The sequence below is a fragment of the Leucoraja erinacea genome, unplaced genomic scaffold (assembly GCF_028641065.1).
Source record: "Leucoraja erinacea ecotype New England unplaced genomic scaffold, Leri_hhj_1 Leri_517S, whole genome shotgun sequence".
Taxonomy (NCBI): domain Eukaryota; kingdom Metazoa; phylum Chordata; class Chondrichthyes; order Rajiformes; family Rajidae; genus Leucoraja; species Leucoraja erinaceus.
The window spans coordinates 54-72,142 of record NW_026576418.1 but is presented as its reverse complement, the minus strand read 5'-3'; the positions used below and the strand labels follow the sequence as shown (position 1 = coordinate 72,142).

The window sequence follows — 72,089 nt, the reverse complement described above, 5'->3', positions numbered from 1 at the left end:
GGTTTGTTCCACAGAGGCCCAGGAGCCGCTGGAGCCGTTGGAACCCAACTCTGTAACGTTCCATCACATTTCAAAATAAGTGGGCTTGAAGAAGCCGCTGATTGGTGGAAGCGGACTAGAGGAAGAAGCTGAATGGAAGTCAGATCCCTGCTGATTCTTTCCAGCAGTTTGTTTGTATCCAGGGTAAGGCAGGAGAATGAGGGCCAGGGCAGTTTACTGTTCTGGATGTCAGATGTGGGAGGTCATGCAGTCTCAGTGCCTTCCAGACGTCCACATCTACACCAGGTGTGTCGAGATGGGGCTCCTAAGGGACCGTATTAGGAACCTGGAGCAGCAGCTCGATGACCTCTGTCTGGTCAGGGAGAGTGAGGAGGTCATAGAGAGTAGTTATAGAGAGGTGGTAACTCCAAGACCACGGGAGAGAGACATGTGGGTCACAGTTAGGAGGGGCAAGGGGCAGAGGCAAGGACGAGTGAGTACCCCGGTGGCTGTACACCTTGACAATAAATACTCATGTTTGAGTAAGGGTGGGGGAGACAGCCTACCTGGGGGCAGCGACAGCGGCCGGGCCTCTGGCATAAAGACCGGTCCTGTTGCTCAGAAGGGTAAGGAAAAGAAGAGGAGGGCAATTGTAATAGGGGACTCTATAGTCAGGGGGTCGGATAGGTGATTCTGTGGACGCAGACAGGAGTCCCGGATGGTAGTTTGCCTCCCTGGTGCTAGGGTCAGGGATGTGTCTGAACGGGTCCAAGAAATCCTGAAATGGGAGGGAGAGGAGCCTGAGGTTGTGGTGCATATAGGTACCAACGACATAGGTAAAAAAAGAGAAGAGGTCCTGAAAGAAGAATTTAGGGAATTAGGTAGAGAGTTAAGGAGAAGGACTGCAAAGGTAACAATCTCAGGATTACTGCCTGTGCCACGCGACAGTGAGAGTAGGAATGGAGTGAGGTGGAGGATAAATGAGTGGATGAGGGACTGGTGCAGTGGGTATGGATTCAAGTTTCTGGATCATTGGGACCTCTTTTGGGGAAGGTGCGACCTGTACAGAAAGGACGCGTTGCACTTGAACTCAAGGGGGACCAATATCCTGGCGGGGAGATTTGCAAAGGCTACTGGGGTGACTTTAAACTAGTATGGTTGGGGGGAGGGACTCAAATTGGGAAAGCTAGCAGTCAGTGTGTGAAGCAGGAGGCAGAGAATGGTAGCACTCTGACCCAAAATGTAGGGGAGAGAGAAGAAAAAGACAATAAACAGAGAATAAGAGGCGGGGGTTTCTTAAATGTGTATATTTTAATGCTAGGAGCATTGTAGGAAAGGTGGATGAACTTAGAGTCTGGATTGACACCTGGAAGTATGATGGTTACACAGAAAAGCTGGAGAAACTCAGCGGGTGCAGCAGCATCTATGGAGCGAAGGAAATAGGCAACGTTTCGGGCCGAAACCCTTCTTCAGACTGATCAGGGGTGGGGGTAGGTGGGGACAAGAAAGGGAAAAGGAGGAGTAGCCAGAAGGCTGGAGGGTGGGAGGAGACAGCAGGGGAGCTGAGGAAGGGGAGGAGACAGCAAGGACTAACAAAATTGGGAGAATTCGATGTTCATGCCCGGGGGGTGCAGACTCCCCAAACGGAATATGAGGTGCTGTTCCTCCAATTTCCGGTGCTGCTCGCTGTGGCCATGGAGGAGACCCAGGACAGAGAGGTCGGAGGCGGAGTGGGAGGGGGAGTTGAAGTGCTGAGCCACCGCGAGTTCAGCTTGGTTATTGCGGACCGAGCGGAGGTGTTCGGCGAAACGATCGCCCAACCTCCGCTTGGTCTCACCGGTATAGATCTGCTGACATCTAGAGCAGCGGGCGCAATAGATGAGGTTGGAAGAGATGCAGGTAAACCTCTGTCGCACCTGGAACGATTGCTTGGGTCCTTGAACGGAGTCGAGGGGGGAGGTAAAGGGACAAGTGTTGCATCTCTTGCGGTTGCAAGGGAAAGTGCCCGGGGAGGGGGTGGACCGAGACGGAAGGGAAGAATTGACAAGGGAGTTATGGAGGGAGCGGTCTTTGCGGAAGGCAGATATGGGGGGAGATGGGAAGATGTGGCGAGTGGTGGGGTCACGTTGGAGGTGGCGAAACTGACGGAGGATTATTTTTTGTATGTGACGGCTGGTGGGGTGAAAGGTGAGGACTAGGGGGACTCGGCCCTTGTTGCGAGTGCGGGGATGGGGAGAGAGAGCAGTGTTGCGGGGTATGGAGGAGACCCTGGTGCGAGCCTCATTTATGGTGGAGGAGGGGAACCCCCGTTCCCTGAATAGTGAGGACATTTGAGATGTCCTGGTGTGGAACGCCTCATCCGTGGAGCAGATGCGGCGTAGACGGAGGAATTGGGAGTAGGGGATGGAGTCCTTACAGGAAGCAGGGTGGGAAGAAGTGTAGTCCAGATAGCCATGGGAGTCAGTGGGTTTATAGTGTCTGTCGGTTAGAAGTCTATCACCTGCAATGGAGATAGTGAGGTCAAGGAATGGTAGGGAAGTGTCGGAAATGGTCCAGGTGTATTTCAGTGCCGGATGGAAATTAGTGGTGAAGTGGATGAAGTCAGTCAGTTGTGTGCGGGTGCAGGAGGTGGCACCAAAGCAGTCGTCGATGTAGCGGAGGTAGAGGTTGGGGATGGGGCCCTGGTATGTATTGAACAAGGATTGCTCGACGTAACCTACAAATAGGCAGGCATAGCTGGGGCCCATGCGTGTGCCCATAGCTACGCCTTGTATTTGGAGGAAGTGGGAGGAGTCGAACGTGAAGTTATTGAGGGTAAAGACCAGCTCCGCTAGGCGGAGGAGAGTGTCAGTGGCTGGGTATGGGTTGCTTCTCTGGTCGAGGAAGAACCGGAGGGCTGTGAGACCATCGTGGTGGGGGATGGAGGTGTATAGTGATTGGACGTCCATGGTGAAGATGAGGGGGTGAGGGCCTAGAGAATTGAATGCGCGGAGACGACGGAGAGTGTCTGAGGTGTCTTGGACATAGGTAGGGAGGGATTTAACCAAGGGTGATAGGATGGAGTCAAGGTATTTGGAAATGAGTTCGGTGGGGCACGAACAGGCGGAGACAAGAAGGGTTTCGGCCCGAAACGTTGCCTATTTCCTTCGCTCCATAGATGCTGCTGCACCCGCTGAGTTTCTCCAGCTTTTCTGTGTAACCTTCGATTCTCCAGCATCTGCAGTTCCCTCTTAAACCCTGGAAGTATGATGTTGTGGCGATCAGTGAAACATGGTTGCAGGAGGGCTGTGATTGGAAACTAAATATTCCAGGATTTCGTTGCTTCAGGTGTGATAGAATTGGAGGGGCAACAGGTGGAGGTGTTGCATTGCTTATCAGGGAAGATATTACAGCAGTGCTTTGGCAGGATAGATTAGAGGGCTCGTCCAGGGAGGCTATTTGGGTGGAACTGAGAAATGGGAAAGGGGCAGCAACACTTATAGGGGTGTATTATAGACCGCCAAATGGGGAGCGAGAATTGGAAGAGCAAATATGTAAGGAGATAGCAGATATTAGTAGTAAGCACAAGGTAGCGATTGTGGGAGATTTCAACTTTCCACACATAGACTGGGAAACACATTCTGTAAATGGGCTGGATGGGTTGGAGTTTGTAAAATGTGTGCAGGATAGTTTTTTGCAGCAATACATAGAAGTACCTACTAGAGAAGGGGCAGTGCTGGAACTCCTGTTAGGAAATGAGACGGGTCAGGTGGCAGAGGTATGCGTTGATGAACAGTTCGGGACCAGTGATCACAATACCATTAGTTTCAATATAATTATGGAGAGGGTCAGAACTAGACCTAGGGTTGAGATTTTTGATTGGGGAAATCTAACTGAGGAGATGCGAAAGGATTTAAAAGGATGAATTGGGACAGTTTGTTTTATGGGAAGGATGTAGAAGAGAAATGGAGGACATTTAAAGGGGACATTTTAAGAGAACAGAATCTTTATGTCCCTGTTCGGTTGAATGGAAAGAGTAACAATTGGAAAGAGCCATGGTTTTCAAGGGAAATTGGACGGTTCGGAAAAAGAGAGAGATCTACAATAATTATAGGCAACATGGAGTAAATGATGTGCTTGCGGAGTATAAAGAATGTAAAAAGAATCTTAAGAAAGAAATTAGAAAAGCTAAAAGAAGATATGAGGTTGCTTTGGCAAGTAAGGTGAAAGTAAATCCAAAGGGTTTCCACAGCTATATTAATAGCAAAAGGATAACGAGGGATAAAATTGGTCCATTAGAGAGTCACAGTGGACAGCTATCTGCAGAGCCAAAAGGATGGGGGAGATATTGAACAATTTATTTTCTTCGGTATTCACCAAGGAGAAGGATATTGAATTATGTGAGGTAAGGGAAACAAGTAGAGTGGCTATGGAAACTATGAGATTCAAAGAAAAAGAAGTACTAATGCTTTGGAAAAATATAAAAGTGGATAAGTCTCCAGGTCCTGACAGGATATTCCCTAGGACATTGAGGGAAGTTAGTGCAGAAATAGCAGGGGCTATGACATAAATATTTCAAATGTCATTAGGAACGGGAATAGTGCCGGGGGATTAGCGTACTGCGCATGTTGTTCCATTGTTTAAAAAGGGTTCTAAGAGTAAACCTAGTAATTATAGACCTCTTAGTTTGACGTCAGTGGTGGCCAAATTAATGGAAAAGATACTTAGAGATAATATATATAAGCATCTAGATAAACAGGGTCTGATTAAGAACAGTCAACATGGATTTGTGCCTGGAAGGTCATGTTTGACTAATCTTCTTGAATTTTTTGAAGAGGTTACTAGGGAAATTGATGAGGGTAAAGCAGTGGATGTTGTCTATATGGACTTCAGTAAGGCCTTTGACAAGGTTCCTCATGGAAGGTTGCTTATGAAGGTTCAATGGATGGGTATTAATAGTGGAGTAGCAAGATGGATTCAACAGTGGCTGAATGGGAGAAGCCAGAGGGTAATGGTGGATGGCTATTTGTCAGGTTGGAGGCCGGTGACTAGTGGGGTGCCTCAGGGATCTGTGTTGGGTCCACTGTTTTTTGTCCTGTACATCAATGATCTGGATGATGGTGTGGTAAATTGGATTAGTAAGTATGCAGATGATACTAAGATAGGTGGTGTTGTGAATAATGAAGTAGATTTTCAAAGTCTACAGAGAGATTTAGGCCATTTGGAAGAATGGGCTGAAAGATGGCAGATGGAGTTTAATGCTGATAAGTGTGAGGTGCTACATCTTGGCAGGACAAATCAATATAGGATGTACATGGTAAATGGTAGGGAATTGAAGAATGCAGTTGAACAGAGGGATCTAGGAATAATTGTGCATAGTTCCATGAAGGTGGAATCTCATGTAGATAGAGTGGTAAAGAAAGCTTTTGGTGTGCTGGCCTTTATAAATCAGAGCATTGACTATAGAAATTGGGATGTAATGTTAAAATTGTACAAGGCATGGTGAGACCAATTCTGGAGTATGGTGTACAATTTTGGTCGCCTAATTATAGGAAAGATGTCAACAAAATAGAGAGAGTACAGAGGAGATTTACTAGAATGTTGCCTGGGTTTCAGCACCTAAGTTACAGAGAAAGGTTGAATAAGTTAGGTCTTTATTCTCTGGAGAGAAGAAGGTTAAGGGGGTACTTAATAGAGGTCTTTAAAATGATGAGAGGGATAGACAGAGTTGACATGGATAAGCTTTTCCCTTTGACAGTCGGGAAGATTCAAACAAGAGGGCATGATTTGAGAATTAAGGAACAAATGTTTAGGGCCAACGTGAGGGGGAACTTTTGGTGTGCTGGCCTTTATAAATCAGAGCATTGAGTATAGAAGTTGGGATGTAATGTTAAAATTGTACAAGACATTGGTGAGGCCAATTCTGGAGTATGGTGTACAATTTTGGTCGCTAAATTATAGGAAAGATGTCAACAAAATAGAGAGAGTGCAGAGGAGATTTACTAGAATGTTGCCTGGGTTTCAGCAACTAAGTTACAGAGAAAGGTTGAACAAGTTAGGGCTTTATTCTTTGGAGCGCAGAAGGTTAAGGGGGGACTTGATAGAGGTTTTTTAAATGATGAGAGGGATAGACAGAGTTGACGTGGAAAAGCTTTTCCCACTGAGAGTAGGGAAGATTCAAACAAGGGGACATGACTTGAGAATTAAGGGACTTAAGTTTAGGGGTAACATGAGGGGGAGCTTCTTTACTCAGAGAGTGGTAGCGGTGTGGAATGAGCTTCCAGTGAAGGTGGTGGAGGCAGGTTCGTTTTTATCATAGTTATATGGATGGGAAGGGAATGGAGGGTTATGGTCTGAGCGCAGGTATATGGGACTAGGGGAGATTACGTGTTCGGCACGGACTAGAAGGGTCGAGATGGCCTGTTTCCGTGCTGTAATTGTTATATGGTTATATGTTATATGGTTAACTTCTTTACTCAGAAAGTGGTGGCTGTGTGGAATGAGCTTCCAGTGGAAGTGGTGAAGGCAGGTTCGTTTTCATCATTTAAAAATAAATTGGATAGGTATATGGACGGGAAAGGAATGGAGGGTTATGGTCTGAGTGCAGGTAGATAGGACTAGGGGAGAATAAGTGTTCGGCACGGAATAGAAGGGTCAAGATGGCCTGTTTCCGTGCTGTAATTGTTATATGGTTATATGGTGATGTTTCACATAGTGCTGGAGTAATTCGGCAGGTCAGGCAGCATCTGTGGAGAACATGGACATATGACAGTTCGGGCTGGGACCCTTCTTCAGACTGATACTATGTTAACAGATGAGGGGGTGATCGGCAGATGAGTGGAGTAAGTGACAGAGGTGAGAGAAAATGAGATAAATAGGGTGTGAGATGAGGAGAGAGGAATGTATATGTGAAGCTTTAAGGAACATTGGTCAGAAACATAGGAATATAGAAAATAGGTGCAGGAGTAGGCCATTCGGCCCTTCGAGCCTGCACCGCCATTCAATATGATCATGGCTGATCATCCAACTCAGTATCCTGTTACTGCCTTCTCTCCATACCCCCTGATCCCTTTAGCCACAAGGGCCACATCTAACTCCCTCTTAAATATAGCCAACGAACTGGCCTCAACTACCTTCTGCGGAAGAGAATTCCCGAGATTCACCACTCTCTGTGTGAAAAATGTTTTCCTCATCTCGTCGTAAAAGATTTCCCCCTTTATCTTCCCCAACATCGGAAACAATCTTCCTGCATCTAGCCTGTCCAACCTCTTAAGAATTTTGTAAGTTTCTATAAGATCCCCCCTCAATCTTCTAAATTCTAGTGAGTACAAACCAAGTCTATCCAGTCTTTCTTCATATGAAAGTCCTGACATCCCAGGAATCAGTCTGGTGAACCTTCTCTGTACTCCCTCTATGGCAAGAATGTCTTTCCTCAGATTAGACCAAAACTGTACGCAACACTCAAGGTGTGGTCTCACCAAGACCCTGTACAACTGCAGTAGAACCTCCCTGCTCCTATACTCAAATCCTTTTGCTATGAATGCTAACATACCATTCACTGCCTGCTGCACCAGCATGCCTACTTTTAATGACTGGTGTACCATGACACCCAGGTCTCGTTGCATCTTCCCCTTTCCTAATCGGCCAGGTAGCATTGGGAGTATTGCATACAGTTCTGGTCACTCCATTACAGGACTGATGTGGAGGCTTTGGGGAAGGTGCAGAGATGGTTAACCAGAATGGTTTAAAAACAAGGAACTGCAGATGCTGGTTTACAAAAAAAGACACAAAATGCTGGAATAACTCAGCGGGACAGGCAGCATCTCTGGACAGAAGGACTGAGTGACATTTGGGGTCGAGACTGAGGAGGGTCTCGACCAGAAACGTTATCCATTCCTTCCAGCATTTTGTGTTTACCTAAACAGAGCCTATTTGTCCACGTGGCGGTGTGCCAGCAGGCTGGAGAAACGGACAAAGGCCTTGCAACAGAGCGGGCAGGTGAAGGGGCGCTGGCCGGTGTGGACTGGACAGTGCTCCAGCAGGTGATCAAGGCGGATGAAGCCCTTACCACAGGATGGGCAGGGGCAGGGACGCTCACCACTGTGGGTACGCTGGTGCTGCCACAGGCTGGACATGCAGGTGAAACCCTTGCCACACTCAGCGCACACAAAGGGTCTCTCTCTGGTGTGTATCCGCTGGTGCTCCCGCAGCCCCCGTGCTCTCTTGTCACAGTGGGAGCAGCTGCTCGCCGGCGTGGGTCCGCCGGTGCTGCCGCAACCCCCGCGAGCTGTCAAACGCCTCACCACAGTACGGGCAGTCGTAGGGCGGGCCACTGGTGTGCACGTGCTGGTGAGACAGGGCGTGGGAGGCCATGGCAAAGCGCTCTCCACACACCGGGCTGGGGACGGGACGGTCGCCAGCGTGCACCCGCTGGTGGGACAGCAGCCTGGCTGGAGCGGGTGAAGCCCTTGCCGCACTGGGTACAGGTGTAGGGGCGCTCGCCGGTGTGGGTGCGCTGGTGCTTCAGCAGGCTGCTGGACTGGGTGAAGCCCTTGCCGCACTGGGCACAGGTGTAGGGACGCTCGCCGGTGTGGGTGCGCTGGTGCTCCAGCAGGCTGCTGGACTGGGTGAAGCCCTTGCCGCACTGGGTGCAGGTGTAGGGGCGCTCGCCGGTGTGGGTGCGCTGGTGCTTCAGCAGGCTGCTGGACTGCGGGTGAAGCTCTTGCCGCACTGGGTGCAGGTGTAGGGGCGCTCGCCGGTGTGGGTGCGCTGGTGCTTCAGCAGGCTGCTGGAGTGGGTGAAGCACTTGCCACAGTCGCTGCAGGTGAAGAGCTGCACCCCGGTGTGGGTGTGCTGGTGCACCAGCAGGTTGCAGGATTGGGTGAAGCCTTTGCCGCAGTCGCTGCAGGTGTAGGGCCGTTCCCCTGTGTGCAGGCACCTGTGCACCTTCAGCTCCTTGGACGATTTGAAGCCTTTGCCGCAGTCGGAGCAGGTGAAGGGCCGCTCATTGCTGTGCACCCGCTGGTGCTCCCTCAGACCCGACAAACTGGTAAAGCTCTTGCTGCATGTGGAGCAGCCATAGGGCTTCTCGCCCGTGTGCACCCGCCGGTGGGCCTCCAGGACATTAGCCGTCTTGAAACACTTGCTGCACTCAGAGCAGTCGTAGGGGCGTTCTCCTGTGTGCACCCGCCGGTGGATCTCCAGCTTGCTCGGGCTCAGGCAGGCCTTGCCACACACGTCGCACTCATAACGCTTCTTCTCGTTGTGCCCCACCATGTGGTCCTCCACCGAAGCTCAGCCCTTCGAAGCACAGCCCGCACACCGAGCAGATAGGGGGGCTCACCAGCACTCCTCAATGGCCGCTCACGTCCCCGTCTCTCCGTCCACATCAACGGCTCCTAAACCCTGCAGGAGGGGAACAGAGGGGGTCAACAAGCTGGCAAACAGGACATTACTAACACATATTGGGTGCGTTTTTGGTGGGGGAAACCGTTATATAATTCTGTGCGGCACACTGGCGCAGCGGTACAGCTGCTGCCTCACCACCAGAGACCTAGGCTCAATCCTGACTACGGTTGCTGCCTGTGCGGAGTTTGTATGTTCTCCCCTTGACCTGCGTGGGTTCTTCCTCCGGGTGCTCAGGTTTCCTCCAACATTTCAAAGGGTTGTAGATGAATTGGCCTTCGCAAAATTGCTAAATTGGCCCTAATATGCGTAGGTAGTGCTAGTGTACAGGGTGATTGCTGGTCGGCGCAGACTCCGTGGGCCGAAAGACCTGGTGTTTCTGCGCTGTATCTCTAAACTAAACCAAAGAAGGGTGTTGACCCAAAACGTCACCCATTCCTTCTCTCCACAGATGCTGCCTGCCCCGCTGAGTTACTCTCGCACTTATCGTGTCTATCTTTTCCACAGATGCTGCCTGACCCGCTGAGTTACTCCAACACTCTGTCATAGTGTCAAAGAATGATACAGCGTTGGAAAGAGGCCATTCGGCCCAACACATACCCGCACTCCTAGATCCCCCGGCTGCACACATTCCCCCAGCGCCCCGCCATTCACAGTGAAGATCCTGCCCTGGTTTGACTTCCTAAACTGCAACACCCTCCCCACCCCCAAACAATGTGACCTCCTCCCTGTGGCTCCCTGCCCCTTACCTCTGCTGCCGACTGCTCCTTCCCCCTCCTCCCCACCCCCAAACAATGTGAACCCCCACCAGGCTCCCTACCCCATTCCATGACTCACTTGACCCCTCTCTCTCTCTCCCCCCCCCCCCCCATTCATCCCCCTCGGCATCAATCCCACTCCCCCTTGAATCCCTCCCCCCCCCCTTTGCTCCCTGCTTACCCCTGCTACACACTTCACCCCAGCCTCTAGCCCCCTCCCAACTCTCTCCTCTATCTCTGACCCTCTCACCTTATTCCTGTCCCTCTCAGCCTCCACCCCCCTCAGATATCTCTCTAGGTATGTTGCAAAGCGTACCTGAAGCGTCGCTGAAAATCTGTCGCTACGGGTGTGCGCGATTTTGGCGCCGTTTAGAGGGGGGCGGGTTTAAAACGCGATTTTCCCTGGGCTGTTCAAATCGAGGATGTTCAGGCTAGTTAATTATTAACGAAAAATCGCTGGATGATTCCGTCGCTTGAGCTATTATTACTTTTAAGGGCTTTATCTAATTGTTATAATAGTTTAAAAATTAACCTCTAAACCCCCGACGGCCGGCAACCGGCCGGATCTCATACAGGGGACAACGGAAGGTAGCTGTTTATTTTTACATTTAAAAAGGGCTTCTTAAGATCCCTTTATACAACCCTTTATACAAAGTTTAATGTTGCGAGTAGCTAATTTGGGCCCCATTATATCCCGCAGTCTTTTTCTGGACATTTGAGGCACAAATCTACTGCAATGTGAACGTTTTAAACCAGCGCGTTCACAGGATCCCAATAGAAAGCTGATTTAAATGGACTTTAATTTACAGCAATTGAACACTAAATTCCTTCCATTTGGCCTATAAATTAATGTAAATGAGATTTAAAAATCATGTTTTATTGTGAATTATTTGAGAATATTATTTGGACACTTAGGCTATTTAATGTCATTAAATAGGTGTCAAATTAAACTTCTTTTTATACTTTATCTGATGGGATAAATTGCAGACTTGATTTTTAAAATCTCAAAACTCAAAATTGCGTACAGTTTTGGTCTCCAAATCTGAGGAAGGACATTATTGCCATAGAGGGAGTGCAGAGACAGTTCACCAAACTGATTCCTGGGATGTCAGGACTGTCTTATGAAGAAAGACTGGATAGACTTGGTTTATACTCTCTAGAATTTAGGAGATTGAGAGGGGATCTTATAGAAACTTACAAAATTCTTAAGGGGTTGGACAGGCTAGATGCAGGAAGATTGTTCCCGATGTTGGGGAAGTCCAGGACAAGGGGTCACAGTTTAAGGATAAGGGGGAAATCCTTTAAAACCGAGATGAGAAGAACTTTTTTCACACAGAGAGTGGTGAATCTCTGGAACTCTCTGCCACAGAGGGTAGTTGAGGCCAGTTCATTGGCTATATTTAAGAGGGAGGTAGATGTGGCCCTTGTGGCTAACGGGATCAGAGGGTATGGAGAGAAGGCAGGTACGGGATACTGAGTTGGATGATCAGCCATGATCATATAGAATGGCGGTGCAGGCTCGAAGGGCCGAATGGCCTACTCCTGCACCCAATTTCTGTGTGTCTAAAATGTTGTAACATTGCTCTCTCTCTCCCTCCCTCTCTCTCTCTCTCTCTCTCCCTTTCTCTACTCTCTCCCTCTCTCTCTCTCTCCCCCTCCCCGCAATCTCTCTCTCTCTCTCCTCTCTCTCCCTCCCTCTTTCCCTGTGCCTCTCTCTATCTTTCTCTCCCCCACCACACTCTCTCTCTCCCTCTCTCACCGTCCAGTGCGGGTCGGCTCCATCTTGGGGCCGCGACAGATGCGTCATTTCCGGGCTGAGGCCGCCCCGCAGGTTGCGGGGCAACGGTCGGCCGGAGCAGCGACGTCATTTCCGGGCTGAGGCCCCTGCGCCGCGCGATCTCTCTCTCTCTGTCTGTCTCCGGGGCAACGGACAGCGGGCGGCCGGGCGGGATGAGCCGTGAGTGAGTGAGTGAGTGAGTGAGGGGCCGGGCCGGGCGCGGTGAGAGGCTCCGGTGGATCAGGGCGGGGGCGGGGATTCGGTGCCGGGGGGGCGGGGTTCAGACCGCGGCCTCGCACCCGGGAGACAGTGACCGGGCCTGGGCCAGGTGCCGCCGCAACACGACCATCAATCTCCGGTGGGGCTGATGGGTGGGCGCCGTGCGGCCGGGGTCGCGACATAGTCTCTCTCTCTCTCTGTCTCCCAATCTATCTCTCTTTCCATCTCTCTCTCTCTCTATCTCTCTCTCTTCCTCTCTCTCTCCATCTCCCTCTCTCTCTCTCCACCCTCCCTCTCTCTCTATCTCAGTTTCCATCCCTCTCTCTATCCATCTCCCTCTCTCTCCATCCCTCTCCCTCTCTCTCTCCATCTCCCTCCCTCTCTCTCTATCTCAATCTCCATCTCTCTCTCTATCCATCTCCCTCTCTCTCCATCTCCCTCCCTCTCTATCTCAATTTCCATCTCACTCTCTCTATCTCTCTCTCTCTCATTCTCCCTCTCTCTCCATCCCTCTCCCTCTCTCTCCATCTCCCTCTCTCTCCTCCCTCTCTCTCTCTATCTCTCTCTCCATCTCCCTCCCTCTCCATCCCTCTCCCTCTCCATCTGCCTCCCTCTCTCCATCCCTCTCCATCTCTCTCCCTCCATCTCCATCTCAATTCAATTTCAATTTTCAATTAAAAAACGTTATTGGCATGATAAAAAAATACATTGTTATATTGCCAAAGTATAAAACATGACATACATATTTAAGATGCATCAGTATAAATACAAGTATACAGTGCATGGATAGATATGTCCCTGTACATAAACTCGCAATAGGCCTATAGGGAGGTTGCACGTAAGGTCACTGGGTCATAGGGCTTGACGCATGGAGCCGCTCAATCCATCTGGAGGACATCCGTCACTTCCGGTATATTTTATTAATACAAGAAACGAGTACTTTCCTACCTGTTAAAAACGCCAAAATGTTGAATATTTGCGCTGAAAAAAATTGTGGAAGTCGGGGTAAGTGTGAGAGACATGTACCCAACTTCAGAATTCCAAAAGTGGAGCGAAATGAAGGTAAAGAGAAGCGAGAGCTGAAGGGACAACAGCAGCTAAAGTGCTTGGCGAACATTGGCCGTCAGAATTGAAAATATTGGGAATTATCGCGTTTGCTCACTGCATTTCATCAACTATGGCATTATTTGTATTTTTTTTTTATTCCTTTGATATCTAAAAATTCTCAGAAGTGATAAATCTGGCTAAATTTTTCTTCAGATGCGTTTTCATTTTGTATGTAAAAACCCACTTTGGAATCATGGGCGATTTAAAAAAATTACAGCCAGATTTATCACTTCTGAAACTTTTTAGATGCCAAAGGAATCAAGAAAAAACACAAATAATGCCTTACTGTTGATGAAATGCAGTGAGCAAACGGCCAATGTTTGCCAAGCACTCTGGCTGTTGTTGTCCCTTCAGCTCTCGTTTCTATCTACCGTCATTTCTCCTCATTTGGAATTCTGAAGTAGGCTAAATGTCTCACGCTTATCACAATTTCCATAATTATTTACAGCGCAAAAATTGGCAATTTCAGCGGGTTTTAACGGGCCCGCTATGCTGGAAACAATGGTAAGTGCCTACCTGCAGTTCATCACGTGTACTCCATTTGGAGTAGTGTAGCAACAGTACGGGTTATGGGTCGTGACCCGACTGCCGTGAAACCTCCCTATAGCCCTCCCTGTAAGCAGTACAACACAATAGCAAGTTTAGCAATTCAATATTAATTTCTTAGTGTCAGTTAATGTCAATTAGTGTGTGCGTACACTAAACTCGCAACAAGGGCCGAGTCCCCCTAGTCCTCACCTTTCACCCCACCAGCCGTCACATACAAAAAGTAATCCTCCGTCAGTTTCGCCACCTCCAACGTGACCCCACCACTCGCCACATCTTCCCATCTCCCCCCATATCTGCCTTCCGCAAAGACCGCTCCCTCCATAACTCCCTTGTCAATTCTTCCCTTCCCTTTCGTACCACCCCCTCCCCGGGCACTTTCCCTTGTTCCCTTTCGCCGAACACCTCCGCTCGGTCCGCAATAACCAAGCTGACCTCCCGGTGGCTCAGCACTTCAACTCCACCTCCCACTCCGTCTCCGACCTCTCTGTCCTGGGTCTCCTCCATGGCCACAGCGAGCAGCACCGGAAATTGGAGGAACAGCACCTCATATTCCGTTTGGGGAGTCTGCATCCCGGGGGCATGAACATCGAATTCTCCCAATTTTGTTAGTCCTTGCTGTCTCCTCCCCTTCCTCAGCCCCCCTGCTGTCTCCTCCCATCCCCCAGCCTTCGGGCTCCTCCTCCTTTTCCCTTTCTTGTCCCCGCCCACCCCCGCCCCCGATCAGTCTGAAGAAGGGTTTCGGCCCGAAACGTTGCCTATTTCCTTCGCTCCATAGATGCTGCTGCACCCGCTGAGTTTCTCCAGCTTTTTTGTGTGACCTTCGATTCTCCAGCATCTGCAGTTCCCTCTTAAAAACAGTGTGTGCGTACATATGTGCATGTTGGTCATTCACCGTCTCTCAGGTTGCGGCATGCTGTAACGTATTGTGCATCAGGTATTTCCTTCGCCAAGGATTATTCTTAGTTTTGATGTATCATCTAGTTCTTTAAAATCAGGGGTTGCCACACTGAGTTTGTCAAAGTATGCTTTCCTTGTTTTGTCAAAATGTTTGCATTTTAGGAGGAAGTGCACCTCATCTGTCAAACAGTGGCCACATATTCTGTTTTCTCTTGATTGCCAGAATCTCTTTTGTCTTCCTTTTTCAACTGCCAAATAGTGGTCACTTAATCTGTATTTGGCGAGGGTCTATCTCGCTCTCCTTCTCTCATGTCTATCTCTCCCTCTCTCTCCCCGCCGCAACACGACCATCGATCTCGGGTGGGGCTGATGGGTGAGCGGGCCGTGCGGCCGGGGTGATGGTGAACTTCCGAGTTCTCTGAAGTCACGCTGTAGAATGACTTTCCTCTCTCTCCATCTATCTCTCACTATCTCTCTATCTCTCTCTCCATCTCTCACTATCTCCTCTCTATCTCTATCTCTCTTTCGCTCTACTGCCAAATAGTAAACAACGAATGCGGGATAATGTACACAGACATCTCTATCTCTCTCCATCTCCATCTCGCTCTCCTTCTCTCATCTCTATCTATCCCTCTCTCTTCTCGCCGCAACACGACCATCGATCTCGGGTGGGGCTGATGGGTGGGCTCGCCGTGCGGCCGGGGTGGTGGTGAATTTCCGAGTTCTCTGCAGTCACGCTGTAGAATGACTTCCCTCTTCTTCCCTTTCTTACACTGTCCCTGACTGCCCTTGTCAGCCACGGTCACCCCTTACTAACCTTAGAATCTTACTTCCTCTTTGGAATGAACTGATCCTGCAACTTCTGTATTAATCCCAGAAATACCTGCCATTGTTGTTCCCCCGCCTGTTAAGCAGCAACCCATCCTTTTTGTACAATTCGCCCTTCCCCCAAAGCAGATCCCAGTGGTCTAAGAATCAAAATCCCTGCTCCCTGCACCAGCTCCTCAGCCGCACATTGAGATCCTCTATCTCCCTGTTCCTTCCCTCACCAGCACGAGGAACTGGAAGCAAACCGGAGATAACCACCCTGGAGGTCCTGCTTTTCAGCCGCCTTCCGAGTTCTCTGAAGTCACGCTGTAGAATGTCTTTCCTCTTCTTCCTGACGTCATTTGTGCCGACATGCACTACCACTTCCGGCTGCTCACCTTCACCCTTGAGGATGCTCTGCAATCGGTCCATGACGTCCTGGATCCTGACACCAGGGAGGCAACACACCATCCTTGACTCCCAGCTGTTGCCGCAGAAACCCCTGTCTGTCCCCGACTACCACGGCTCTGCCTGACGTCTGTCTCTTCGGTTATGCCTCAGCGTCACCTTTTGACTCGCAGACCTGTCCCTTCTCTCTTCGGGTATCTTCGGTGTAACGATCTTACTGTAGGTCCTGTCCAGGATTTTCCCGGATGATCCTGAGGTCATCCAGCTGCTTCTCCAGTGCCCCAACACGGTCCTTCAGGAGCTGAACCTGGACACACTTTGCTAGAGGCAGGAAACATGTTCCCGATGTTGGGGGAGTTCAGAACCAGGGGTTATAGTTTAAGAATAAGGAGTAAGCCATTTAGAACGGAGACGAGGAAACATTTTTTCATACAGGCAGCTGTTTGTCTGAGGCATTCTCTACCTCAGAGGGCGGAGGAGGACGGTTCTCTGGATACTTTCAAGAGAGAGCTAGATAGAGCTCTTAAAGATAGCGGAGTCAGGGGATATGGGGAGAAGGCAGGAACGGGGTACTGATTGTAGATGATCAGCCGTGATCATATTGGATGACGGTGCTGGCTCGAAGGGCTGAAACATAGAAAATAGGTGCAAGAGTAGCCATTCGGCCCTTCGAGCCTGCACCGCCATTCAATATGATCATCGCTGATCATCCAACTCAGTATCCTGTACCTGCCTTCTCTCCATACCCCCTGATTCCTTTAGCCACAAGGGCCACGTCTACCTCCCTCTTAAATATAGCCAATGAACTGGCCTCAACTACTTTCTGTGGCAGAGAATTCCAGAGATTCACCACTCTGTGTGAAAAATGTTTTTCTCATCTCGGTCCTAAAAGATTTCCCCCATATCCTTAAACAGTGACCCCTTGTTCTGGACTTCCCCAACATCGGGACCAATCTTCCTGCATCTAGCCTGTCCAACCCCTTCAGAATTTTGAAAGTTTCTATAAAATCCCCCCTAAATCTTCTAAATTCTCGCGAGTACAAGCCGAGTCTATCCAGTCTTTCTTCATATGAAAGTCCTGACATCCCAGGAATCAGTCTGGTGAACCTTCTCTGTACTCCCTCTATGGCAAGAATGTCTTTCCTCAGATTAGGAGACCAAAACTGTACGCAATACCCCAGGTACACAAAATTGCTGGAGAAACTCAGCGGGTGCAGCAGCATCTATGGAGCGAAGAAAATAGGCGACGTTTCGGGCCGAAACCCTTCTTCAGACACTGCCTTCCATTGCAATCCCCCATGTGTGGTCTCACCAAGACCCTGTACAACTGCAGTAGAACCTCCCTGTTCCTATACTCAAATCCTTTTGCTATGAATGCTAACATACCATTCGCTTTCTTCATTGCCTGCTGCACCTGCACGCCTACTTTCAATGACTGGTGTAGCATGACACCCAGGTCTCGTTGCACCTCCCTTTTTCCTAATCGGCCACAATTCAGATAATGGTCTACTTTCCTGTTTTTACCACCAAAGTGGATAACCTCACATTTATCCACATTATACTGCATCTGCCACGCATTTGCCCACTCACCCAGCCTATCCAAGTCACCTTGCAGCCTTCAAGCATCCTCCTCACAGCTAACACTGCCCCCCAGCTTTGTGTCATCCGCAAACTTGGAGATGTTGCATTCAATTCCCTCGTCCAAATCATTAATATATATTGTAAATAGCTGGGGTCCCAGCACTGAGCCTTGCGGTACCCCACCGGTCACTGCCTGCCATTGTGAAAAGGACCCGTTTACTCCTACTCTTTGCTTCCTGTCTGCCAGCCAGTTCTCTATCCACATCAATACTGAACCCCCAATACCGTGAGCTTTAAGTTTGCATACTAATCTCTTATGTGGGGCCTTGTCGAAAGCCTTCTGAAAGTCCAGATTTAACACATCCACTGATTCTCCCTTATACACTCGACTAGTTACATCTCGAAAAATTCTTTAAGATTCGTCAGACATGATTTACCTTTCATGAATCCATGCTGACTTTGTCCAATGATTTCACCACTTTCCAAATGTGCTGCTATCCCATCTTTAATAACCGACTCTCTAACAGTTTCCCCACTACTGATAGACTAACTGGTCTGTAATCCCCCCGTTTTCTCTCTCCCTCCCTTTTTAAAAAGTGGGGTTACATTAGCTACCCTCCAATCCTCAGGAACTACTCCAGAATCTAAAGTGTTTTGAAAAATTAAAATGATCACTATTTCCGGGGCCACTTCCTTAAGTACTCTGGGATGCAGCCTATCTGGCCCTGGGGATTTAGCGGCCTTTAATCCATTCAATTTACTTAACACCACTTCTCAGCTAACCTGGATTTTACTCAGTTCCATCTCATTTGACCCCTGGTCCCCTGCTATTTCCAGCAGATTATTTATGTCTTCCTTAGTGAAGACAGAACCAAAGTAGTTATTCAATTGGTCTGCCATGTCTTTGATCCCCATGATCAATTCACCTGTTTCTGACTGCAAGGGTCCTACATTTGTTTTAACTAATCTTTTTCTCTTCACATATCTATAAAAACATTTGCAGTCAGTTTTTATGTTCCCTGCCAGTTTTCTTTCATAATCTATTTTCCATTTCCAAATTAAGCCCTTTGTCCTTTTCTGTTGTACTCTGAATTTCTCCTAGTCCTCTGGTAGGCTGCTTTTTCTGGCTAATTTGTATGCTTCATCTTTTGTTTTGATACTATCCCTGATTTCCCTTGTTATCCACGGTTGCACTACCTTCCCTGATTTATTCTTTTGCCAAACTGGGATGAACAATTGTTGTAGTTCATCCATGCAGTCTTTAAATGCCTTCCATTGCATATCCATCGTCAACCCTTTAAGAATCAATTGCCAGTCTATATTGTCCAATTCATGTCTCATACCCTCACAGTTACCTATCTTTAAGTTCAGAACCCTTGTTTCTGAATTAATTATGTCACTCTCCATCCTAATGAAGAACTTAACTATGTTATGGTCACTCTTGCCCAAGGGGGCACGTACAACAGGATTGCTAACTAACCCTTCCTCATTACTCAATACCCATGTCTAGAATAGCCTGCTCTCTCATTGGTTCCACTACATGTTGGTTTAGAAAACTATCCCACATACAGTCCAAGAAATCCTCTTCCTCAGCACCCCAGCCAATTTGATTCACCCAATCTATATGTAGATTGAAGTCACCATTATAACTGTTTTACCTTTGTTGCACGCATTTCTAATTTCCTGTTTGATGCCATCCCCAACTCCACTACTACTGTTAGGTGGCCTGTACACAACTCCCACTAGCGTTATCTGCTCCTTAGTGTTTCGCAGCTCTACCCATATCGATGCCACATCCTCCAAGCTAATGTCCTTCCTTTCTATTGCGTTAATTTCCTCTCTAACCAGCAACGCTACCCCTCCTCCGTTTCCTTTCTCTATCCCTCCTGAATATTGAATATCTCTGGATGTTCAGCTCCCAGCCTTAGTCACCCTGGAGCCATGTCTCCGTGATCCCAACTATATCATAGTCATTAATAGCTATCTGCACATTCAACTCATCCACCTTATTACGAATGCTCCTTGCATTGAGAAACAAAGCCTTCAGGCTTGTTTTTACAACATCCTCACCCCTTATACAATTATGTTGAAAAGTGGCCCTTTAGATTTTTGCCCTGGATTCGTCTGCCTGCCACATTTCACCTTGCTACCTATTGCTTCTACCGCTCACACATTTAAGAAACCCTTTCTCTTTAACTCCATCCTCGACTATCCCATTTGACACCCCACCCCCCTTATTCAGTTTAAAACCACCCGTGTAGCAGTGGCAAACCTGCCTGCCAGAATGCTGGTCCCCCACCTGTTAAGATGCAATCCGTCCCGTTTGTACAGTTCCCCCTTACCCCAAAACAGATCCCAGTGATCTAAGAATCTAAATCCCTGCCCCGTGCACCAATTCCTCAGCCAGAAATTCAGATCCCGTATCTCCCTGTTCTTGCTCTCGCCAGCATGAGGAACTGGAAGCAAACCGGAAATAACAACCATGGAGGTCCTGCTTTTCAGCATTTTTCTGAGCTCTCTAAGTTACACTGCAGAATATTCATCCCCTTCTTTCCGACATCGTTTGTGCCGACATGCACTACCACTTCCGGCTGTTCATCTTCGCCCTTGAGGATTTTCTGCAATCTGTCCGTGACATCCTGGATCCTGGCACCAGGAAGGCAGCACACCATTCTCGAATCCCGTCTGTTGCCGCAGAAACCCCTGTCCGTACCTCTCACAATGGTCTCCAACTACAATGGCGTTGCCTGACGTTGGCCTCTTTGGTTTTGGCTCAACAGCCCTATTTGCTTCACAAGACAGTCCACCGCTCAGTGTGATAACGTCTTCTGTCCCGACAGCTTCTAAGTGGGTGAACCTGTTCACAAGAGGTACAACACCCGGGGACCTTGGCATTCCATGCTACCCTCCCTTTCTCACCGTCATCCACCTTCTCTCTTCCAGTACCTTAGGTGTAAGAATCTTACTGTAGGACTTGTCGAGGAACGACTCGGCTTTTCGGACGAACCTGAGGTCATCCACTTGCTTCTCCAGTTCCCCAACACGGCCCTTCAGGAGCTCTACCTGGATGCACTTCTCACATTTGTAGCAGCCAGAGGCACCAGCAGTGTCCTTGACCTCCCACATACTGCAAGCATCACATTGAATCAACTTGTTTGACATCTCCTTCTTTCGTCTCTCCCTCTGCAGTGCTTTGCGTATAACCATATAATAACCATATAACAATCACAGCACGGAAACAGGCCATCTCGACCCTTCTAGTCCATGCCGAATACATATTCTCCCGTAGTCCCATATACCTGCGCTCAGACCATAACCTTCCATTCCCTTCCCGTCCATATAACTATCCAATTTATTTTTAAATGATAAAAACGAACCTGCCTCCACCACGTTCACTGGAAGCTCATTCCACACAGCTACCACTCTCTGAGTAAAGAAGTTCCCCCTCATGTTACCCCTAAACTTCAGTCCCTTAATTCTCATGTCATGTCCCCTTGTTTGAATCTTCCCTACTCTCAGTGGGAAAAGCTTTTCCACGTCAACTCTGTCGATTTTATTCTCATCATTTTAAAAACCTCTATCAAGTCCCCCCCTTAACCCTCTGCGCTCCAAAGAATAAAGCCCTAACTTGTTCAACCTTTCTCTGTAACTTAGTTGCTGAAACTCAGGCAACATTCTAGTAAATCTCCTCTGTACTCTCTCTATTTTGTTGACATCCTTCCTATAATTAGGCGACCAAAATTGTACACCATACTCCAGAATTGGCCTCACCAATGCCTTGTACAATTTTAACATTACATCCCAACTTCTATACTCTATGCTCTGATTTATAAAGGCCGGCACACCAAAAGCTTTCTTTACCACCCTATCTACATGAGATTCCACTTTCAAGGAACTGTGCACAGTTATTCCCAGATCCCTGTTCACCTACATTCTTCAATTCCCTACCATTTACCATGTACCTCCTATTTTGATTTGTCCTGCCAAGATGTAGCACCTCACACTTATCGACATTAAACTCCATCTGCCATCTTTCAGCCCACTCTTCCAACTGGCATAAATCTCTCTGTAGACTTTGAAACTCTACTTCATTACCCACAACCCCACCTATCTTATTATCATCTGCATATTTACTAATCCAATTTACCAGACCATCATCCAGATCATTGATGTACATGACAAACAACAGTGGACCCAACACAGATCCCTGTGGCACCCACTCGTCACTGGCCTCCAACCTGACAAACAACCATCCACCATTACTCTCTGGCATCTCCCATTCAGCCACTGTTGAATCCATCTTGCTACTCCACCATTAATACCCAACCATTGAACCTTCTTAACCAACCTTCCATGAGGACCCTTGTCAAAGGCCTTACTGAAGTCCATATACACAACATCCACTGCTTTACCCTCATCAATTTCCCGAGTAACATCTTCAAAAAATTCAAGAAGTTTAGTCAAACATGACCTTCCAGGCACAAATCCATGTTGACTGTTCCTAATCAGACCCTGTTTATCCAGATGCTTATATATATTATCTCTAAGTATTCTTTCCATTAATTTGCCCACCTCTGACGTCAAACTAACAGGTCTATAATTGCTAGGTTTACTCATAGACCCCTTTTTAAACAATGGAACAACATGCGCAGTACGCCAATCCCCCGGCACTATTCCCGTTTCTGATGACACTTGAAATATTTCTGCCATAGCCCCTGCTATTTCTACACTAACTTCCCTCAATGTCCTAGGGAATATCCTGTCCGGACCTGGAGACTTATCCACTTTTATATTTCTCAAAAGTGTCAGTACTTCCTCTTCTTTGAATCTCATAGTTTCCATAGCTACTCTACTTGTTTCCCTTACCTCACATAATTCAATATCCTTCTCCTTGGTGAATACCGAAGAAAAGAAACTGTTCAATATCTCCCCCATCTCTTTTGGCTCTGCAGATAGTTGTCCACTGTGACTCTCAAATGGACCAATTTTATCCCTCGTTATCCTTTTGCTATTAATATAGCGGTAGAAACCCTTTGGATTTACTTTCACCTTACTTGCCAAAGCAACCTCATATCTTCTTTTAGCTTTTCTAATTTCTTTCTTAAGATTCTTTTTACATTCTTTATACTCCTCAAGCACCTCATTTACTCCATTCTGCCTATAATTATTGTAGATCTCCTTCTTTTTCCGAACCAAGTGTCCAATTTCCCTTGAAAACCATGGCCCTTTACAATTTTTACGATTTCCTTTCAACCGAACAGGGACATAAAGATTCTGTACTCTTAAAATTTCACCTTTAAATGTACTCCATTTCTCTTCCCCATCTTTCCCATAAAACAAACTGTCCCAATTTACTCCTTTTAAATCCTTTTGCATCTCCTCAAAGTTAGCCTTTCTCCAATTAAAAATCTCAACCCTAGGTCCAGTTCTGTCCCTCTCCATAATTATATTGAAACTAATGGTATTGTGATCACTGGACCCGAACTGTTCCCCAACGCATACCTCTGCCACCTGACCCATCTCATTTCCTAACAGGAGGTCCAGCACCGCCCCTTCTCTAGTAGGTACTTCTATGTATTGCTGCAAAAAACTATCCTGCACACAAAAAACCCATCCAGCCCATTTACAGAAAGTGTTTCCCAGTCTATGTGTGGAAAATTGAAATCTCCCACAATCACTACCTTGTGCTTACTACTAATATCTGCAATCTCCTTACATATTTGCTCTTCCAATTCTCCCTCCCCATTTGGCGATCTATAATACACCCCTATAAGTGTTGCTACCCCTTTTCCCATTTCTCAGTTCCACCCAAATAGCCTCCCTAGACGAGCCCTCTAATCTATCCTGCCAAAGCACTGCTGTAATATCTTCCCTGATAAGCAATGCAACACCTCCACCTCCCCCCCCCCCAATTCTATCACACCTGAAGCAACAAAATCCTGGAATATTTAGTTTCCAATCACAGCCCTCCTGCAACCATGTTTCACTGATCGCCACAACATCATACTTCCAGGTGTCAATCCAGGCTCTAAGTTCATCCACCTTTCTTACAATGCTCCTAGCATTAAAATATACACATTTAAGAAACCCACCCTCTCTTATTCTCTGTTTATTGTCTTTTTCTTCTCTCTCCCCTACATTTTCGGTCAGAGTGCTACCATTCTCTACCTCCTGCCTCACACACTGACTGCTAGCTTTCCCAATTTGAGTCCCTCCCCCCAACCATACTAGTTTAAAGTTTCCCCAGTAGCCTTTGCAAATCTCCCCGCCAGGATATTGGTCCCCCTCGAGTTCAAGTGCAACCCGTCCTTTCTGTACAGGTCGCACCTTCCCCAAAATAGGTCCCAATGATCCAGAAACTTGAATCCATACCCACTGTACCAGTCCCTCATCCACTCATTTATCCTCCACCTCGCTCCATTCCTACTCTCACTGTCGCGTGGCACAGGCAGTAATCCTGAGATTGTTACCTTTGCAGTCCTTCTCCTTAACTCTCTACCTAATTCCCTAAATTCTTCTTTCAGCACCTTTTCTCTTTTTTTACCTATGTCGTTGGTACCTATATGCACCACAACCTCAGGCTCCTCTCCCTCCCATTTCAGGATTTCTTGGACCCGTTCAGACACATCCCTGACCCTAGCACCAGGGAGGCAAACTACCATCCGGGACTCCAGTCTGCGTCCACAGAATCGCCTATCCGACCCCCTGACTATAGAGTCCCCTATTACAATTGCCCTCCCCTTCTTTTCCTTACCGTTCTGAGCAACAGGACCGGTCTTTATGCCAGAGGCCCGGCCGCTGTCTCTGCCCCCAGGTAGGCTGTCTCCCCCACCCTTACTCAAACATGAGTATTTATTTTCAAGGTGTACAGCCACCGGGGTACTGACCAGTCCCTGCCTCTGCCCGTTGCCCTTCCTAACTGTGACCCAGTTTTCTGTCTCCCGTGGTCTTGGAGTGACCACCTCCCTGTAACTCCTTTCTATGACCTCCTCGCTCTCCCTGAGCAGACAGAGGTCATCGAGTTGCTGTTCCAGGTTCCTAATACGGTCCCTTAGGAGCCCCATCTCGACGCACCCGGCGCAGATGTGGACGTCTGGAGGGCACTCCGACTCCATGACCTCCCACATCTGACATCCAGAACAGTAAACTGCTCTGGCCCTCATTCTCCCCCTTATCCTGGATACAATACAAAGCCTTACCCGGGATACAAGCCAATCAGCTGTTTCCTCTGGTCCGTTCGACCAATCAGAGGCTTCCCTTAATTTGAGGTGTGATCTGCGAATGGAACGTTGCAGATTTTGGTTCCTCCCTCTGTAACGGCTCCTGGGCCTCTGTTGAGACAAGCCCCGCGATGGGTTTTTACACTCACCACACGCAGGTCGCTCCTCCCTCTGTAACGGCTCCTGGGCCTCCTCTCCAAAGACTCTCGAGCCAAAGACTCACACGTTTCTCACAGGGCACTTCCCTCACAAGGCCGCTCACTCACTGCCGCTCGCTAAGAGCCGTCTTGCTTAAATTGACTGATATTTTGCCTGATTTACCAATTTACAAACCAAATTCCTCAGCTTTCAATTGTTTTCCCCCTCTGACTCACTTCTAACTCTCCTCCTACTTGGGCTAGAGCCAATTAGTGTTTTCTATTGCTGCTCTTTGTTGCTGTTGCTGCCAAATCCACAGGACCTCTGAGTAAAGTCTGCCTGTGCTTTGCCTACTCCTGCCCTCATTATGTATGTTTCTATGTAAAAGCTTTTCACTCCACATCACTGCGGCCAGTGACCCGAGGATGGCGTCATGGCACAGGGCGGGGATACGTCACGGGGCAGGGATACGTCACGGGGCAGGGCGGGGATACGTCATGGGGCAGGGCAGGGATACGTCACGGGGCAGGGCAGGGATACGTCATGGGGCAGGGGGGATACGTCACGGGGCAGGGCGGGGGTACTTCATGGAGCAGGGCCGCTCCCCTTCCTCACCCCAACCCCTCCCTTCACCCTTCTCCCGTTCCCCACTCTCCTCACCACCTCTCCGCTCCTTCCCCCCTCTCCCTCACCCTCTCCTCTCCAAGCCCCTCCTGCACCCCGCTCCCCTCCCACTTCCGCTCACCACACCGCTCTGCCCCTCCCTCCCAAGCACTAGTAATGTTGACGCGTTAGTAATGTCCTGTTTGCCAGCTTGTTGACCCTCTGTGTTCCCCTCCTGCAGGGTTTAGGATCTGTTGATCTGTGGACGGAGAGACGGGGACGTGAGCGGCCATTGAGGGCATCCAGCGTGCTGGTCAGCAGCACCCCTCCCCCCCCCATCTGCTCGGTGTGCAGGCTGAGCTTCAGTGGAGAACCACATGACGGGGAACAACAAAAAGAAGCGTTATGAGTGTGACGTGTGTGGCAAGGCCTGGCGGAGCCCGAGCCAGCTGGACACCCACCGGCGGGTACACACGGGCGAGAAGCCGTATGGCTGTTCTACTTGTGGCAAGAGCTTTACCCGGTTGTCGGGGCTGAGGCAGCACCAGTGGGTGCACAGCAGTGAGCGGCCCTTCACTTGCTCCGACTGCGGAAAAGGCTTCAACCAGTCCCAAAGCCTGCTAGTGCACCAGTACACCCACAGCGGTGAGCGCCCCTACACCTGCAGCGACTGCGGCAAGGGTTTCATCCAGTCCCAAAGCCTGTTGGTGCACCAGCGCACCCACAGTGGGGAACGCCCCTACACTTGCAGCGACTGCGACAAGGACTTCACCTGCTCCGCCTATCTGCTGTCCCACCAGCGCACCCACAGTGGACAGCGGCTCTACACCTGCGCCCAGTGCGGAAAGGGCTTCAACCACTCCAGCAGCCTGCAGACGCACCAGCACACCCACACCGGCGAGCGCCCCTACACCTGCGCACAGTGCGGCAAGGGCTTCACCCAATCCAGCAACCTGCAGAACCACCAGCGCACCCACACCGGCGAGCGACCCTACACCTGCGCACAGTGCGGCAAGGGCTTCACCCAATCCAGCAGTCTGCAGAACCACCAGCATACTCACACCGGCGAGCGTCCCTACACCTGTGCCCAGTGCGGCAAGGGCTTCACCCAATCCAGCAGCCTGCAGGTGCACCAGCGCACCCACACCGGCGAGCGCCCCTACACCTGTGCCCAGTGCGGCAAGGGCTTCACCCAATCCAGCAGCCTGCAGAACCACCAGCGCACCCACACCGGCGAGCGCCCCTACACCTGTGCACAGTGCGGCAAGGGCTTCACCCAATCCAGCAGCCTGCTGAAGCACCAGCGCACCCACACCGGCGAGCGCCCCTACACCTGTGCCCAGTGCGGCAAGCGCTTCACCCAATCCAGCAGCCTGCAGAACCACCAGCGCACCCACACCGGCGAGCGTCCCTACACCTGCGCACAGTGCGGCAAGGGCTTCACCCAATCCAGCAGCCTGCAGAACCACCAGCGCACCCACACTGGCAAGCACCCCTACACCTGCGCCCAGTGCGGCAAGGGCTTCACCCGCTCCGACAGCCTGCTGGAGCACCAGCGCACCCACACTGGCGAGCGTCCCTACACCTGTGCCCAGTGCGGCAAGGGCTTCATCAGATCCAGCAGCCTGCTGAAGCACCAGCACACCCACACCGGGGAGCGCCCCTACACCTGCGCCCAGTGCGGCAAGAGCTTCCCCAACTCCACCAGGCTGCTGTCCCACCAGCGGGTACACGCCGGCGACCAACCCGTCCCCAGCCCGGTGTGTGGAGAGCACTTTGCCAGGTCCTCCCACGCCCTGTCTCACCGGCACGTGCACACCAGTGGCCAGCCCTACAACTGCCCGTACTGTGGTGAGGCGTTTGACAGCTCGCGGGGGTTGCGGCAACACCGGCGGGCCCATGCCGGCGAGCAGCTGCTTCCACTGTGACAAGAGAGCATGGGGGCTGTGGGAGCACCAGGGGATACACACCGGGGAGAGACCCTTTGTGTGCGCTGAGTGTGGTAAGGGTTTCACCCACATGTCCAGCATGTGTCAACACCGGCGTGCCCACAGCGGTGAGCGTCCCTTCCCCTGCCTGTCCTGTGGTAAGGGCTTCACCCGCCTGGAACGCCGGCATGTCCACACTGGCCAGCGCCCCTTCGCCTATCAGCTTTGTGGCAAGGCCTTTGTCCATTCCTCCAGCGTGCTGGTGCACCGCAAGTGGCTAGGCGCTGTTTAGGTAAACAAAATGCTGGAGGAAATGGGTAATGTTTCTGGTCGAGACTCTCCTCAGTCTCCCAGTCCTTCGCTCCGGAGATGCTGCCTGTCCCGCTGAGTTACTCCAGCATTTTGTGTCCTTTTTTGTAAACCAGCACCTGCAGTTCCTTGTTTTTAAACCATTCTGGTTAACCATCCCTGCACCTTCCCCAAAGCCTCCACATCAGTCCTGTAATGGAGTGACCAGAACTGTATGCAATAGTCCAAATGCTACCTGACCAACGTCCCTTAAAGCTGCTCATATACATTCTCTATCCTTAACTCACATCCTTTTATCTCCTTATTTTCTCTTGCCTGTCACTTACTTCACTAATCTGTCGATCACCCCCTCATCTGTTAACATAGTGTTAGTCTGAAGAAGGGTCCCGACCCGAAATGTTCCCCACAGGTGCTGCCTGACCGGCCGAGTTACTCCAGCACTCTGAAACATCACCTATCCATGTTCTCCACAGATGTTTCTGATCCGCTGAGTTACTCCAGAACTGTGAGACGTCACCTATCCATGCTTTCCACATGGGGGAAACTTTTTTCAGTCACTTACCTCGATGAAGATGCGATTTTTCTCTGCCGAGGATCACCCGTGAGGAGCTCCAACCTCGGGGCCTGTGGACTTTAACATCGTGAATCCCGCGGTCTCTGGTAAGAAGAGACCGACTCGGGAGCTCCATGCAGTGGAGTGTTCCAATCCGTCCCGACGCCGGAGTTTCCATCATCCCGACGCCAGGACTTCGGACATTGGACCGTCAGCAGCGGCGACTGCGGAGGATTCAACAGCCCCGACCACGGGTGAACAAACGAGGAAGATGATTGGAATTTAATTACCTTCCGTCACAGTGAGGAATGTGGATTCCGCTGTAGGTGACATTTCTGTTAAATTTTATTTTATGTGGCTGTGTGTCTTGTTGCTTTTTACTTAGTATGGCTGTATGGTAACTCAAATATTACTGTTCCTTATATCTCTCCCACGGTGCGAGTTCATTCAAGTGCTCTCCCAAGTTTAAAAAAAAATCAAACTCGTGGTGAGCACGGAGAATGAACGTAGCGGGTACGTCGGAGCTCAGGGACGTCTCTTACTGGCTCGTAACGCGAAGGGCAGGTAAGCACGGCAAGACTCGTGAAGATTTTTCAACACGATGAAAAATGTCCACGAGAGCCCCGAGTACAGACGAGTGGCCATTACAGTAAATCTCCGAGTTCGAATCAGGGCAAACACAGGAGAACTCTTGGATGAACACGTACCGTGGGACAGGGGTTTAAATTAGCACATGTGACAATAAATTTGAACTTGATAAACTTTCCTCTATATCTGTATCTATCTATCTCCATAATTATAAAACTCTGATCTTGGATGTGTGTGTGTGTGTTTATTTATTTGTTTGTGTGTCACATCTTCCCGAAAAAACAACGCGCTAAAGACCCCCTCTCCCCGCTCTCTTCCACCCTCTCTCCCCACTATGTCCCTCTCTCTGTCTCTGCCCCCCTCACTCTCCCTGTCTAGACGGGCCTGCGAGTTGGGGCTCTCTTCCCCCAGCCTCTCTTCTCCCCACAAGCCTACCCACTCCCCTCCACTATCTCCCCCTCCTCTATCTCCACTCCTCTCTCCCCCTTCTCTCTTTCCCCTCATTTCTCCCCATCCTCTATCTCCCCTTCTCTCTCCCCCCTTTTTCTCTCTTCCCCCCATCCTTGCTCTCCCCCTCCTCTCTCCCTCTCCTTGCTCTCCCCCTCCTCTCTCTCCCCTCCTCTCTCTCCTCCTCTCTCTCTCTCTCCCCTCCTCTCACCCCCACCTCTCTATTCCTCCCCCTCACTCTCTCTCTTAACCCCCTCACTTCCCCCCTCACTCTCTCTGCCCACCTCTCTATCTCTCTGCCCCTATCTGTCTCTGCCCCCTTTCTCTCTGCCTTCTCCCTCTACCCCCCCTCCCCACCTCTCCCTCTCTAGATGAGGCTGAGAGTTGGGAGTATGCACGTGGATAGGGCGGGGATGGTGTAAAAGGAGACAATGAATAATATTAATATAATACTAAGGGGGGTGGTTAGTACGTGTGTGCTGCCGCAGGCCGACCAGAACCTTCCCCCCCGCAACTGTTGAGGGGATGGGACCCAACGGATCCCACATCCTAGTCTATCTTCTATCTTTATCTTCTATCTATAGTATTACTAAAAGTCTCATCTTGACCACTACCGGTCTGCGTTGTAATTGAATTTGTGCAAAAACGCTACACAATAATGCTATTTCTTGCCAGCTTATTCACCATTCTCCGCACCTAGCGCCCCAAGTTTTGTTTCGATAGGTGAAATGTTAGAAAAGTTATTAAGATTTAAAAAATCGTGAGATCAGCAGATTGGTCTTCTCGCCTGTCACTCACCATGATCTCTGGGGGTCCAGGAGAATAAAGCCCCGGAGGCCGGACGTGAGTCAGTCACCCCAGAAGACTGAGTCCAGAACTGTGGATCTACACCGTGAGTGAACTGAACTGTGTCTGTGACGTGCTGATTGAACAGATCTGTGCCTGCCCCATGAGTGAATTCAACTGTGCCTGTCCTGTGAGTGAATTCAACTGCCTGCCCCATGAGTGAATTCAACTGTGCCTGTCCTGTGAGTGAATTCAACTGTGCCTGTCCTGTGAGTGAATTCAACTGTGCCTGCCCTGTGAGTGAATTCAACTGCCTGCCCCATGAGTGAATTCAACTGTGCCTGCCCTGTGAGTGAATTCAACTGTGCCTGCCCTGTGAGTGAATTCAACTGTGCCTGTCCTGTGAGTGAATTCAACTGTGCCTGTCCTGTGAGTGAATTCAACTGTGCCTGTCCTGTGAGTGAATTCAACTGTGCCTGCCCTGTGAGTGAATTCAACTGTGCCTGTCCTGTGAGTGAATTCAACTGTGCCTGCCCTGTGAGTGAATTCAACTGTGCCTGTCCTGTGAGTGAATTCAACTGTGCCTGTCCTGTGAGTGAATTCAACTGTGCCTGTCCTGTGAGTGAATTCAACTGTGCCTGCCCCATGAGTGAATTCAACTGTGCCTGCCCTGTGAGTGAATTCAACTGTGCCTGCCCTGTGAGTGAATTCAACTGTGTCTGTCCTGTGAGTGAATTGAACTGTAGAGGGGAGGAAAGGGGAGTCAATGAAAGTAAGCATGCAGGTACAGCAGGCAGTGGAGAAAGCGAATGGCATGTTGACCTTCATGGAGAGAAGGCAGGTATGGGATACTGAGTTGGATGATCAGCCATGATCATATTGAATGGTGGTGCATGCTCGTAGACCCGAATGGCCTATTCCTGCACCTATTTTCTATGTTTGTATAACAAGAAGAGTTGAGTATAGAAGCAAAAAGGTCCTTCTGCAGTTGTATAGGGCCCTAGTGAGACCACACCTGGAATATTGTGTGCAGTTTTGGTCTCAATTTGAGGAAGGACATTCTTGCTATTGAGGGAGTGCAGCGTAGATTCAGCAGGTTAATTCACGGGATGGCGGGACTGTCATGCTACGACAAAGGAAAGACTGGGCTTGTATCCCCTGGATGAGAAGGAATCTTATTGCAACAAGATTACTAGACTAAGTGGGACCTGTTGGGTCCCATGTTCACACGGGAGGGCTAGTCCTTCAACGCAATATTCCATCTCCACCAATTCCAATATTGGTGGCCAGTGGGGGGGGGGGGGGGGGGGGACCTTTCCGAAGTGCAGGTATGGGTGTTGTGGGCTGAAGGGACTGGTCGCCAGAGGACTAGTATGGACCTTGCGGGCCAAATGGATTCTTGGGGTGGCAGCTCAGTCCATGAAGCCTGGTGTGCTGGCAGCTCACTCACGGCTGGTGGGCTGGCAGTTGACTCGCGGTTATTCCTTGAAATTCCATTTAAAGCAGGGTGCAAAGCCACCAAATTCAGGTGCAGTTTCCTACCACTTCAAGCAATGTGCAAGACGACCGAATTTGTGCAGTTTCATATCACTTCAAGCAGGGTGTAAGTCCACCAAATTCAAGTGCAGTTTCATACCACTTCAAGCAGGGTGTAAGTCCACCAAATTCAAGTGCATTTTCATACTATTTCATGCAGGGTGCAAGGCCACCACATTCAAATGCAGTTTCATACCATTTCAAACAGGGTGAAACCACCGTAAAACCACACAAAACACCACACTCACAGTTCAGTAGACATTAAGTATGTTCAGTTGATTCACAATCCAGACAGAGTAGTGACCTCTCCCTCCCCCATCATGCAGAGACTGAGCCACACCCACACTTCGGGGTTTTATAATCCCCTCCCACCGGAAAAGGTGTGGCCTTCATGGCGTGATTGGCAGAAGAGAGATTCTCAACATTTTTTAAACACTAATAACACTTTTATTTTTCATTGATGGGGAAAATCCTCTGCACCTGATGAGCAGAGGGGGACTGAGTAAGATACCCAAAAATCACAGCCGTAAGTGGTTGCGTTTTATCTAAAATCAATATCAAGCCGGGTGCAATCAATCCCACTCCTACCTCCTACCATACGTGGTGTGGCGCCGCCTGACGGCCCCCCGCGGCTCGACTACAGTCAGCTGTCTTTTTTAAATTTTTTTGTCTTGTTAAATGTATGTCTTGAGCTAGTTTTTATTTATTTTTTAAGCTGTGTATATGTTTGGGTTGGGGGGTATTAAACTGGACCATCATTGCCTGTGGCAGATTGTGTTTTTGCAGCTGCCGCAGGAAGTACAACATCTTTGTTTTGACTGTGGAGTCGATCCACAGGTGGGTGCACACGGGAGAATGTCCCTTCGACTGCTCGGAGTGTGGCAAGAGCTTCACCCGCTACGACAGACTGCTGCGGCACAACCGCGAGCACTCCGGCGAGAGGCCCTTTGGCTGTTCCAACTGTGGCAAGAGCTTCAAGATGTTGCATGAGCTGAAGATGCAGCGGCGAGGGCACGCGGGCGAGAAGCCCTATGGTTGCTCCACCTGTGGCAAAAGCTTTGCCCGGCTGTCGGGGCTGCTAAATCATCCCACTATTCACGCAATATTCCACTACTTACCTGGAGTAGACACGAGGCATCAAGCTGAATGTGTGGAGTGCAAATGACAGTATGATCCCGCCCGGGCCCACGCGAAGAAACGGCGTCATTTTGCGTCGCTTCCCCAACTGCGCAGGCGTGGATGGTCACATTGTTTTCTCCCAATTCACCCAGCGGGCCGGAACCAGAATTTCCGACGATTTCCATCAATTTCTTACTCTGGGGAAAAAAGGGGGGCTGCAGTCGCACCCCCCAACCGAAATTTGGTTTCTGCAGTCATACACACAAGAAAAAGAACCAAGCCACAACACAATTTACACAAACATCCATCACAGTGAATCTCCTCCTCACTGTGATGGAAGGCTAAGTCTTATCTCTCCCCTGCACTCCTCATTCTCTTCCCGATGTCAGAGTAAAAGCCCCCGGCAGGCGATGGTAAGTGTCCCGCGGCCATTATAGCGCGCCGGGCGATGCAAGGCTGCGCTCCGGGTCTTGGTGTTGGAGCCCCCCGGCAGGTGCTAGCAAGTCCCACGACCGTTAAAGCTGCGCCTGGCGATGTAAGGCCCCGCTCCAGATCATCCTCAACCCCGCAACTCGGGCGGGAGAAGTCGCCGTTGCAGAAGCCGCGAAAAGAGGTCTCCCACCAGGGACCCGTGGGCTCCCTATGTCACCATCCACCAGACCTGCGGCTGGAGCCCCCGAATCTCCGGGGTCGGGCCGCAGCAGCGCGCCACCACAGCTCCTCCCGCTCCGAACTCGGCCAGCTCTGCGATGGTGGGTAAGTCCGCAGCTCCGCGACTGGAGCCCCAGGTCGTTCCGGTTGGAGGCCGCTCCACGGTGCTCGGCCCCAACGACAATGGAGACTCGACAGAGAAAAGGCCGGGTTCTCCGTACAGGGAAAAGATTTTAAAGTTTCCCCCGCCCCCACACACATACCCAGTTAAAAAACAAAAAAACATTATAACTACATTCAAACGAGACAAAAAATTTAAAAAAAAAGACAGACGGACTGCAGAGGCCGCTGCGACGTGAGTTGCGCCGCCCACCCATTCCAGCAAGTTAGCTTCATTGTTCAACAACAAGGGCACCCAGATCCCCTTGCACAGTTACATTCCTAAGTTTAAATACTCTTATATTCTATTCTTCCTCCCTGTAAAGAGCTCAAACTCACACGGGTTGAAACACAAGCATCTTTATTGTTCAGGTCATCAACTACACAGCAGGTGATCACACGTTCACGCTGCTACACTAACTGCTAGACAGTGGGTAGGATCTTACACAATGAATGTTACAATTAGGTGGGGTTATAATTACTAAGCATTCTAATTGGCTAACATGCTATAGCCAATGCTACATCTCTTCTATAAATGAAAAGTAGATACAGCATTATCACTACGATGAGTAAATAAATTGTTAAATGCAAAATGCCACATATAAGAATAATAAGGTTAAACATAGTCACCATATCTAACAGGCAACTTACTAACCCGCCCGGTCCGCGTACGGTAAGGAGCTGCCTCATTAACCTTTTTCTCCAAAAGGTTAAGGGCACGTCTGGGTGAGCCAACAGGGCTCTAGGGAGACACCATAGGGGACGACCGTCGTGGGGGCACCGGTGAAGCGGGTACAAGGGGTGGGGACATAGACCTGGTGGGGGGGGGGGGGGGGGGGTGTCAGCTGCAGGCACTAGAGCGACCGGAACAGCGATCACTTTGAAGTTGAGTGGAGGGGCTTCAGGACCCAGGAGAGCCGGACGTCACTGGAAGGATATGTTGACGGTTACGTCTGTAGATGGTGCCGCCGACATCGACAAGGTAGGATCGTGGCTCTTTCAAGGGGCCGTGGATGAACCCCAGTTTGGTATGTCCTTTGTTTGTCTGTAATCGAACCACTTGGCCTTGGATCAGTGGCTTGCCGGATTTGTCATAGGCACTGTGGTATTATGGAATAATAGTGTAAGGAATGCCTTTATTTTGTGGTGGCAGGATGTGACGTGGGAACCGGGGGTGGCAGTTGAGGAGATGCCCGGCATGCAAACGAGCCTGCGGCTGCTGTACAGAGTTGCTAAATAAAGACAGACTCCGTTTACATCGTCGTACGAGCCTTATTATAAGAATAACTCGACATGGTGTCAGAAGTGGGAGACTTGTAAGCGAAAAAAAAAAGAAGAAGAGGAAGGTGTATCATTTTATCAGGAAATGGGAGAGGAGCCGGAAGATATGGCGCAACCTACACCAACTGCTACGTTCACAATACTACCTCCAGAGCCATTCGATTTTACCAAGCCTCAAGAATGGGAGCGTTGGATCAGGAGATTCAACCGCTTTCAGCTTGCAAGCAACTTAAACGCGACGTCGGCAGAAAACCAGGTGAACACGTTAGTGTATTGCATGGGAGATGAAGCCGAAGATGTGTTAAAGGGGCTAACGCTAACTGCAGATGAGAGGAGGATGTACACGGATGTCAAGGCAGGCTTTGATGCATTTTTTGTACCTAAAAAGAATGTAATCTATGAAAGAGCCAAGTTCAATCAGCGTGTGCAACTGCCAGGAGAAACAGTGGATTCCTTCATCACTGCTCTATACGGATTAGCTGAACACTGCAACTATGGACAGTTACAGAACGAGCTGATCCGCGACAGGTTAGTGGTCGGGCTGAGAAACGTCTCATTGTCAGAAAAGCTACAGCTAGACAGAGACCTAACCCTTGGAACTGCTATAATAAAAACAAGGCAGTCTGAAGAAGTTAGACGACAGCGGTCTGACTTAAGAGGAGAAAATAGCGGTGCTAGCAAGTGCTCTAATGTTGATGCTGTGCATGCTAAAAGCTACAGAAAACCCAAATCTCCCTCAAAGCCTCAGCCACAAGCACAAACACCAGGCAAAAATAAACTTAATACACAGCCACAGTCAGGTTTAAAGGCCTGTTATAGATGTGGAAAAATGCACTTGCATGGAAAATTGGAATGCCCTGCTAAAGATGCTGTGTGTCACAACTGTGGCAAAAAGGGACATTATGGCAAAGTGTGCAGAAACAGTGCAAAGTCTCAATGCTGTCACTACAGAGGAGGAAGAGAGCTTTTTCCCGGGAGCCGTGGATGCTGGAAAAGACCCGTGGACGGTGCAGCTACAAGTGAGACAAAAAAAAGTGTGCTTTAAAATAGACTCTGGTGCTGATGTCACCGCCATGCCAGCCGAGGTGTACCATGACATTGCAGGGGGGCATGATGTGAAGTGCCTGGCAGTGTCGACACGCCCATTGTTTGGGCCAGGGGGCAATGCACTCTCTGTCCTGGGTGTAGCCAGAGAAACACTGCGCAGATGCAAAAAGACAGCCATAGAGAACATTTATGTAGTAAGAGACCTGCACACTGCACTGTTGGGAAGGCCTGCCATAGAACGGCTTCAGCTTGTGTGCAGAGTTGACGGCATCACCTTGGAATCAGTGAAACAACAATATCCGAAGCTGTGTAGCGGCTTGGGTCTTGTTCGGAGGCCATACTCAATTAAATTGAAGCCAGAGGCTGTGCCCTGCTCTCTCCACACGCCACGCAAAGTCCCTCTGCCGCTTATGGGAAAAGTGAAGGAGGAGATAGACCATATGGAGAAGATGGGCGTAATCACCAAGATTGAGGAGCCGACTGATTGGTGTGCCAGGATGGTGGTGGTGCCGAAAAAAGCAGGAGATGTTCGCATTTGTGTGGACTTCGCAATGATGAATGGATCAGTATGCAGAGAAACGTTTATCCTGCCTTCTGTCGAGCACACTCTGGGCATGCTAGCTGGCGCAACAGTATTCAGCAAATTAGATGCCAACATGGGCTTTCGGCAAGTACCATTGACAAAAGAGTCTGCCAAATACACCACCTTCATCATGCCTTTTGGGCGCTACTATTTTAACCGTCTACCCTTTGGCATAGCATCAGCCCCCGAGCACTTTCAAAGGATGATGATGACAGAAGTGACCGGTGGCCTGGAGGGGGTACTGTGTCATATGGATGACATCCTGGTCTGGGGACAGACGCAGGAGGAGCATGATGTGCGGCTACATGCGGTGCTAGAGAAGGCACATAAGGCCGGCATTACGCTCAACATGGACACATGTGAGCTCACACGCCACAGTCAGATTCCTGGGTCATGTGATTTCAGCAGATGGAGTGAAGCCAGATCCAGAGAGGACGAGAGCAGTACAAGAGATAGATGTACCCAAAAATGTCAGCGAACTCAGGAGTTTTCTGGGCATGGTCAATCAGCTGGGCCGCTTCTTGCCTAACCTGGCTGAAAAAGACAAAGTGCTACGAGACCTGCTGTCCAAGAAGAACCACTGGTACTGGGGGACTGAGCAGCAGGCCGCCTTTGATCAGTTAAAAACAAGAGCTGTCATCCACACCAGTGCTCACATTATACAACCCAAACAGTGCTCTAAAGATCTCTGCTGATGCCTCTTCCTTTGGCCTGGGGGCAGTCCTGCTGCAGAAGAGCGATGCCATGTGGTCACCTGTGGCATATGCGTCCAGGTCAATGACACCAACAGAGCAGCGCTATGCTCAAGTAGAAAAGGAGGCATTGGCTGCGACGTGGGCATGTGAAAGGTTCAGCTGTTTCATCCTGGGAAGACCATTCGAGCTGGAAACTGACCATAAGCCGTTGGTGAGTCTGCTGGGAGGGAAAGCTTTGGATGACCTCCCACCAAGAGTCCAAAGATTTAGGATGAGACTCATGAGGTACAACTATACAGTCGATCATGTCCCTGGCAAAAGCCTGGGGACAGCCGACACCTTATCTCGTGCTCCTCTGAGAGCCGCAAGAACACACACAGACACAAGCCTATTAGAGGACACCAACATCTATGTAGACTCTGTCATCAGCAACATTCCTGTCAGTGGAGATTATCTGAGCAGCCTACGTGAGCACCTGCAGGCAGACAGCACATGCTCTGCACTGATGGAGTACTGCACAGACGGCTGGCCCGACAAAAGCCAACTGCAGGGAGTGCTGAGACATTACTGGGCTGATAGAGCAGTGCTGACTGTGCACGATGGGCTGCTGCTGCGGGGCACGAGGCTCGTCATCCCATCAGCCTTACAAGGTGATGTGCTGCAGAGACTACATGAGGGACACCTGGGGGTGACAAAGTGCAGGGGCCGAGCCAAACAGACGGTATGGTGGCCAGGACTCAGCAGCCAGCTGAATGACATGGTGCTGAAATGTAGAACCTGCATCCAAGAGAGAAGGAACGTCAAAGAGCCGCTGATGCCAACGGAGATGCCAGACAGGCCTTGGCAAACCTTGGGAGCTGACCTATTCACGCTGAAAGACAAGACTTATCTACTAGTAGTAGATTATTTCTCAAGGTATGTGGAAGTTGTGCTGCTATCACCCACAAGGTCCACAGATGTGGTGGTGCACCTGAAATCCATGTTTGCTCGTCATGGAATTTGTGAATTTCTTAAAAGTGACAATGGGCCCCAGTTCTCAGGTAGCCACTTTAAAGCCTTTGCAGCAGAGTATGGCTTTGTGCACATCACGAGCAGCCCCAGGTTTCCTCAGAGCAATGGGGAGGCGGAACGCGCTGTACAAACCGTGAAAAACCTGCTAACAAAGGCGTCAGACCCATATCTTGCATTGCTGGCCTACAGAGCAACCCCTCTACAGAACGGCTATAGCCCGGCCGAGCTGTTGATGGGGCGCCGCCTCCGCACTACAGTTCCTGCCCTTCCAACCCTGCTGAATCCAGTTTTGCCTGACTACAACGTGCTGGGGGCCAAAGAAAGGGAGAAGAGGAGGAACGACGCAAGGTCCTTTGACAAGAGGCACGGAGCGAGAAATCTGGAGCCACTAGTACCTGGGGAGGATGTGTGGATCACCGATGCACAAGTCCAGGGCACAGTGCTATCTACACACAATACCCCTTGCTCTTATATCGTCCAGGTGCCTCAGGGCACACTGAGGAGGAACCGGCATCACTTGGTGCCGCTGCAGACCAACAGTGGGGTAGTCTATCTGCTTGCTACTTTTTTCTAATTCAAATTAATAACATGGATGTTCAATAACTGATATGCTAGCACTCTCTCTTTTGGCATGTGGTATTCTGGAAACTTGAAAACAGTCTCTTTAAAAACACGGGGTAGGCCATTTAGGACTGAGTTATTGGCTTATCCATCTCTCCTAATACATGGCCAGTGTGGTATCCAAGTCTCCTTTTGAACTCAATTCAAAAGATAAGAAATGGGAAGAAAACAAACTTAAAACACCAATAAGACAAAACAAACAACCTGCATTTTTTCATCTCTCCTCCATTGAAAGTGAAGAGAAAATAAAGAATAAACTCAATTTTCATGGATTGCTAACGTATTTGCAAAGAAAAAAGGAAAATAAAATAACCTTGTGTGGCTCCAGCTCCACACAACTACTTACTTCTTAGAGACACACACTACCTCTCAAAATACATTAGTCTCTGCAAGGATTTCTGACGTAGAATAACAAAAACTCAATCATGACATCCTATTTTATCTGAATTATAGGATTAATTCAACATTCAGCAGACTACATCTAGAAAAAATAAGGCTTGTCTTGACTGACTGACAAACCAGATCAATTTTCCAAAATATGGTCTCCTTTCATTTAATTTATTCAACAACATAATGGTCGAACACAAATTCAAAACCGACGCTAGGGTCGGGTGAACGGGCGTATGGAAGGGCAGTGGGATATATCTCCACTTCTTTCACTTCGTTAGCTCTGGGGTTTTTATTTTGTGTCTTTCTCGAAATTCATTATTTTCTTTTTCTTTTCTTCTATCTATCCCTTTTTCCTTTTTCCTTTTTTCCGATTTAGTTATTAGTTTAGAAAATGTTAAAATTGAAGCAGTACGAAAATTGTATAACTGTTACATTGATTACTTTCTCTTTGTACAATTGCTTCTAATAAAATAAATATTAAAAATAAAACATTCACCAGAACCGGTTTCATAAACACGTAACAATCTTTAAACTTACTTATTTTATATCTTTTTTTTCCTGTGACATTCATTCACAAGTTGCCACACCTCATGCAATATGATAAATCTCACACATAGTCACACTTTAAAACAGTAAAATTCTCACTCAAAAATAAAACACAGTTATACACACCTCAAGGAAATCATTCTAACTCTTAAAACTTTGATACACCCAAATATGTTCATAAGCTTGCCCACCATTTCGCACATTTACTGAATTAACATGGAATTTTCACAACGGAAAATGGGCATCACAATTAGGTTTTTAGAGTGTATCTCTATTATTTTTCCTTCTTACCAGCATGCATAAAGGAGTGTATATAAAATAAAATAACAGGCAGAAAAACATCAATTACACATTTTTTTCCAAAAGGGGTGTGAGCCAGAGTCCCTTGGTGGAATCAATGGCACAGCTGTCTCCATAGTCAGTGCACATAGGGGCGTACCTCTATAATTCCTAAACCTCCCCGATTTGTTTGACAAGACCGTTCTGTCTACTAGAATCTTTGGTTCTAGGGGGACCAATGTACAAAATTCGCAAGCTAGGACATTCCCCTGGGAGTCTTTGGCGTGGGTACTCATATGGGTATTGCACTTAATAATAGCGAGGTGGGCTGGGAAGGCTAAGGCTAGTGTCTTTAAGTTGTGAAAGTCTTCTTGTTGGAATGAGAGAGTTAAAATGAAAAAGAATTAACGAAGCCCACAAAAGCCTCATCTGCTTAGAATGGGCGGGCCGGAATGATTCACAATGGGATGGTCCAATTCCCCGTCAAACAAGATGCTGGGCACAGTGATCCAGATTGTGATTGGTCACACTCCCTGTCATTCAGGATCTTGCCATGCCCCACAACCATTGGGTCGCTCACAAACTCTCTTCTCTGTCTTTCTCCAGCAGAGGCGAGCTCTGCCAAAAGTGGTTCACAGTTCGAAGGGAAGTTTGTTTCAAACTGTACAGGCTGCTGGCTTGTGATTTAATGTTCTTGAGCAGCCCCAATTCTCATGCGTTTTTTTCCCTCTTCCAATCTTCTTTAATTTATCTGCAGTTTCTCTCTCTACACATCTGTGTTGTTTAACTCTCTCATTGCTGAATTCAATTACGGCTCCTTCTTCCTCTTCTGCCTCAGCCATTTTCCTTCAGCCATCTGCCTTTTCAGTCTCCAAGTTGCCATCAGTATCATTTCCGTCTAGGGGTGCTCGATCCTCCCCCTATCTGTGCAATCTTGTATGGGGGAGGTGCTCCACACTATTCCGGGCTATATTCCATCATTCCCCCTCTTCTATAAACAGGGTCGCCGTGTCAGACAAGGGGTCTCTAAAGGGCTTACTGGTACCGCGTTTATTCTAAACCATTAATTGCTTGTTTTCTGAACTCTTCTTATCAGCGCTTTCTCTCTCTACCTTGGCCATTTTCACCTTGGAGTTGATTGTAGAATTTAGAAGAGCTCCCCTTCCCCTCACCCCACTCACCATCCACAACACAACAGTCACATATGTGGAGTCTTTCAAATTCCTGGGAACCATCATCTCCAAGGACCTTAAATGTGGGTCTACCATCGACTCCACGGACGACTCCGGTTTGTCAAAGCTGCCACAGCCAGACATAAAAACAGCTTTTTTCCACGAGTAGCAGCTCTACTCAATAACCAAATATCTGCGGCCTCCTATTAACCATATAACCATATAACAATTACAGCATGGAAACAGGCCATCTCGACCCTTCTAGTCCGTGCCGAACACATAATCTCCCCTAGTCCCATATACCTGCGCTCAGACCATAACCCTCCATTCCCTTCCCATCCATATAACTATCCAATTTATTTTTAAATGATAAAAACGAACCTGCCTCCACCACCTTCACTGGAAGCTCATTCCACACAGCTACCACTCTCTGAGTAAAGAAGTTCCCCCTCATGTTACCCCTAAACTTCAGTCCCTTAATTCTCATGTCATGCCCCCTTGTTTGAATCTTCCCTACTCTCAGTGGGAAAAGCTTTTCCACGTCAACTCTGTCTATCCCTCTCATCATTTTAAAAACCTCTATCAAGTCCCCCCTTAACCTTCTGCGCTCCAAAGAATAAAGCCCTAACCTGTTCAACCTTTCTCTGTAACTTAGTTGCTGAAACCCAGGCAACATTCTAGTAAATCTCCTCTGTACTCTCTCTATTTTGTTGACATCCTTCCTATAATTAGGCGACCAAAATTGTACACCATACTCCAGAATTGGCCTCACCAATGCCTTGTACAATTTGAACATTACATCCCAACTTCTATACTCAATGCTCTGATTTATAAAGGCCAGCACACCAAAAGCTTTCTTTACCACCCTATCTACATGAGATTCCACTTTCAGGGAACTGTGCACAGTTATTCCCAGATCCCTCTGTTCACCTACATTCTTCAATTCCCTACCATTTACCATGTACGTCCTATTTTGATTTGTCCTGCCAAGATGTAGCACCTCACACTTATCAGCATTAAACTCCATCTGCCATCTTTCAGCCCACTCTTCCAACTGGCATAAATCTCTCTGTAGACTTTGAAACTCTACTTCATTACCCGCAACCCCACCTATCTTAGTATCATCTGCATACTTACTAATCCAATTTACCACACCATCATCCAGATCATTGATGTACATGACAAACAACAGTGGACCCAACACAGATCCCTGTGGCACCCCACTCGTCACTGGCCTCCAACCTGACAAACAACCATCCACCATTACTCTCTGGCATCTCCCATTCAGCCACTGTTGAATCCATCTTGCTACTCCACCATTAATACCCAACCATTGAACCTTCTTAACCAACCTTCCATGAGGAACCTTGTCAAAGGCCTTACTGAAGTCCATATACACAACATCCACTGCGTTACCCTCATCAATTTCCCGAGTAACATCTTCAAAAAATTCAAGAAGATTAGTTAAACAAGACCTTCCATGCACAAATCCATGTTGACTGTTCCTAATCAGACCCTGTTTATCCAGATGCTTATATATATTATCTCTAAGTATTCTTTCCATTAATTTGCCCACCACTGACGTCAAACTAACAGGTCTATAATTGCTAGGTTTACTCTTAGACCCCTTTTTAAACAATGGAACAACATGCGCAGTACGCCAATCCTCCGGCACTATTCCCGTTTCTAAAGACATTTGAAATATTTCTGCCATAGCCCCTGCTATTTCTACACTAACTTCCCTCAATGTCCTAGGGAATATCCTGTCCGGACCTGGAGACTTATCCACTTTTATATTTCTCAAAAGTGTCAGTACTTCCTCTTCTTTGATCCTCATAGTTTCCATAGCTACTCTACTTGTTTCCCTTACCTCACATAATTCAATATCCTTCTCCTTGGTGAATACCGAAGAAAAGAAACTGTTCAATATCTCCCCCATCTCTTTTGGCTCTGCAGATAGTTGACCACTCTGACTCTCTAATGGACCAATTTTATCCCTCGTTATCCTTTTGCTATTAATATAGCGGTAGAAACCCTTCGGATTTACTTTTACCTTACTTGCCAAAGCAACCTCATATCTTCTTTTAGCTTTTCTAATTTCTTTCTTAAGATTCTTTTACATTCTTTATACTCCTCAAGCACCTCATTTACTCCATGCTGCCTATAATTATTGTAGATCTCCCTCTTTTTCCGAACCAAGTGTCCAATTTCCCTTGAAAACCATGGCTCTTTACAATTTTTACGGTTTCCTTTCAACCGAACAGGGACATAAAGATTCTGTACTCTTAAAATTTCACCTTTAAATGTACTCCATTTCTCTTCCACATCTTTCCCATAAAACAAACTGTCCCAATTTACTCCTTTTAAATCCTTTCGCATCTCCTCAAAGTTAGCCTTTCTCCAATCAAAAATCTCAACCCTAGGTCCAGTTTTGTCCCTCTCCATAATTATATTGAAACTAATGGTATTGTGATCACTGGACCCGAACTGTTCCCCAACGCATACCTCTGCCACCTGACCCATCTCATTTCCTAACAGGAGGTCCAGTACCGCCCCTTCTCTGCTCTGCTTTTGCTCTGGTATTTAATTTAATTCACATGTTTAATCAAGTTTTTTATTATTAATGTTTTATGTATCATTCTTTACTGTCACTGTATGTATGTCATGTTGTCACTTGCAGACGGAGAACCAAAGCAAATTCCTTATATGTGAATACTTGGCCAATAAACTTCTTCATTAATTTCCACTTGTTCCTCTGCCCACTGGCATTCTAGCTGTAACACTTTCCATCCTTTCATAGCGCCATCCTTGTTCCTTAACTCTATCCCTCTCTCCTCATACTTCTTCTCTGTCTCCGCTTTCAATTCCTCATTTCTCTTTTTCCATTTCTTTCCTACGTCTCTTTCCCTTATCAACATCTCTGCTCTTTTAATCGTCTCTACATTCCCTGTTCTACCTACTGGCCAGGATTCGTCTCCTAAATGTTTGGTTAGCTTATAACTTAATATTCTACAGTCTTTGTTACTGGTAGGATTCAAATAACACATGTGTTGCACAGGCGTTCAAATTGTCACTTTATTACAGTCTCTTAACACTCACTTAATTGTGCAAGACAGGCTTTCTGCCTGTGGAGCTAAATACCGACTACTTTCCTAGTAGCAAAATACGGGTAATTTTTATCCAGATTATTCCCCATCGTTGCGAGGCTCTCTCAGCCCAGCTACTTTGTGAACAACAAACTTTCTTAGTTTGCGAAGCCAATTGCCGACTACTCTCCTAGTAGCAAAATACCTGACCAACAACTTCCCAAGTAGCAGAATCTCTTCCCAACTACTTTCCAGGTGAAAAAATCTAGATACAGTTGGTCTTACCTTCGTTGCCTGCATCTAAGGTTTTTGGCAGGGCACCAGATCAAGCTACTATGAAGGACCTAAGTTTTTCCGTGAGCTTCGTCGGGAGTTCAGTTTCAAGGGGTCCGAAAAAGGGCACTTTTTTCTCCCAATCCGATCCCGGTCAAACTACGGCCTCTTAGTCAGTTGTCTGTTGATGGTCCCAGCGAAATCCTGCTAACTACACCAATGTTAAGGTTCATATCTTAAAACAGACAACTCACAATGAGTTAGATCAACCAACATAAGCTTCACTGATCATTTAGCCGGCGAGAGTGCCAGGGGATACAAAGTCAAATATGCAACACATACTTAACCAGGCCCGTACGAAGCTTTTCAAAAAGGGGGGTGGCATGACAGGATTACAAACAACTGAATGTGAAATAATGTGCGCGCTGCGCACATCACGAGTGTGAAGCGTGAAGTCCCTCGATGCCAGGGTCCAGGACCCGCTTAAGGGCCCCAGAAGCTCAAGGGTTTTAGATGCTCTCTGATGCATTCTGAGCCTTATTTTGGAGCATTTTTGCACCAAATTTATGACCAATATTTCAGAAATTAACAGGAATCTGAGAGGTAGCTTTTTCACACAAAGGGTGCTGGGTGTATGTAACGAGCTGCCAGAGGAGGTAGTTAAGGCTGGGACTATCCTAATGTTTAAGAGATATTTGGACACGTACATGGATAGGACAGATTTAGATGGATGTGGGCCAAACGCGTGTGAGTGGGACTAGTTTAGATGGGACATGTTGGTCGGTGTGGGCAAGTTGGGCTGAAGGGCCTGTTTCCACACTGCATCATTCTATGACTAAAAAACTAGAAGAAAAATGCATGTAGATAAGTAGAGCAGATTTGAAAGAGGAGTGAAATGTAAAGGCAGAGAGAGGTTTATGGGTGGAAAGGAACATAGGAAAGGAGGGGGGAGAGTGGGCTTGGGCAGATGGGTGATGGGAAAATAGTCACAGTGCTGGAGTAACTCAGTGGGCCAGGCAGTATCTGCGGAGAATATGAATAGGTGACGTTTCAGAGTGCTGGAGTAACTCGGGGTTCAGGCAGTATCTCTGGAGAACATGGATAGGTGACATGTCACAGAGTGCTGGAGTAACTCAATGGGTCAGGCAGCATCTGTGGAGAAAAGGTATAGATTATATTTCGGGTCAAGACCCTTCTTCAGTAATATTCATGATGTGCCATGCATAGACATTCCTGAATGTTACCCAAACCATCGTGAGCTACTTTGTTACGGTGCTTGCCCTCTTCTATAACATCTCTGCTGCCTTGGGTGATGCAGGACAGGACACAAGCTTTGGGACCCAGTGTGAAGCTGTTGCCGTCTGTCCCAGCCTGATTAAAAACCTGGATGGAGTGGATTTGGAGAGGATGTTTCCACTAGTGGGCGAGTCTAGGACCAGTGGCCACAGCCTCAGAATTAAAAGACATTCCTTTAGGAAGGAGATGAGCAGGAATTTCTTAAGTCAGAGGGTGGTGAACTGTGGAATTCATTGCCACAGACAGCTGTGGAGGTCAAGTCAATGGACATTTTTCAGGAGGAGATTGATAGATTCTTGATTGATACGGGAGTCAGAGGTAATGGGGAGAAGGCAGGAGAATGGGTTTGAGAGGGAAAGATAGATAGTCATAGAGTGATAGTGTGGAAACAGGCCCTTCGACCCAGCATGTCTCATCTGCACTAGTCCCACCTGCCCACGTTTGATCCATGTCTCTCGTAATCTGTCCTATCCATGTACCTCTAACCGTTTCTTAAATGTTGTGATAGTCCCTGCCTTAACTACCTCCTCTGGCAGCTTGTTCCATACACCTACCACCCTTTGTGTGAAAACTATACCCCACAGATTAAATCTTTTGCCCTTCACATTAAACTTATGTCGTCTGCTCTTCGATTCACTTACTCTGGGCAAAAGACTCAACCATATCTATTCAAATCATGATTTTATACACCTCTATTAGATCATCCCTCATCCTCCTGTGATCCATGAAATAGAGTCCCAGTCTACTCAACCTCTCCCTATAGCTCTGGCCCTCTAGTCCTGGCAACATCCTCGTAAATCTTCACTGTACCCTTTCCAGTTTGATGACATCTTTCCTATAACATGGTGCCCAGAACTGAATACAATACTCTGAATGCGGCCTCACCAACTTCTTATGCAACTGCAACGTGACCTCCCAACTTCTATACTCAGCCTGACCCGCTGAGATACTGCAGCACTCTGTGAAACGTCACAGAACAGGGCAAGATTAGCAAGTTTGCTGATGATACCGAAGTGAGTGGTTTTGCAGATAGTGAAGATGGTTGTGAAAGATTGCAGCAGGAACTGGATCAATTGGCCTAGTGGGCAGAGGAATGGTAGATGGTTCCTTGAAGGTCGTGTCGCAGGTATATCAGGTGGTCAAAACGTATTTTGGCACTTTGGTCTTCATCAGTCAAAGTATTGAGTATAGAAGTTGGGAGATCTTTCCCTCTCAAAACCATTCTCCTGCCTTCTCCCCATTACTTCCGACACCCGTATCAATCAAGAATCTATCAATCTCCTCCCGGTGGCAGCATGGGTCCAGCGGGGATGGCGTGCATCCAGTGGGGATCAGCGGGGGTGGCGTGTGTCCAGCAGGGGTGGAGTGGGCCCAGTGGGGGTCAGCGGGGGCCGAGCTGGGGTGGCGTGGGCCCAGTGGGAGTCAGCAGGGGTGGCATGGTCCCAGCGGGGGTCAGGAAGGGTGGTGTGGGCCCAGCGGGAGTCAGCAGCGTTGGTGTGGGCCCAGCGCGGGGGGCGTGGACCCAGCGGGGGTCAGCAGGGGTGGCGTGGGCCCGGCGGGGGCCCAGCGGGGGTGGTGTGGGCCCAGTGGGGGGGCGGCGTGGGCCCAGCGAGGATGGCGTGAGCGGGAGATACCTTGGGCCCTGGCGGCGGGGGGGGGGGGGGGGGGGGGGGGAGGCGAGGGAAGCGGGCCCTGCCACAGCAGCGTCTGGTGTTGGGGTTACAGCCGCTGGGTTCAGATTCAGCTACTCCTGCCCAGCGACGGGAGAATGGAGAACTGGCCGTTTCCAAAGTGGAAACGCTGATTTTTTTCCCCCGAATTTATTTATTTTTTGTGATTTTTTCTTACTCTAGGGGAAAAAAGAGGGGTGCGGTCGCACCCCACACACCCCCCCTTCGGACGGCCATGATAACCCTCATGGGCCATCACTCTGATGAACAAAGACATACAGCATCCTTTTTATAGTATTTTGGAAACGTAGTCGCATGTTTATACAGAGCTGAAGCAATGTCGTCTAACACATCAATCACAGAGTATACCCATTTAAAGCATTCTTGTCACTAACACAATACTTCTCATGCTATGGTTATATCAATCACATATTTTAGTTACAAAACCCCTAAAGAACAGGAACTTAGTCAAAGGTCTATCATCTGCAGTACCTTCTTAACAATGTAACAATCAATTACCCACAGAAGTTCCTGTTTACAGAGACCCAACTCCAAAGGAAACACATCCTCTCTCAAGGCTTCTGTTGACTGAAGCCAGCACCTTCTCAGGAAACGCATCCTCTCCCACCATTGTCAATATATTTTGCTTGGGCACAACGGGAAGCAGCTTGGATGCAGTTTGAATGCTGGCCTTCAATTTCTTGATCACCCAGCTCATTTGCAGCACAGAATTACAAAGCTTCAGAACCCAAAACCCAAAGAAGTCAAATTAATCTTTACTTAATAAAATACCGTACGTTATAATTTATATTATATAACTAGGATATTATCGGAACCAGGTGCCACAGTTTAAGAATAAGGGGTAGGACATTTAGGACTGAGATGAGGAAAAGCTTTTTCACCTAGAGAGTTGTGAATCTGTGGAATTCCCTGCCGCAGAAGGCAGTGGAGACCAATTCACTAGATGTTTTCGAGAGTTAGTTCAGTTCATATTTACTGTCACATGCACCAATTAAGGTACAGTGATACTTGAGTTACCATACAGCATACTAAGTGAAAAGAAACAAGACACACAGCCACATAAAATAAAATTTAACAGAAATATCCACCACATTCCTCACTGTGATGGAAGGTAATACATTTCAAACATCTTGGTTTGTTCACCCGAAGCCGTCGCGTTGGGTTGATGGAAACTCCGGGGTCGGGAACGATTGGAACACTCCACAGGATGGAGCTCCCGAGTCGGTCTCTTCTTACCAGAGACCGCGGGCTTCACTGTGTTAAAGTCCACAGGCCCCGAGATTGGAGCTCCTCACGGGCGATCCTCGGCAAAGGAGAAAAATCGCATCTCCGTCGAGGTAAGTGACTGAAAAAAAGTTTCCCCCAATCCCACGCCCCTCCCCATGTAAAACAAACCGAGAAACAATAAAACATACATTTAAAACATGTTAAAGGAAGCGGTGACTCCGGATTAATCCTGACGCCTTTCACCAGTGAGAAGAAGACAGAGGAATGATGAAGAAATGGCCCACGAGGGAGGGGGAGGATGTCCGTTTAATTTGGAGAATTCAATGTTCATGTCATTGGGCTGTGAGCTATGAGGTGCTGTCCCTCCAGTTTGCGTGTCACCTCACTCTGGCAATGGAGGAGGCCCAGGACAGAAAGACCAGTGTGGGAGTGGGAAGGGGAGTTAGAATGGTTGGCAACCGGGAGATCCAGCAGGCCTTGGCGGACCGAGCGCAAGTGTAGGGTGAAATGCACGACTTGTCTAGATACAAGGAACAGCAGATGCTGGTTTACAAAAAGAGACACAATCTCCTGGAGTAACTTGCACTTCTGGAGAGCATGGACAGGCAACATTCTAGGTCAGGACCCTTCTTCAGACTGCTTGGTGGGGGGGTGGAGAAATTTTGGAAAAGAGAGGTGGGAGTGGTTGCCTTAGATTCCCTTCCCTCTACAGATGCCGCCTGACCCATTGAGTTCCTCCGCCGCTTTAGAGGGAATGGATAGACAACATTTTGAGTCAGGACCCTTCTTCAGACTGAGTGGAGGAAGCTGGGAAAGAGAGATGGGGGCTGGACAAAGTCTGGCAAGTGATAGGTGGATACAAAATGCTGGAGTAACTCAGCGGGACAGGCAGCATCTCTAGAGAGAAGGAATGGGTGATATTTCAGTTTGAGACCCTTCTTCAGAAATGATAGGTGGATATAGGTGAGGAAGACACAAGTAATTGAAGATGCTGGAATCTTGCATAGAACACAATTTAGTTAGATGCACAGAATCTCTTGCCCAGAGTGAGGGAATCGAGGACCATAGGACATGGGTTCAAGGTGAAGGGGAAAAGATTTAATATGAATCTGAAGGGTAACTTTTCAACATATGGTGGTGGGTGCATGGAACAAGCTGCCGTGGGAGGTAGTTGAGGCTGGGACTATCCCAACGTGTAAGAAACAGTTATAGACAATTGCATGGATAGGGCACTTTTGGAGGGATATGGACCAAACGCAGGTAGGTGGGACTAGTGTAGCCGGGACATGTTGGTTGGTGTGGGCAAGTTGGGCCGAAGGTCCTGGTTCCACACTGTATATCACTATATGACTCCGACACGAAGTGCTGGAGTAAGTCAACGGGTCAGGCAGCATCTGCGGAAAACATGGATAGGTGACGTTTCACAGAATGCTGGAGTAATTCAGCGGGTCAGACAGCATCTGTGGAGAACATGGATAGGTGACATTTCGGGTCAGGACCCTTCTTCAGACTGAAACTATGTTAATAGATGAGGGGGTGATCGGCAGATGAGTGAAGTAAGTGTCAGAGGCGAGGGAAAATAAGGAGATAAAAGGGTGTGAGATAAGGAATGTATATGTGCAGCTTTAAGGGGACATTTGTCAGGTAGCATTTGGAGTATTGCATACAGTTAACTAGAATGGTTTAAAAACAAAGAACTGCAGATGCTGGTTTACAAAAAAGGACATAAGATGCTGGAGTAACTCAGAGGGACAGGCAGCATCTCTGGAAAGAAGGATGGGTGACATTTCGGATCTAGACAGAGGAAGGTCTCGACCAGAAACGTTACCCATTACTTCCAGCACTTTGTGTTTACTTAAACAGCACCTTTCCACGTGGCGGTGTGCCAGCAGTCTGGAGGAACGGACAAGGGCCTTGCCACAGAGCAGGCAGGTAAAAGGGGCGCTGGCCGGTGTGGACTCGCCGGTGCTCCAGCAGGTGGACAAGGCGGGTGAAGCCCTTATCACAGGACGGGCAGGGGAAGGGACGCTCACCGCTGTGGGTACGCCGGTGTTGACACAGGCTGGACATGCGGATGAAACCCTTGCCACACTCAGCGCACACAAAGGGTCTCTCCCTGGTGTGTATCCGTTGGTGCTCCTGCAGTCCCCATGCACTCTTGACACAGTGGGAGCAGCTGCTCACTGGCATGGGTCCGCTGGTGCTGCCGCAACCCCCGCGAGCTGTCAAACGCCTCACCACAGTACGGGCAGTCGTAGGGCTGGCCACTGGTGTGCACGTGCTGGTGAGACAGGGCGTGGGAGGCCGTGGCAAATTGCTCTCCACACACCGGGCTGGGGACGGGACGGTCGCCGGCGTGCACCCGCTGGTGGGACAGCAGCCTGGTGGAGCGGGTGAAGCCCTTGCAGCACTGGGTGCAAGTGTAAGGGTGCTCGACGGTGTGGGTGCGTTGGTGCACCAGCAGGCTGCTGGAGCTGTTGAAGCCCTTGCTGCACTGGGCACAGGGTGTAGGGGTGCTCGATGGTGTGGGTGCGCTGGTGCTTCAGCAGGCTGCTGGAGAGGGTGAAGCCCTTGCCGCACTGGGCACAGGTGTAGGGGCGCTCGCCGGTGTGGGTGCGCTGGTGCACCAGCAGGCTGCTGGAGCTGGTGAAGCCCTTGCCGCACTGGGCACATGTGTAGGGACGCTCGCTGGTGTGGGTGTGCTGGTGCTTCAGCAGGCTGCTGTTGGTGATGAAGCCCTTGCCGCACTTGGCACAGGTGTAGGGACGCTCGCCAATGTGGGTGCGCTGGTGCTCCTGCAGGCCGTCGGAGCGGGTGAAGCCCATGCCACACTGGGTGCAGGTGTAGGGACTCTCGCCAGTGTGGGAGCGCTGGTGCACCAGCAGGCTGCTGGAGCTGGTGAAGCCCTTGCCGCACTGGGCACAGGTGTATGGGCGATCGCTGTTGTGAGAGTGCTGATGGGACAGCAAGTTGCTAGAGCTGGTAAAGCCCTTGCCGCACTGGGTGCAGGTGTAGGGGCGCTCGCCAGTGTGGATGCGCTGGTGCTTCAACAGGCTACTGGAGTGGCTGAAGCCCTTGCCGCACTGGGCACAGGTGTAGGGGCGCTCGCCAGTGTGGGAGCGCAGGTGCACCAGCAGGCTGCCTTTGCTGATGAAGCCCTTGCCGCACTCGCTGCAGATGTAGGGCAGCTCCCCGGTGTGCAGACGCCTGTGCACCTTCATTCCCTTCGACGACTTGAAGCCTTTGCCACAGTCGGAGCAGGTGAAGGGCCGTTCACTGCTGTGCACCCGCTGGTGCTCCAGCAGCACCGCCAACTGGGTAAAGCCCTTGCCACAGGTGGAGCAGTTGAAGGGGCGTTCTCCCGTGTGCATCCGCCGGTGGATCTCCAGCTTGCTCGGGCTCCGGCAGGCCTTGCCACACACGTCACACTTATAACGCTTCCCATTGTTGTGCCCTGTCATGTGGTCCTCCATCGAAGCTCAGCCCCTCCAAGCTCAGTCCGCACACGAGCAGATGGGGGCTCACCGACACCGTGGCTGTCCTCTAATGGCTGCTCACATCCCCATTTCTCCGTCCACAGCAACGGCTCCTAAACTCTGCAGGAGGGGAACACAGAGGGTCAACAAGCTGGCAAACAGGACATTACTAACGCGTGAACATTACTGGTGCTTGAGGGGGGGGGGGGGGGGGGGGGGGGGGGGGGGGGTGAAGGGGGATGGGGAGGGAGAGGGCGGGGTGGAGGGGGAGGAAGGAGTGGAGAGGTGGCGAGGAGGCAACTGGGGAAGGGGAGAGGGGGGGGTGGAAGAGGAGGGGGGAGAAGTGAGGGGGTTGGGTGAGGAAGAAGGGGGTGGCCCTGCTCCATTACGTACCCCTGCCCTGCCCCATGACGTATCCCCCACCCTGCCCCATGACGTATCCCCACCCTGCCCCATGACGTATCCCTGCCCCCGACGTATCCCCCCCTGCCCCATGACGTATCCCCACCCTGCCCCATGACGTATCCCTGCCCCGTGACGTATCCCCACCCTGCCCTGACGTATCCCTGCCCCATGACGTATCCCCGCCCTGCCCCATGACGTATCCCTGCCCCGTGATGTATCCCCACCCTGCCCCATGACGTATCCCCACCCTGCCCCATGACGTATCCCTGCCCTGCCCCATGACGTATCCCCACCCTGCCCAGTGACGTATCCCTGCCCTGCCCCATGGACAGGACCCACAGTAAGATCGTTACACCGAAGATATCTGAAGAGAGAAGGGACAGGTTTGTGAGTCAAAAGATGTCACTGAGGCATAACCGAAGAGACAGACCTCAGGCAGAGAGAGCCGTGGTAGTCGGGGACAGACAGGGGTTTCTGCGGCAACAGCTGGGAGTCAAGGATGATGTGTTGCCTCCCTGGTGTCAGGATCTAGGACGCCATGGACCGATTGCAGAGCATCCTCAAGGGTGAAGGTGAGCAGCACGTCAGCACAAATGACGTTGGGAAGAAGAGGAAAGACATTCTACAGCGTGACTTCAGAGAACTCGGAAGGCGGCTGAAAAGCAGGACCTCCAGGGTGGTTATCTCCGGTTTGCTTCCAGTTCCTCGTGCTGGTGAGGGAAGGAACAGGGAGATAGAGGATCTCAATGTGTGGCTGAGTAGCTGTTGCGGGGAGCAGGGATTTTGATTCTTAGACCACTGGGATCTGCTTTGGGGGAAGGGCGAATTGTACAAAAAGGATGGGTTGCTGCTTAACAGGCGGGGGAACAACAATGGCAGGTATTTTTGGGATTAATACAGAAGGTGCAGGATTGGTTCATTCCAAAGCGGAAGAAAGATTCCAAGGGGAGTAAGGGGCGACCATGGCTGACAAGGGCAGTCAGGGACAGTATAAAAATAAAAGAAGTACAACATAGCAAAGATGAGCGAGAAGCAAGAGGATTGGGTAACTTTTAAAGTGCAACAGAAGATAACTAAAAAGGCAATACGGGAAGAAAATATGAGGTACGAAGGTAAGCTAGCCAAGAATATAAAGGAGGATAGTAAAAGCTTCTTTTGGTATGTGAAGAGGAAAAAATGAGTTCAGCCCAAATTTGGATCCTTGAAGACTGAAAAAGGTGAATTTAATATGGGGAACAAGGAAATGGCAGACGAGTTGAACAGGTACTTTGAATCTGTCTTCACAAACAATCTCCGAGATGTACTAATGGCCAGAGGATCTAGGGTGACGGAGGAACTAAAGGAAATTCACATTAGGCAAGAAATGGTGTAAGGTAGACTGATGGGACTGAAGGCTGATAAATCCCCAGGGCCTGATGGTCTACATCCCAGGGTACTTAAGGAAGAAGTCAAGGGGGAGAGAGAGAGAGAGCGGTGGAGAGGAGGAGTGTGGACGCATAGTTTATTGATTACCCCTCTTAGACGGGGGTTTATTGATTATGTACAGCAAGGGGGAAGAGTGGGGAAGAGATGGAGAGAGGGGAGAGGGACAGTTTATTGATTATTTACCTCTTATATTCACTCAGACAAAGGTTTATAACATTATTTACCTCAGTTTTTCTCACAGACCTGTAGTTTATGTGGAGATTTATTGATTGTTTACAGGGGGGTGACAGACACTGAGAGATGTTTATAACATTATTTACCTCAGTTTTACCCCCAGACATGTAGTTTATATGGAGATTTACCTCAGTAAATAAAGAGATGTTTATATTATTTACCCGTTTTGCCCCCATACGTGTGGTTTATATGTTTAATAAGGAAGGTAGACAGGAGAAATTCAGCGGTTGAGGCAGCATCTGTGGAACGAAGGCTACATTAAACCACTGTTGCTGGTGTCTCTGCCAAGGCACCGCAGCAATTCTTCTCTCTCACTCCAACAAGAAGACTTTCACAATTTAAAAACAGCGCTGGCTACTACACGGGAGAGAGAGGGGGAGAGAGAGAGGGACAGGGATGAGGGTGGGGGAGAGAGAGAGAGAGAGGGGGACAGGAGGGAGTGGGAGGGGGAGGGGGGGGAGAGGGGGAGAGGAGAGAGAGAGATGGGAGGGAGAAAGGAAGAGGGAGAGGGGGGAAGGAATGATGAGCCCCATGGAGGAGAAAGGATGGGGTCGTGTGAAGGCGGCGGATGCAGGCCAGGCCCCCCAGAGACGGCTCATCCCGCCCGCCCGGCCGCTGCCCGTTGCCCCGGAGACAGCGAGAGGGGCATCAGCCCGGAAATGACGCCGCTGCCCCGGCCCGTTGCCCCGCAGATTGCGGGGCGGCATCAGCCCGGAAATGACGCCGCGATGGCCAAGATGGAGCCGACCCGCACTGGACGGTGAGAGAGATAGGGAGTGAGAGAGAGTGAGGGAGGGGAGGGGAGAGAGAGAGAGAGATATGTGAGCGGTGGGAGGCTGAGGGGGGCAGGAATAAGGGGAGAGGTTCAGAGAGAGAGGAGACAGTCCGGGGGAGGGAGGCTGGGGGTGGGTTTGGTGCCGAGGGGGATGAATGGAGGGGACTGGGGGGGAGAGAGGGGTCAGTCAGGGGCCTGGTGGGGGTTCACACTGTTTGGGGGTGGGGAGGAGGAGGGGTGAGGGTGCAAAGGGGGGTATGGGGCAGGAGGCGGCAGGGGTAAGGGGCAGGGAGCCACAGGGAGGAGGTCACATTGTTTGGGGGTGGGGAGGATGTTGCAGTTTAGGAAGTCAAACCAGGGCAGGATCTTCACTGTGAATGGCGGGACACTGGGGGAATGTGTGGAGCCAAGGGATCTTGGAGTGTGGGTCGAAGGGCCTCTTTCCAACGCTGTATCACTCTATGACAAAGTGTTGGAGTAACTCAGCGGGTCAGGCAGCATCTGTGGAGAGAAGGGATGGGTGACGGTTTGGGTCGACACCCTTCTTTGGTTTAGTTTAGAGATGCTGCGTGGAAACAACAGGTCTTTCGGCCCACGGAGTCTGCGCCGACCAGCGATCACCCCATACACTAGCACTATCCCACGCACATTAGGGAAAATTTAGCAATTTTGCGGAGGCCAATTAATCTACAACCCTGAACGTCTTTGAAATGTTGGAGGAAACCGGAACACCCGGAGTAAAAACTCACGCAGGTCAAGGGGAGAACGTACAAACTCCACACAGACAGCACCCGTAGTCAGGATCGACCCCGGGTCTCTGGCGGTGAGGCAGCAACTGTACCGCTGCGCCAGTGTGCCGCGCAGAATTATATAACGGTTTCCTCCGCCATAAACACACCCAATATGTGCTAGTAATGTCCTGTTTGCCAGCTTGTTGACCCTCTGTGTTCCCCTCCTGCAGGGTTTAGGAGCCGTTGCTGTGGACGGAGAGATGGGGACGTGAGCGGCCATTGAGGGCGGCCAGGGTGCTGGTGAGCCCCCCCCCTGCTCGGTGTGCGGGCTGAGCTTCGAGGGGCTGAGCTTCGATGGAGGACCACATGACGGGGCACAACAAGGAGAAGCGTTATGAGTGCGACGTGTGTGGCAAGGCCTGGCAGAGCCCGAGCCAGCTGGAGATCCACCGGCGGGTGCACACGGGAGAACGCCCCTTCGACTGCTCGGAGTGCGGCAAGAGTTTCAAGACGGCGAATGTCCTCAAGGCCCACCGGCAAGTGCACACGGGCGAGAAGCCCTATGGCTGCTCCACATGCGGCAAGAGCTTTACCCAGTTGTCGCGGCTGCGGGAGCACCAGCGGGTGCACAGCAGTGAGCGGCCCTTCACCTGCTCCGACTGCGGCAAAGGCTTCAAGTCGTCCAAGGACCTGAAGGTGCACAGGCGGCTGCATACCGGGGAGCGGCCCTACACCTGCAGCGACTGCGGCAAGGGCTTCACCCAGTCCAGCAACCTGCTGCTGGAGCACCAGCGCACCCACACCGGCGAGCGCCCCTACACCTGTGCCCAGTGCGGCAAGGGCTTCACCCAGCTCCAGCAACCTGCTGGTGCACCAGCGCACCCACACCAGCGAGCGCCCCTACACCTGCGCCCAGTGCGGCAAGGGCTTCGCCAGGTCCAGCAACCTGCTGGGGCACCAGCGCACCCACACTGGCGAGCGCCCCTACACCTGCGCCCAGTGTGGCAAGAGCTTCACCCACTCCAGCAACCTGCTGCAGCACCAGCGCACCCACACCGGCGAGCGCCCCTACACCTGTACCCAGTGCGGCAAGGGCTTCACCCGCTCCACCAGGCTGCTGTCCCACCAGCGGGTGCACGCCGGCGACCGTCCCGTCCCCAGCCCGGTGTGTGGAGAGCGCTTTGCCATGGCCTCCCACACCCTGTCTCACCAGCACGTGCACACCAGTGGCCAGCCCTACGACTGCCCGTACTGTGGTGAATCGTTTGACAGCTCGCGGGGGTTGCGGCAGCACCGGCGGGCCCACGCCGGCGAGCAGCTGCTCCCACTGTGACAAGAGAGCACGGGGACTGCGGGAGCACCAGCGGATACACACCAGAGAGAGACCCTTTGTGTGCTCTGAGTGTGGCAAGGGTTTCACCCGCATGTCCAGCCTGTGGCAGCACAGGCGTTCCCACAACGGTGAGCGTCCCTTCTCGTGCCGGTCCTGTGGTAAGGGCTTCACCCGCCCTGACCACCTGCTGGAGCACCGGCGAGTCCACACCGGCCAGCGCCCCTTCACCTGCCCGCTCTGTGGCAAGGCCTTTGCCCGCTCCTCCAGCCTGCTGGCACACCGCCACGTGGACAGATAGGCGCTGTTTAGGTAAACACAAAATCCTGGAAGGAATAGGTAATGTTTCTGGTCGAGACCCTCCTCAGTCTCGACCCGAAATGTCACCCAGTCCTTCTCTCCAGAGATGCTGCCTGTCCCGCTGAGTTACTCCAGCATTTTGTGTCTTTTTTTTGTAAACCAGCATCTGCAGTTCCTTGTTTTTAAACCATTCTGGTTAACCATCTCTGCACCTTCCCCAAAGCCTCCACATCAGTCCTGTAATGGAGTGACCAGAACTGTATGCAATACTCCAAATGCTACCTGACCAATGTCCCTTAAAGCTGCACATATACATTCCTCTCTCCTTATCTCACATCCTTTTATCTCCTTATTTTCCCTCGCATCTGTCACTTACTTCACTCACCTGCCGATCACCCCCTCATCTGTTAACATCGTGTCAGTCTGAAGAAGGGTCCTGACCCAAAATGTCACCGACCCATGTTCTCCACAGATACTGCCTGACCTGCTGAGTTACTCCAGCACTGTGTGAAACGTCAACTATCCATGTTCTCCACAGATACTGCCTGACCCGCTGAGTTACTCCAGCACTGTGTGAAACGTCACCTATCCATGTTCTCCACAGATACTGCCTGACCCGCTGAGTTACTCCAGCACTGTGTGAAACGTCACCTATCCATGTTCTCCACAAATGCTGCCTGACCCGCTGAGTTACTCCAGCACTTTGTGTTAGAGTCATAGACTGATACAGTGTGGAAACAGGACCTTCGGCCCAACTTGCCCACACTGACCAACATGTCCCGGCTACACTAGTCCCACCTGCCTGCATTTGGTCCATATCCCTCCAAACATGTCATAGAAACATAGAAAATAGGTGCAGGAGGAGGTCATTCGGCCCTTCGAACCAGCACCGCCATTCATTGTAATCATGGCTGATCGTCCCCAATCAATAACCCGTGCTTGCCTTCACCCCATATCTCCTTATTCCACCAACCCCTAGAGCTCTATCTAACACTCTCTTAAATCCATCCAGTGAGTTGGCCTCCACTGCCCTCTGTGGCAGGGAATTCCACGGATTCACAACTCTCTGGGTGAAAACGTTTTTTCTCACCTCAGTCTTAAATGACCTCCCCTTTATTCTAAGACTGTGGCCCCTGGTTCTGTACTCGCCCAACATTGGGAACATTTTTCCTGCATCTAGTATGTCCAGTTCTTTTATCTATCTATCTATATATTACTAAAAGTCTGATCTTGACCGCTTTTGGCTCGCTGTGCTGTGATTTCCGAGAGAACGCTGACACCTACAGCCCTCATTTTTGGCCACCTCGCTCAGAGCCCCCCTCCGGTACTGGAGGATTTTTTCCATCGATGAAAAATCAGAGAGATATTAATGGTTTTTTTTAAATCGCAATTCTCTCTGCTGCCCCCGCTGGCGAGAGGGGGGAGGGACTATAAGACCCGGAAGTGGTGTGCCTTACTCAGTCTCAGCAAGATGGAGGAAGCCAGAGGGTCACGTCTCTCTGAGCTCAGAATAACACTGAGCACATGTCTACTAAACTGAGTGCACTTAATGTGGTTTGAAAATGAAAATATAGTTGGTTTGAAGTAAAAATGCACTGCAAATGGTTGTTTGGCGGGGTTTTGGGTTGAAGTGAAAAGGCACTGCAAAGGGTTGTTGAGGGGGGGTTTGGGGCTGAAGTGAAAAGGCACTGCAAAGGGTTGTTTGGGCAGGTTTTGGGTTGAAGTGAAAAGGCACTGCAAAGGGTTGTTTGTCTAAACTTGACAACTTCCTGTTTGCACTATATTGATTTTAGGTAAAACGCTACCACTTACAGCTGTGATTTTTGCCCATCTTACTCAGTCCCCCTCCGCTGCTCAGGTGCAGAGGATTCTTCCCATCAATGAAAAATAAAAGTGTTATTAGTGTTTAAAAAATGTTGAGAATCTCTCTCCTGTCAATCATGCCATGAAAGTCACACCTTTTCCGGTGGAAGGGGGAGGGATTATAAAACCCAGAAGTGTGGGTGTGGCTCAGTCTCTGCATGATGGGGGAGGGAGAGGTCACTACTCTGTCTGAGCTGTGAATCAACTGAACACACTGAATGTCTAATGAACTGTGTGTGGTGTTTTGTGTGGTTTCATGGTGGTTTCACCCTGCTTGAAATGGTATGAAACTGCACTTGAATTTGGTGGCCTTGCACCCTGCTTGAAGTGGTTGGAAACTGCACTTGAATTTGGTGGCCTTGCACCCTGCTCCAAGAGGTAAAAAACTGCACTTGAATTTGGTGGCCTTGCACCTCAGATTCCTATTAAATCTTTTCCCCCTTCACCTTGAACCCGTGTCCTGTGATACTGGATTCCCTCACTCTGGGCAAGAGATTCTGTGCATCAAACTAAATTGTGTTCTATGCAAGATTCCAGCATCTGCAGTTACTTGTGTCTCCCTCACCTATATCCACCTATCACTTCTGAAGAAGGGTCTCAACCTGAAACATCACCCATTCCTTCTCTCTTGCCAGACTTTGTCCAGCCCCCATCTCTCTTTCCAACCTTCCTCCCCCACCCCCTCTACTCAGTCTGAAGAAGGGTCCTGACTCAAAATGTTGTCTATCCATTCCCTCTAAAGCGGTGGAGGAACTCAGTGGGTCAGGCGGCATCTGTAGAGGGAAGGGAATCTAAGGCGACCACTCCCACCTCTCCTTTCCAACTTTCTCCACCCCCCCACCAAGCAGTCTGAAGAAGGGTCCTGATCTAGAATGTTGCCTGTCCATGCTCTCCAGAGGTGCAAGTTACTCCAGGAGATTTTGTCTTTTTGTAAACCAGCATCTGCAGTTCCTTGTATCTAGACAAGTCGTGCATTTCACCCTACACTTGCGCTCGGTCCGCCAAGAACTGCTGGATCTCCCGGTTGCCAAACATTTTAACTCCCCTTCCCACTCCCACACTGGTCTTTCTGTCCTGGGCCTCCTCCATTGCCAGAGTGAGGTGACACGCAAACTGGAGGGACAGCACCTCATAGCTTACAGCCCAATGACATGAACATTGAATTCTCCAATTTGAGGAGACTCTCCCCTCCTCCAAATGAAATCCTGGAGTCTGTCCCGACCCCAACTTTTTTTTCCAGCTCCCCCCCCCCCCCCCCCCCCGCCCCGACTCCATCAGTCCAAAGAAGGGTCCAGACCCGACACGTCACCTGTCCATTCCCCTCCAAAGTGCCAGTAAAACTCAGTAGGTCGACCATCCGTGGTGGGAAACGGATGGAGAAGTGTTCCTAATATAATTCCTCCTTGAACCTGTCGAGGAGCAGACAATCAACAGTACCAGCATCTTCTCATTCATACTGTACCCAAGTGAAAATGCAAAAGTGAGCCAAGCTGGACACAGTCGACTGCTCACAGTACCAGCTGGCTGCCACTGGCCCAAAAACTTAAAGGCATTTTAAAGTGTTTTATTCAGAAGTCTTGACACATTTGTGCCATGTAACCATATAACCATATAACAATTACAGCACGGAAACAGGCCATCTCAGCCCTACAAGTCCGTGCCGAACAAATTTTTTTTCCCCTTAGTCCCACCTGCCTGCACTCATACCATAACCCTCCATTCCCTTCTCATCCATATGCCTATCCAATTTAGTTTTAAATGATACCAAATATGTAACAAATAAAGCAAGTTTTTCCTGACCTCACTGTGTTCTTCGGAATTCTTCAGAATTCTTGTTGTTTTATCAATAATGAAAGAAAATGCCAACAATCTCCAGAAATGAGAAGAAATTATTTTTGCCTCCATGCATATCTGTAGCCTAGGGCAGTCGCACACCTCCCCACTACTTCAAAGATAGTTCCTGCAGCTGGCAATATCGTTTGGCTGCTGTTGTATTTTATTTGTTTAATGGATTTGATTAGATTAGGAAATGTTTCCTTTCCTACAAGGGTCTTTCCTCTGAGGCGTTTCTATAGCAACATGCCCACTCTTGCCTTTATGAAGAGACTAATGACTTCTACTGCAAGGTATGACTGACAAATAATGGATTATCTGTACAAATTAAGATCCATTGATTCAATTGTGGTCAAATCCCAGTGAACAGTGTCAGCTTTTTGTAATGGAGTCGTCACCAATGTTGCAGAGGAGAATGAGTAATTGTTATATACACAGTGCACAACATACTTTTTTGATCGCAAACAATGTTACATTTAGTTTCAGGCTATTCTTCACCAATCCTCACTATTTGAAGCCATTCAATGATGAACATTGCTTATCTCTGTTGATAGAAACTATTAGCTGGTTACTACACTGTGGGAACCGTTGGGTCCCGTCCCCCAATGCGGGGGGGGGGGGGGGGTCACGGCGTCACACAGGAAGTCTGGTCCCCGAATGCAATATTCCACCACTCACCCATAGCTCCCAACTGCGCAGCCGCGGCTGACTGGTCCCCGTTGTGACATAGGCGATGGAAGCATTACTGTGCAGACTAAATGCTGACCCGTTGGGTCTGCTCCCCCAAAAGCAAGATTCCACCACTCACCTGTTCCCCCAATGTAAGCCTTTCCCCCCCAACACAATATTGCATCACTCACACATACCCTCCAACTGCGCAGGCAGTAGAGAGGGAAGGGAGGCAGAGATGGAAGGGGTGGGGGTAGAGAGAGGGGGATAGAGTGGGGGGGAGGGGATTAGAGAGGGTGGGAGTGAGCGTAGTTCGAGAGGGGGCATCTTCCTCCCCCACCTCTCCGCATCCCCCTCCTCCACATGTAGGGTGTGGAGTGAGAGAATTTATTCTGCTATTGTATGTAATTTTTGTATGCAATCATTCCCTCTCCTTCACTCACTCTTTCACACCCCCCCCCCCCCCCCTCACCTCTCTCTCTCCTTCCCTCCCATCTCTCAGGGGGAGAGAGAGGGGGCAGGAGAGAGTGAGGGGGTGGAGAAATCATGGTCTATTTTCCTTTTTTTAATGCATATCATCGTCTAATTGCTGAGTTTTAGTGCAAAAAGCTTCACTCTAAAACATTTAGTTCCAAGCATATATACACAAATATATTATCTGTCGCTAAGCACCCACAAAAATATCTTGCAATAATGCTCTTTGGTTCAGAGGTTTGGTACGTTGGCCCCAGCCCTACGCGCCGGGCTTTGCCCAAAGTTCTGGCTTCTGGGCCTGTGTTTCGTAGGCTTCAGGGCTGTTTTATAGGCTCCGGGCCTGTGTTGTAGACTTTCGTCTAAGTTCTGGAACTTCCGACCTATGTTTCGTAGGCCCCAGGCCTGTGTCGTAGGCTCAAGGCCTGTGTTATAGGCTCCAGGCATGTGTTGTAAGCTCTGGGCCTGTGGTGTAGGCTCCGGGCCTAAATTCTGGGCCACAAGACTGTATTATAGGCTCTGAGGGCTGTCTTGTCACCCCTCCATCAGGCTGTCAGCAGAGAGCAGAAACCTCTCCCTGTCTCCCCCCCTCACTCTCTCCCCACCCTCTCTCTCTCCCCACCCCTATTTCACCCCCCCCCTCTCTCCCCCCCCCTCTCCCCCCCTCTCTCATCCCCCTCTCCCCCCCCTCTCCCCCCCCATCTCATTCCCCCCTCTTCTCCCCCCTCTTCTCTCCCCCCTACCCTCTCTCCCCCCACTGTCTCTCTCCCCCTCTAGATTTCCCTCCCCCTCTCCTGTCACCTCTTTGCTCCACATGGAAAACAACTCTTAGCATCCATCCAGCCAACTGAGCCAACAGCACTGGATCGCCACCATGTGGTCACAGGAGTGGAAGGCAACCTCATCTCCATTACACAGCCACATCTCTTCACCAGATAAAAGCTGTCCAGGGTCTGACCTCCCCAGAGGAGCGTGGATGGGTGAAGCTCAACAGACTTGGTATTGGAGTTGGGTGTTTCAATGCCAGCGTGTGTAGATGGGCGCTCCGCCAGAGCCAATAGACAATAGGTGCAGGAGTAGGCCATTCGGCCCTTCGAGGCAGCACCACCATTCAATGTGATCACGGCTGATCATCCTCAATCAGTTCTCCCCATATCCCTTGACACGGCTATCTTTAAGAGCCCTATCTCGCTCTCCCTTGAAAGTATCCAGAGAACCTGCCTCCACTGAGGCAGAGAATTCCACAGACTCACCACTCTCTGTGAGAAAAAGTGTTTCCTCATCTCCTTTCTAAATGGCTTACTCCTTATTCTTAAACTGTGGCCCCTGGTTCTGGACTCCCCCAACATCAGGAACATGTTTCCTGCCTCTAGCGTGTCCAAACCCTAAATAATCTTATAAGTTTCAATGAGATACCCTCTCATCCTTCTAAACTCCAAAGTGTACAAGCCCAGCCGCTCCATTCTCCCAGCATATGACAGTCCCGCCATCCCGGGAATTAACCTTGTAAACCTACGCTGGGCTCCCTCAATAGCAAGAATGTCCTTCCTCAAATTAGGGGACCAAAACTGCACACAATACTCCAGGTGTGGTCTCACTAGGGCTCTGTACAACTGCAGAAGGACCTCTTTGCTCCTATACTCAACTCATCGTTATGAAGGCAAGCATAAAGTTGGCGATATATTAATCTGATGAACGTTTGTCAACAATCAATATAGGCAGTCTTTGATTGTGTTAATAATCTGTATGTTTATTTTTATTATTTTGAAATAAAACTATTTGTATAATTTAAAAACAACGTGTGGTGATCCGCTGCACTGCAGGCCCGGCCAATTATATCTAGGGGCCTGCAGTGCAGCGGATCACCACATGGTGGGAGTGTTGTCCACATACCTGACCAGCCTGGAGTGCAGCGGATCACCACATGGTGGGAGTGTTGACCACAGATTGGCCTGGCGTGCAGTGCAGCGGATCACCACATGGTGGGAGTGTTGACCACAAATTGGAGCAACTTATTAGATGAATTCAATGCACATTGGAAGTTGCTGTCTAAAAATTAGATTTAATTGTGCTCTTTACTGCAAAATGGTTCTTTATTGCTCTGTGGCCCATTTCCTTTTCCCGGAATACACCCATTCCCTCGATGCCACCATTTGTAAAAACCCTGAAACCAGGGAGTGGGCCATTCCGCCATTGGTGTGAATATTGAAGACATACACAGATCAGTGACGTTTCAAAGTTAATGTGAACTAGTCATTAACCACTTGTGTGAAATGGTTAATGATAACTACCCTAAGCAAAGCATGAAAGACTTTCAGGTGAAAGGAAGCCGTGTGTGATGTGTAGAGTGGTTATTCATTGAGCTTTGGACTGGACAGATAGTTGTATATGGATGCTCTTGCTCAATAGACACAGAGTAACGCTGGAGTAACTCAGCGGGTCAGGCAGCATCTGTGGGGAACATGGATAGGTGACGTTTCAGTGCTGGAAGGGTCGTGACCGAAGAAAACGGCCCCTATCCATATGTTCTCCACAGACAGACACAAAATGCTGGAGTAACTCAGCGGGACAGGCAGCATCTCTGGAGAGAATGAACCTTCTTCAGACTGAGTCACAGGAGAGGGAGACACAGAGATGAGGAAGTGTAAGGTGTTACTCCAGCACTCTGTATTATCTGAATAGTGTCAGGTTAGGAAAATGGGAAGTACAACGAGATCTGTGTCCTGGTACATCAGTCACTGAAAGTAAGCATGCAGGTACAGCAGGCAGTGAAGAAAGCTAATGGCATGTTGGCCTTCATAGCGAGAGGAGTTGAGTTTAGGAGCAAGGAGGTCCTACTGCAGTTGTACATGGCCCTGGTGACATTACACCTGGAGAAATGTGTGCAGGTTTGATCTCCTCATTTGAGGAAAGACATTCTTGCCATTGAGGGAGTGCAGCGTAGGTTCACAAGGTTAATTCCTGGGATGGCGGGACTGACATATGTTGAAAGAATGGGTCGACTGGGTTTGTATTCACTGGAATTCAGAAGGATGAGCGGGTATCTTATAGAATCATATAAAATTAGTAAGGGATTGGACAGGGTAGATGCAGGAAACATGTTCCCCATGTTGGGGGAGTACAGAACTGTTAAGGTTCATTTCTTAAATCAGACAACTCGCAATAAGTTAGTTCAACCAACACAAGTTTTACTGATCATTTAGCCGGCGAGAGTGCCAGAGGATACAAAGTCAAGTATGCAACACATACTTAATCCTCATGGGCCATCACTCTAATGAATAAAGACATTCAGCATCTTTTTATAGTATTTTGGAAACGTAGTCACATATTTATACAGAGTTGGAGCACTGACGTCTAACACATCAATCACAGAGTATAACCACATAACCATATAACAATTACAGCACGGAAACAGGCCATCTCAGCCCTACAAGTCCGTGCCGAACAATTTTTTTTCCCCTTAGTCCCACCTGCCTGCACTCATACCATAACCCTCCATTCCCTTCTCATCCATATGCCTATCCAATTTATTTTTAAATGATACCAATCGAACCTGCCTCCACCACTTCCACTGGAAGCTCATTCCACACACCGCTACCACTCTCTGAGTAAAGAAGTTCCCCCTCATATTACCCCTAAACTTCTGTCCCTTAATTCTGAAGTCATGTCCTCTTGTTTGAATCTTCCCTATTCTCAAAGGAAAAAGCTTGTCCACATCAACTCTGTCTATCCCTCTCATCATTTTAAAGACCTCTATCAAGTCCCGCCCTTAACCTTCTGCGCTCCAGAGAATAAAGACCTAACTTATTCAACCTTTCTCTGTAACTTACTTGTTGAAACCCAGGCAACATTCTAGTAAATCTCCTCTGTACTCTCTCTATTTTGTTGACATCCTTCCTATAATTGGGCGACCAAAATTGTACACCATACTCCAGATTTGGTCTCACCAATGCCTTGTACAATTTTAACATTACATCCCAGCTTCTATACTCAATGCTCTGATTTATAAAGGCTAGCATACCAAAAGCTTTCTTTACCACCCTATCTATATGAGATTCCACCTTCAAGGAACTATGCACGGTTATACCCAGATCCCTCTGTTCAACTGTATTCTTCAATTCCCTACCATTTACCATGTACGTCCTATTTTGATTTGTCCTGCCAAGGTGTAGCACCTCACATTTATCAGCATTAAACTCCATCTGCCAGGACGAAGGGCTTAATTAGGAAAGGAAAAATGGATTATGAAAGAAAACTGGCAGGGAACATAAAAACTGACTGCAAAAGTTTTTATAGATATGTGAAAAGAAAGAGATTAGTTAAAACAAATGTAGGTCCCTTGCAGTCAGAAACAGGTGAGTTGATCATGGGGAACCAGGATTTGGCGGACCAATTGAATAACTACTTTGGTTCCGTCTTCACTAAGGAAGACATAAATGATCTGCCGGAAATAGCAGGGGCCCGCGGGTCAAAGGAGGTGGAGGAATTGAGTGAAATCCAGGTTAGTCGGGAAGTGGTGTTGGGTAAATTGAATGGATTAAAGGCCGATAAATCCCCAGGGCCAGATAGGCTGCATCCCAGAGTACTTAAGGAAGTAGCTCCAGAAATAGTGGATGCATTAGTAATAATCTTTCAAAACTCTTTAGATTCTGGAGTAGTTCCAGAGGATTGGTGGGTAGCAAACGTAACCCCACTTTTTAAGAAGGGAGGGAGGGAGAGAGAAAACGGGGAATTACAGACCAGTTAGCCTAACATCGGTAGTGGGGAAACTGCTAGAGTCAGTTATTAAAGATGGGATAGCAGCACATTTGGAAAGTGGTGAAATCATCGGACAAAGTCAGCATGGATTTACGAAAGGTAAATCATGTCTGACGAATCTTATAGAATTTTTCGAGGATGTAACTAGTAGAGTGGATAGGGGGGGAACCAGTGGATGTGGTGTATCTGGACTTCCAGAAGGCTTTCGACAAGGTCCCACATAAGAGATTAGTATACAAACTTAAAGCACATGGCATTGGGGGTTCAGTATTGATGTGGATAGAGAACTGGCTGGCAAACAGGAAGCAAAGAGTAGGAGTAAACGGGTCGTTTTCACAATGGCAGGCAGTGACTAGTGGGGTACCGCAAGGCTCAGTACTGGGACCCCAGCTATTTACAATATATATTAATGATTTGGATGAGGGAATTGAAGGCAATATCTCCAAGTTTGCGGATGACACTAAGCTGGGGGGCAGTGTTAGGTGTGAGGAGGATGCTAGGAGACTGCAAGGTGACTTGGTTAGGCTGGGTGAGTGGGCAAATGTTTGGCAGATGCAGTATAATGTGGATAAATGTGAGGTTATCCATTTTGGTGGCAAAAACGGGAAAGCAGATTATTATCTAAATGGTGGCCGATTGGGAAAGGGGGAGATGCAGCGAGACCTGGGTGTCATGGTACACCAGTCATTGAAGGTAGGCATGCAGGTGCAGCAGGCAGTAAAGAAAGCGAATGGTATGTTGGCTTTCATAGCAAGAGGATTTGAGTATAGGAGCAGGGAGGTTCTACTGCAGTTGTACAGGGTCTTGGTGAGACCACACCTGGAGTATTGCGTGCAGTTTTGGTCTCCAAATCTGAGGAAGGACATTATTGCCATAGAGGGAGTGCAGAGAAGGTTCACCAGACTGATTCCTGGGATGTCAGGACAGTCTTATGAAGAAAGACTGGATAGATTTGGTTTATACTCTCTAGAATTTAGGAGATTGAGAGGGGATCTTATAGAAGCCTACAAAATTCTTAAGGGGTTGGACAGGCTATATGCAGGAAGATTGTTCCCGATGTTGGGGAAGTCCAGGACAAGGGGTCACAGCTTAAGGATAAGGGGGAAATCCTTTAAAACCGAGATGAGGAGAACCTTTTTCACACAGAGAGTGGTGAATCTCTGGAACTCTCTGCCACAGAGGGTAGTTGAGGCCAGTCCATTGGCTATATTTAAGAGGGAGTTAGATGTGGCCCTTGTGGCCAAGGGGATCAGAGGGTATGGAGAGAAGGCAGGTACGGGATACTGAGTTGGATGATCAGCCATGATCATATTAAATGGCGGTGCAGGCTCGAAGGGCCGAATGGCCTACTCCTGCACCTAATTTCTATGTTTCTATCTTTCAGCCCATTTTTCCAAATGGCCTAAATCACTCTGTAGACTTTGGAAATCCTCTTCATTATCCACAACACCCCCTATCTTGGTATCATCTGCGTACTTACTAATCCAATTTACCACACTTTCATCCAGATCATTGATGTACATGACAAACAACAAAGGACCCAACACAGATCCCTGAGGCACCCCACTAGTCACCTGCCTCCAACCCGATAAACAGCCATCCACCATTACCCTCTGGCTTCTCCCATTCAGCCACTGTTGAATCCATCTTGCTAATCCTGCATTTATACCCAACAGTTGAACCTTCTTAACCAACCTTCCATGATGAACCTTATCAAATGCCTTACTAAAGTCCATATAGACAACATCCACTGCTTTACCCTCGTCAATTTCCCTAGTAACCTCTTCAAAAAATTCAAGAAGATTAGTCAAACATGACCTTCCAGGCACAAATCCATGTTGACTGTTCCTAATCAGACCCTGTTTATCTAGATGCTTATATATATTATCTCTAAGTATCTTTTCCATTAATTTGCCCACCACTGAAGTCAAACTAACAGGTCTATAATTGCTAGGTTTACTCTTAGAACCCTTTTTAAACAATGGAACAACATGCGCAGTACGCCAATCCTCGGGGACTATTCCCGTTTCTAATGACATTTGAAATATTTCTGTCATAGCCCCGGCTATTTCTACACTAACTTCCCTCAATGTCCTAGGGAAGATCCTGTCAGGACCTGGAGACTTATTAACTTTTACCTTTTTCAAAAGTGTCAGTACTTCTTTTACTTTGAACCTCATAGTATCCATAGCTACTCTACTAGTTTCCCTTACCTCACATAATTCAATATCCTTCTCCTTGGTGAATACCGAAGAAAAAAAATTGTTCACTATCTCCCCCATCTCTTTTGGCTCTGCAGATAGCTGTCCACTCTGTCTCTCCAATGGACCAATTTTATCCCTCGTTATCCTTTTGCTATTAATATAGCTGTAGAAACCCTTTGGATTTACTTTCACCTTACTTGCCAAAGCAACCTCATATCTTCTTTTAGCTTTTCTAATTTCTTTCTTAAGATTCTTTTTACATTCCTTATACTCCTCAAGCACCTCATTTACTTCATGCTGCCTATAATTATTGTAGATCTCCCTCTTTTTCTGAACAAGATGTCTAATTTCCCTTGAAAACCAGGGCTCTTTCCAATTTTTACTGTTTCCTTTCAACCGAACAGGAACATAAAGATTCTGTACTCTTAAAATTTCCCCTTTAAATGTCCTCCATTTCTCTTCTACATCTTTCCCATAAAACAAAATGTCCCAGTTCACTCCTTTTAAATCATCTCGCATCGCATCAAAGTTAGCCTTTCTCCAATCAAAAATCTCAACCCTAGGTCCAGTTCTGACCCTCTCCATAATTATATTGAAACTAATGGTATTGTGATCACTGGACCCGAAGTGCTCCCCAACGCATACCTCCGCCACCTGTCCCGTCTCATTTCCTTACAGGAGGTCCAGCACTGCCCCTCCTCTAGTAGGTACCTCTATGTATTGCTGCAAAAAACTATCCTGCACACATTTTACAAACTCCAAACTATCCAGCCCATTTACAGAATGTGTTTCCCAGTCTATGTGTGGAAAGTTGAAATCTCCCACAATCACTACCTTGTGCTTACTACTAATACCTGCTATCTCCTTACATATTTGCTCTTCAAAGCATTCTTGTCACTAACACAATACTTCTCATGCTATGGTTATATCAATCACAAATTTTAGTTACAAACCCCCAAACAGCAGGAACCTAGGAGGCCCGGGGAGCCGTTGGTCAGAGGAGGAGTTACCCAAATCTGCAGCGTTCCAGTGCGGCAAGGGCTTCAACCGCTCCACCAGGCTGCTGGCCCACCAGCGGGTGCATGCCGGTGACCGTCCCGTCACCAGCCCGGAGTGTGGAGAGCGCTTTGCCATGACCTCCCACACCCTGTCTCACCAGCATGTGCACACCAGTGGCCAGCCCCACGACTGCCCGTACTGTGGTGAATCGTTTGACAGCTCGCGGGGGTTGCGGCAGCACCGGCGGGCCCACGCCGGCGAGCAGCTGCTTCCACTGTGACACGAGAGCATGGGGACTGCGGGAGCACCAGCGGATACACACCAGAGAGAGACCCTTTGTGTGCTCTGAGTGTGGCAAAGGTTTCACCCACATGTCCAGTTTTCACCTGCCCACTCTGTCGCCTTTGCCCGCTCCTCCAGCCTGCTGTCACATCGCCACATGGACAAATAGGTGCTGTTTAGGTAGACACAAAATCCTGGAAGGAATGGGTAATGTTTCTGGTCGAGACCCTCCTCAGTCTCGACCCGAAATGTCACCCAGTCCTTCTCTCCAGAGATGCTGCCTGTCCCGCTGAGTTACTCCAGCATTTTGTGTCCTTTTTTGTAAACCAGCATCTGCAGTTCCTTGTTTTAAACCATTCTGGTTAACCATCTCTGCACCTTCCCCAAAGCCTCCACATCAGTCCTGTAATGGAGTGACCAGAACTGTATGCAATACTTCAAATGCTACCTGACCAATGTCCCTTAAAGCTGCACATATACATTCCTCTCTCCTTATCTCACATCCTTTTATCTCCTTATTTTCTCTCGCCTCTGTCACTTATTTCACTCACCTGCCGATCACCCCCTCATCTGTTAACATCGTGTCAGTCTGAAGAAGGGTCCCGACCCGAAATGTCACCGATCCATGTTCTCCACAGATGCTGCCTGACCCGCTGAGTTACTCCAGCACTCTGTGAAACGTCACCGATCCATGTTCTCCACAGATGCTGCCTGACCCACTGAGTTACTCCAGCACTGTGTGAAACGTCAACTATCCATGTTCTCCACAGATGCTGCCTGACCCGCTGAGTTACTCCAGCACTCTGTGAAACGTCAACTATCCATGTTCTCCACAGATGCTGCCTGACCTGCTGAGTTACTCCAGCGCTTCATGTTAGACTCATAGACTGATACAGTGTGGAAACAGAACCATCAGCCCAACCTGCCCACACTGACCAACATGTCCCCGCTACACTAGTCCCACCTGCCTGCATTTGGTCCATATCCCTCCAAACATGTCATAGAAACATAGAAAATAGGTGCAGGAGGAGGTCATTCGGCCATTCGAGCCAGCACCGCCATTCATTGTGATCATGGCTGATCGTCCCCAATCAATAATCCGTGCCTGCCTTCTCCCCATATCTCTTGACTCCACTAGCCCCTAGAGCTCTATCTAACTCTCTCTTAAATCCATCCAGTGATTTGGCCTCCACTGCCCTCTGTGGCAGGGAATTCTACAAATTCACAACTCTCTGGGTGAAAACGTTTTTTCTCACCTCAGTCTTAAATGGCCTCCCCTTTATTCTAAGACTGTGGCTCCTGGTTCTGTACTCGCCCAACATTGGGAATATTTTGGGTACACAAAAATGCTGGAGAAACTCAGCGGGTGCAGCAGCATCTATGGAGCGAAGGAAATAGGCGAACTGGTTGCGGTCCGAACTGGGAGGTAGGGAACTGGAGCTGGAAGCCATGGGGTATGAGATGGAGGTGCAGGCAGGCCCCGAGGAAGCAAATGTGGCTGTGGTATCGAGTCTGGGAAAGGATGTGGTCATACAGTTGGAGGGCAGCGGGGATCACAGAGAGGGAGGAGAACTTCTTCAAAGTAGGCATACCTTGAGGAGATATCGCAGTGGAGTAGACAAAGTGTTCAAGA

At 49.1% G+C, this 72,089-nt stretch overlaps 1 protein-coding gene and 2 pseudogenes across 1 annotated transcript; 1 reads left to right on the top strand and 2 right to left on the bottom strand.

The window, feature by feature from the left end:
* Positions 1–3,661: 3,661 nt before the first annotated feature.
* Positions 3,662–11,929, bottom strand: LOC129693986 (zinc finger protein 239-like; annotated as a pseudogene).
* A 13,817-nt stretch (positions 11,930–25,746) lies between these two features.
* On the top strand, positions 25,747–59,037 carry LOC129693984 (zinc finger protein 850-like; annotated as a pseudogene).
* LOC129693985 (zinc finger protein 432-like) lies at positions 49,470–52,342 on the bottom strand. The gene has a single exon (XM_055630710.1). The coding sequence runs from the start codon at positions 52,172–52,174 to the stop codon at positions 50,936–50,938; it is 1,239 nt and encodes a 412-aa protein (XP_055486685.1). The 5' UTR covers positions 52,175–52,342; the 3' UTR covers positions 49,470–50,935.
* Positions 59,038–72,089: the final 13,052 nt, after the last annotated feature.

What these genes read in the sequence shown, in the direction of transcription:
- LOC129693985 (XM_055630710.1), bottom strand. Translation starts at nt 52,174, where the DNA reads ATGGAGGACCACATGACAGGGCACAACAATGGGAAGCGTTATAAGTGT.